Consider the following 71,359-nt stretch of genomic DNA (forward strand, 5'->3'; position numbering starts at 1 on the left):
AATCTCCCCATATATACAAAGACATGAAATAAATGTGGTGTGAAACTAGAAGGAACTTTTAACAAACCTGGAGGTTAAACACTGGCTGTTTGCATTTTAAGAGGAATAAGGATTCCAGCAATAGATAGTCATCCTAAGGCAAAGAGTTTGGAGGAGACATCCTGTTCAATTCACTGTATTGCCAGAAAAACGTGGGCTAAGTTTCAGGCTGTGTTTTCATTCACTGGTTATTTTAATATACAATGTAATAATACTGTAAGGTTCTGCATCTGGGTCAGGGCAATCTCAGGCACTGATATAGGCTGGGCAGGGACTGGCTTGAGTGCAGCACTGAAGAAAAGGACGTGGAGATGCTGGTAGATGAGAAGCTTCATATGAGCCAGCAGTGTACACTTGCAGCCCAGAAAGCCAATCACATCCTGGGCTGCATCAAGAGAAGTGTGGCCAGCAGGTCAAGAGAGGTGATTCTCCCCTTCTACACTACTCTTGAGAGACCACAGCTGGAGTACTGCCTCCAGTTCTGGAGCCCCTGTTACAGGAAGGATATGGACATGCTGGAGCGTGTCCAGAGAAGGGCCACGAGGATGATCAGAGGGCTGGAGCACCTCTCCTATGAGGACAGACTGAAGGAGTTGGGGTTGTTCAGTCTGGAGAAGAAAATACTCCGAGGAGACCTAATTGTGTCCTTCCAGTATCTGAAGGGGGCCTACAAGAAAGCTGGGGAGGGACTTTTTAGGGTGTCAGGCAGTGATAAGACTAGGGGGAATGGATCCAAGCTAGAGCAGGGGAGTTTTAGATTGGATATTAGGAAGAAGTTCTTCACCATAAGGGTGGTGAGGCACTGGAACAGGTTGCCCAGGGAGGTGGTAGAAGCCTCATCCCTGGAGGTTTGTAAGGTGTGACCTTTTACTTACTGCACCCCCAGCACGACACACAAAGTTTAGCAGTGCTCTTGGTCTCCAAGGGAGCAAGGATAATCAAGATCCTTTCTGCAAACCAGTCCTTGGTACTAACTATAAACACTGAGTGTTTTAACTGCTACAAGCAGACACACGCCATTAACTTCAGAAAGTGCAGCTACTTGGAAGCTGAAAAGTAAAACCACAGACCAGAATTAGTTCTGTTACAGCTCAGGTCAAGACAAAGGACAACAGGGGTCCTCAGGCACTACACAGTACCTGCAAAGAAGGCACTGCAGTACTGTCTCCCCATTGAAGCTGAGGTGAGGCAGCAACTTGTAGAAACCACATCTCATCAGGTGTGATACAGGGAAGATCAAGCTCCCATACTGTAGAGTACCATAGAACCAGGTTTGTTGTTATCAAGCTGGGATTGTTCAGGCTGGAGAAGAGGAGGCTCAGGGGAGACCTTATTGCTGTCTACAACTACCTGAAGGGAGGTTGTAGCCAGGTGGGGGGTGGTCTCTTCTCCCAGGCAACCAGCACCAGAACAAGAGGACACAGTCTCAAGCTGCACCAGGGAAGTTTAGGCTGGAGGTGAGGAGAAAGTTCTTCACAGTTGTTAGGCATTGGAATGTACTGCCCAGGGAGATGGTGGAGTCACTGTCCCTGGAGGTGTTCAAGAGGGGACTGGATGTGGCACTTGGTGTCATGGGCTAGTAGCCATGAGGTCTGTGGTGACAGGTTGGACTTGATGATCTTTGAGGTCTTTTCCAACCTTATTGATTCTATGATTCTATAAGAAAAAAAGACTGAGAAATGTCAGCCTTGGTGGAGCAATGATCAAGATATATTAAGGTTTTGCTAAAGCATTAACCAAAGCAGATCTCATACAAGTTGTGAGCAGTAAATGAACTGCACAAGAGCAAGCTGCAGAGGTGGGGGGGATGCTGTAGGTTGGATAAGCCTGCAAAATAACTTGAGAGTCAGTAATGGAGTAAGGGTGACATATGCTGAGCATTTACCAGTGCCACTGACAGAGATGGAAAGGAAACACCCAGCACCAGCTAGTACGTAATAATTTTTGACCACTGTACAAATAAAGAAGTCACAAGCACAGGCTTTGCCCCAGAGTGGCAGAATCAAAAGGCACTGTACCTGTACCGTGCCACAGGCATGAACACTCTGCTGAATGCCAGTGCTGCTAGATGTCTGTGTCCTCTGAGCAACGCTCACCTCCAGATCTTTGCTGGTGAGCTGACACCATGGCTGCTCCCGTTGAAGCAAGACAGCACTGACAGCGTCAGGGAGCACATTACAGCTCCAAGGCATCTGGGGCTGCAGTGCTGACATGTGGACAAGGAAGGGATCACAGAATAACAGCTATCTAATGACCAATTGTCTCCTCCTTGCTGAGGAATAAGATCCTGCCAAGCTTTGAATTTCAGCATCTTTTCTTTGGACAGCATTTGTCAAAAAGGCAGCCCTGCTTTTCCCTGCAGAAGTGGCCATCTGTTGGTTCTTCAGAGTCCTAGAACTGCTTATGACCAGGAACCACCCATGGATAACATAAGCCTGGGAGTATTTATTTCTGAGAAACTCAAACTTAAAGCTCTGAGTATTTACATTGGTATTTTTGGTGTCGTCTGTCAACTCTGAACTGCAGAAGCTACTCCAAATACAATGATGATGATGCTTTGTAATTTCCTCACAAGGAGCAATTGCAGTGCAGTGGACTACTGTGCACTGACAGCACAACAGATCACTTCTTCATAGAAGGCAAAAGCCAATTATGTCCTTAGGAAGGCAATCGGCTGGCATCCAGCGCTCAGAAAAGAGACAGCTTTGAGAGGAGGGCTATAGTGAGTCTGGTAAGTGCCTCATACAGCATCTTTATTAGAATAAACCTTTATTAGAATAAACCCAGCACATGGCGCTTCAAAGAGAGCTGCAAGAGCCCTTACAATGAGTTTCAAACCACTTGTGTTGAAGAACTTGGTTTGGCACAGGCAAGAGGGTATCTGGAGTCACCTGCTTCTGAGCAGCCAGTCATGGTGGGTAGGTGGGTGGGAGCAGCCCATAGAAGAATAGAATAGAATAGAATAGAATAGAATAGAATAGAATAGAATAGAATAGAATAGAATAGAATAGAATAGAATAGAATAGAATAGAATAGAATAAACCAGGTTGGAAGAGACCTTCAAGATCATCGCGTCCAACCTATCATCCAACACCACCAAACAGAACAGAACAGAACAGAATAGAATAGACCAGGTTGGAAGAGACCTTCAAGATCATCGCGTCCAACCTACCATCCAACACCACCTAATCAACTAAACCATGCAACCAAGCACCCTGTCAAGTGTCCTCCTGAACACCTCCAGTGATGGTGACTCCACCACCTCCCCAGGCAGCCCATTCCAGTGGGCAATCACTCTCTCTGTGTGAAACTTCCTCCTGACCTCCAGCCTGAACCTCCCCTGGTGCAGCCTGAGACTGTGTCCTCTTGTTCTGGTGCTGGCTGCCTGGGAGAAGAGACCAACCTCCACCTGTCTACAACCTCCCTTCAGGTAGTCGTAGACAGCAGTAAGGTCACCCCTGAGTCTCCTCTTCTCCAGGCTAAGCAGCCCCAGCTCCCTCAGCCTCTCCTCATAGGGCTTGTGTTCCAAACCCCTCACCAACTTTGTTGCCCTTCTCCGGACTCATTCTAGCAAGTCAACATCCTTCCTAAACTGAGGGGCCCAGAACTGGACACAGTACTCGAGAAAATGCATCTCTGGAGCCTGCTTGAACAAGATTCCTTTGCCTTTCCATAGGTTAGCCTCATCCTGCTGCACTGGGATTAACCTGACTGATCAGCACTGATTTTGTTTGCCAGAAAACTGGAAGGCAACTCAGATTTGCCCCCAGCTAGGATTTTATAGGCTACAGAGAAAAGTCTCAAAGGGTCCTTGGTCTCCACTAGGTCATGACTGCCAGAATTTCTCAAAAGGAGTGAGACCTATTTCACCTCACTGTCAATATCTAAACGTTAATCATCTCCATCTAAGCGAGACACCCTGGGCTCCCTTCAGACTCAGTGGAGAGAAATGGGCACCTCCAAAAGGCAACCAATTTCATCCTCACGCGGCCGCCGAAGACGGATGAGATGAGGTGCCTTCTGGAGGTATCTATTTCTCTCCATTAACTATGTAGAGAGCCTTAGGTGACGAGCTTGCACTCTGATGATTAACTTACGGTGTCAAAAGCTAAAGGCAGATGAATCCCACATGCAGTGCGTTAGCATTTGAGCAGTCAGCCCTGCAGAGAGAAGGGAGGGGGATACAGAGCACACTGCCCACAGCCACTCAGGCAGCTTCTCCTAGCTCTGCAGAGACACACCTGGTGACATAGCCAATGACTTCCTAGGAAAGAAGCAGCAACCTGAATGCAAAGAAAGGACTGGGAAAGAACAATAGTACATTAAAGAAAGAGAAGAAGAAATGTATCACAGTACATTCGAAGTTGGAAGGGACTTCCAGGAATGGAATGGAATGGAATGGAATGGAATGGAATGGAATGGAATAGAATAGAATAGAATAGAATAGAATAGAATAGAATAGAATAGAATAGAATAGGTTGGAAGAGACCTTCAAGATCATCATGTCCAACCTATCATCCAACACTATCTAATCAACTAAACCATGGCACCAAGCACCCCATCAAGTCTCTTCCTAAACACCTCCACCACCTCCCTGGGCAGCACATTCCAATGGCCAATCACTCTTTCTGGGAATAATTTCTTCCTAGCATCCAGCCTAAACCTCCCCTGGCACAGCTTGAGACTGTGTCCTCTTGTTCTGGTGCTGGTTGCCTGGGAGAAGAGACCAGCCCTCACCTGTCTACAACCTCCCTTCAGGTAGTTGTAGAGAGCAACTTCGTTGCCCTTCTCTGGACTCGTTCCAGCAAGTCAACCTCCTTCCTAAACTGAGGGGCCCAGAACTGGACACAGTACTCGAGGTGTGGCCTATGTGACATCTATGATGCTCTACATCATCCACCCACAAACCTGCCCAGGAAATCACAGACCAAGTCTGAGGAGCATTGCTAGGACACTGTGAAAGGTGGGCCAGTTATGGTGCTACCTTTCTAAAATGCAAGCTGCTCTCAACACCAATTCTCAACCACCACTCAGAGCTGGGCAGTCAAGACACAAAACTCCTAACCCATCTCTCCTGAGCACCAGCCTGGTTCCATAATTTACTGACTAATCCTGCCTCTGTAGTCTGTCACAAGGAAGAGATTTTGGCAGTCATTTCAGAGCCTTTCACAGTCACATGAAATTAATTTAATTATTAATAAAAAAAACCCACTAAAGAATAATGGGATTTAATTGGCTTAATAATGTGAAGCTTTCTGGGCTGTCACTCCACCCAGCTCCCAATCAACTTGTACTCAGCTGTGAGTGACTGATGTTTGTGGCTTTCATTAAGAGCCCTTTGTCTCAGCTTAAATCCTTCCTTTGATGCTTAACATTTGCATACTATTGCTTTTATGTGTCAAATCTGTGTTTTCACTGTCAGGCATCCTGGACAGAGGGCTCTCCATGTGTATGTGATGGATGCAGCTACCACCTGCTCCTGGAAGTGTCTTTTACCTCTCGCTGTAGGATGGTAGGGAAGAATGGGTGAGAGATGTAGAGTCACAACCTGGAACATACACTAGAATGGAGCTAGCCAGCAAGTTTTTTATTCAGTTGTGCACATAGACCTCAAAGATCATCAAGTCCAACCTGTCACCCAACACCTCATGACTACTAAACCATGGCACCAAGTGCCACAAGCAATCCCCTCTTGAACACCTCCAGGGATGGTGACTCCACCACCTCCCTGGGCAGCACATTCCAATGGCTAACAACTCTCTCTGTGAAGAACTTTCTCCTCACCTCGAGCCTAAACTTCCCCTGGCACTGCTTGAGACATGTATGAATAAAGGCTGCAGCATGCAGTATTTATTTGTCCAGCCATCATGATGGTGGCCCCACTGAAGATTATGTCCTTTTTATGGCTGACATTGTACTGACATTGTATGAACAATGAGCCTGAATATGAGCCAGCAGTGTGCCCAGGTGGCCAAGAAGGCCAATGGCATCCTGGCCTGCATCAGGAATAGTGTGGACAGCAGGAACAGGGAAGTCATTCTGCCCTGTACTCAGCACTGGTCAGGCCACAGCTTGAGTCCTGTGTCCAGTCCTGGTGGGTTCCTCAATTTAAGGACATTGAGATACTTGAATGTGCCCAGAGAAAGGAAACAAAGCTGGTGAGAAGTCTCAACCACAAGCCCTGTGAGGAGAGGCTGAGGGAGTTGGAGACTTTATTGCTGCCTACAACTACCCAAAGGGAGGTTGTAGCCAGGTGGGGGTTGATCTCTTCTCCAAGGCAACCACTGACAGAACAAGAGGACACAGTCTCAAGCTGCACCAAGGGAGGTTTAGGCTGGATGTTAGGAAGAAAATCTTCACAGCAAGAGTGATTTGCCATTGGAATGGGCTGCCCAGGGAGATGGTGGAGTCCCTGTCCCTGAAGGTGTTCAGAAGAGGATTGGATGTGACACTTGGAGACATGATTTAGTTGTCATGAGGTGTTAGGTATCAGGTAATAGGTTGGACTTGATGATCTCTGAGGTTTTTTCCAACCTAGCAGCCTTCCCATCTCCTCTAACAGAAGTAAGAGAGGTCAGAAACTGTATAGAAAATGCATGACAAAGGCTCTTCAGCACTGACAACCATACAAAAATGCCTGGGAATCTCAATCCTTTATTGTTCAAAATTCAAGGAAGGTGTTACACATGATTCATGAGGTCTGGAGACTTTTGCTTTTCTTCATCTGTGTCATCTCCCACTCTCATTTGTAGAGTAGGGCTGTTGGCTGAACTTGGTGATCCTGAGAGTCTTTTACAACCTGAATGTTTCTGTCATTCATTTCAGATTATGGAGTCCTCCAGTAGTCCTGGATATATGCCACCATTAAGCACTGTGAGAGAAGACATCTTTTTTGGACCCTGTCTCTTAAGTAAAAGAGGACAAACAGGAAGAGACAGTGATTTTTAAGCAAGCAACACTCCATATTAAAACAAAAGTGTTTAAAGCTGTGCAAAACCAGACAAGAGGAAATGGACTCAAGTTGCACCAGGGGATTTTTAGATTGGGTGCTAGAAGAAACTTCTTCAAACTCTGGAATAGGCTTCCCAGGGAGGTGGTTGAATCCCCATCCCTGGTGGCGCTGAAAAGGCACAGAGATGTGGTGCTAAGGGACATGGCAGAGTCAGACAATGGACTCAATGATCTGAGGGAGCTGGGGCTGCTTAGCCTGGAGAAGAGGAGACTCAGGGGGGACCTTATCGCTCTCTACAACTACCTGAAGGGAGGTTGTAGACAGGCAGAGGTTGGTCTCTTCTCCCAGGCAGCCAGTACCAGAACAAGAGGACACAGTCTCAGGGTGCACCTAGGGAGCTTTAGGCTGGAGGTCAGGAAGTTTTACACAGAGGGAGTGATTGCCCATTGGAATGGGCTGCCCGAGGAGGTGGTGGAGTCACCATCACTGGAGGTGTTCAGAAGGAGACTTGACAGCGTGCTTGGTTGCATGGTTTAGTTGGTTGGTTGGTGTTGGATGATAGGTTGGACATGATGATCTTGAAGGTCTCTTCCAACCTGGTTTATTCTCTTAAGAGGCCTTTTCCAACCCAAGCAATCCTACGATTCCATGGATATAATATGATTTCTGATTAGAGACAAGTTCCTTAGACAAAGCAGAGGTTCTTCACCACTTTTTTTCCCCCCTTGTATCTCATGCATTCAGCCACCCTTCCTCAGAAAAGCAGAAACCTTTTAAGACACTTCTGTGGCATTTTTATTCAAATAGTTTGATATGTGGGGAAGCTTCCATCCTACTATTTTGGCAGAAAATACAGCCTCGAAGTTGCATTTGACGAAGTAGGCATCGCTAGTAAAAATTATGTCATTCAAGGAAGGAAAAGCTACTTGATTTTGAGTCACTGATGGCATCTTAATTCTCTGATACTTCCACAGGGCGTATTTTATGTCCCTCTGTGTAGGGTATACAACACAGAACTGAGTGACTTTCACTTTGTTGTCTTCGGCCAGCCTGGACGACACGTCACCAAACAATCTCGCAGAGCTACAGGGCTGTCACTACAGCCCCGCCTGGTGCAGGATCTTACCCCCCAGCACCACTCAGCACGGGTCTCTGAGGGATGGGCAGCAAAGGGGGGGCAAGCCCCGAGGAGGCTTTCCCGGTTTCCAGAGAGTCCCCAAAGCCGAGACCGGCAGATAGCAGCGCTGGCAGAAGCTCTGCCTGTGGACGCACCTCCTCTCCTCGCCGCTGTCCGTGTCGGGCCGGCCTGAGCTCCACCCGGGAGCGGCGTGACTCAGCCCCGCCACTGGGCTCCACGCGGGGCTGCAGCGGCCAGCAACCTCCCGTCCCTCACCGGGGAAGGTACAGCCTACCCAGCACAGGTCCAGCCCTCCGCGCCAGCAGCCAGGGTCGTGCCTGAGCACCGGCAGCAGCAGCGCGACGCGGGGGAGCGGCGGTGCCTTGGCCCGAGGAGGAGCGGCGGCGACAGCGGCAGCAGCGGGGGCCGAGCCCGGACTCCCCGAGCTCCTCTCCCTGCCGCTGCCCCAAGCCGGCGGGGGCGGGCGGCGGTGCCCCCTGGCGGGCGCGGACACACCGCTTCTGTGTTCTCTCGCGGAGAGAAGAGGAGCGGAGCGAAACCACCGCATCCTCCCTTCAGCCTGGCCACGCCGGCTCCCCCCCGCCCGTGCCCGAGGGGCGGGAAAGGCAAGCAGGCGCTGTCCGCAGCCGCGCCGCGCCCCGAGGTGGCTCCGTACGGCGTGTGTCCCCTTCCCCGCCCCGCTGCCGCCGATAAATCCCACTGCCCGGGGGGCAGCGCCGCACTTGGCGGTTGCAGCGCTGCAGGAAGGCAGAGGACCCCCGCCCGAGAGGCAACAGGAGCTGCTGCCGCCGGAGCCCAGGTGAATGCCCGGGTCTGTGGGCGGCAGGAGGAGGGAAATGGACGGTGTGGGTGTCCCTGGGAGCCGCGGGAGAAGGGAAGGGACTGTGCGGAGGACCCTGGGAGGGATGAGAGGTGCTTCGGCTGGGGTTCGCCGTTGCTGCCCCGAAGGGACGGGCCGCAGGGGGGAAACCCCGCGGAGCAGTGGGCAAGCAGCAGGTTGCCGCTGTTAGACTTCCTCCGGAATTCTCTTCCGTGAGCTAGAGATGGTTCCTGTCGGCATCCTGGAGGAGCTCTCCTGGGCTGAGGGGCTCCCCGTCCTGGGCTGTGGTGGCTTTGGGAAGCTCGGAGGAAGGGTGGGTACCGGGCATCCCACCGAGCGGACTTCCCCGCGGTGCTCGGCGTCTCCGGGTTCGGTCTCAGACGGGATCGCCTAGGTCATCCCTGCTCACTGTTCGTAATGCTTTGAGGTCGTCTCTAAAGTCCCTCACCCGTGTTTTCAATGTGTAGGAAGAGCAGGTCTTTGGCGTCTGCTTTTCCACACCTGGGTGGGGGCTGAGTGGTGGAATGATACACAAGGTGTGAAATTGTTGTTCTCAGCGCTGCACGGGGTAGATTGGTGCTCCTTGCTTCAGGGCAGGGCATACAGTGTAGCTGCTGGACTGTCCATGTGTGACCCAAAATGTGTACTGGGTGGAATAGAGACTTAGCTTTGGTTACAGACTGAAGGGTCCTTCAATATATAGAGAGGGATGGTGGGCAGAGAACCAGACTAGTTCATTTTATTGTTGGTAACCACCTTCCTCATTCAAAGTCCATGGTGTGGGTCCACGATGCTTTTTCCAAACAATGGACAGTTAAAATCATAGGGCGTTTCAAAAGATCGGTGTTTATATTTCCTGGTGGCTGAGAATCTCACTGCAAAACTCCTGAAATGTTCGGTTTCAAAAGAACAAAGCTGGAAGTGGCATGCAGTCATGTGTTCACACGGCTGAGGCTCCAAGTTCGGAGAAAATAAAATAAACAATAAAATAAAACCTGCAACTCTGATGACAGAGAAACTGCGCTACTTTCCCCCAGAGAAACACGCTGAGCACAGCTTCCACCCAGCAAGGTGCTTGTTCAATTCAAGTGAGGGCTTAGGTGCTGTGAACTTCAGTGGAATTACTTAGCAGCTGAAGGCAAGGCTGAAGGCAAACGCGTTTCGGTGCCTTCCTGATCGCGGGCTTAAGTACCGCTCTGAGAAGCATTCAGCTGCCTGAACTGTCCTTGTTCAAAAGGTCAAGGCAGACTGAATCGGGGAAATCAAGGACTAAAGAGCATCACCACTCCACCTGCACAGGAACTAGGAAATCCCCAGTGCTGTGGGTTTTTTTTCCCCCCTGTGATTTTTAGGAGATCTGTAAGTACGGAGGAAGCTGTTCTTGATTCTGTCTTGAAGTGTAGATCACAACCTCGCAAGACCCTAGCAGCCCTCTGCGATCGTGGGCTGGTTTTAGCCTACCTTTGTTTCGGTTGTCTCTTGAACTCTGGGGGACTCAGGCAGGCAGCTCTAACAAGATCTACCACTTGCAAAGGGAAAAAAAAAAGGCAAACACAGAACCTTTTATTTGGTAAAACTGTGCTCTGTAATTCGTTTCCAAACACCAAAACCACAGATGATTGCCAGGTACCAGGTACATAGATGATTGCCAGGAACCAGAGCACTTTACAGCATACAAAAAAGGGAGAGAGAGAAAATTATACAATTAAGATGTCCAAAGAGTATAATTTATGTCTAAATAGCCTATCTTTGGTTCCTTGGAAAATTACTTAACCATTCCATGCTTGTCCTGTGCGTGCTGAGGTCGTCTATATCCTGGGGTATCATCCCTTTCTTTCTAGGAAGCAGATGAGCATGCCTGTCTGAAGAGTTCCAGGAGAAGTTAAGGTGCACTTTAGCTTGTGTTGTTGCTTAACAACTTCAGGAGCATTCAGGCTGAGGTAGTGTTTGTTTAGCAGCTAGGAGCTTTAGCATATTGCTGTTGAAAATGTGCCTTGACCTTTGTTGGTTTTTTTCCCTTTAAAACCCACCAGCTTCACCAAGTGGCCACCTAAAGATAGTGGATGTCAGCTTTAAATCTCCTATTTCCCTGATCCTGGTTTTTTCTGCTGAAATCCAGGTGCCCTTTGCTGATAATCACATGAGTATGTAAAAGAGGAATGTGGCAGTAGCACCTCTTCTGGCTGAGGAGTTTGAATTTAGCAGCCTTATGCTCTCTCTAAGAGTGACAGATTTAAGACATGAGGGTCTTTTACAGGACACAAAGGAACTGGTCTTGTATACTAAAAAGAGAGAGAAAAGGGGCTCAATGCAAATAGTGAGGGAAAACCTTAAATCAGTTCAAAGCTGCTTGAAGAGTCATTGGCCAAACACTGGACACCAAGATGAAGAGAAAGGTCACCAGGCCAAACTCACCTCCATCCAATTACGTTAAGTCTGTCAAACTACAAACTAATCCCTTGCATAAGTTGACTGAAAATGACATTCTGGTTCTCCTTAATAAAGTGACCAGTAGATTAAAAAGGCCAGCACTTACATTAAAGGGTCTCCACACTCTCAAGTATGTAAATACAGCTGCTTATGAGCAGCTCTCATAAATTTAGGGTTGACCTGTGTAAAGTTAACCACCTGCCCGAGGTTTTACTTCTGCAAATAGCTGCTGGATTAGCCCTTCTGAACCTTTTTACATAGCTGATTTGGTGCTTTTGACAGTCCTGGCAGTAACAAGTGTGAGGGTCTGTGGAGGACATGTGTGGCAGGAAGTTCGGCAGGTGCCAATGAGGTCAGAATTTGAATGCAACCAAGGAGAATTAGAGATGTGATCTGCAGAAGTGGATTCAGGAAGACCAAGCAGGAAGCATCACACTAAGATGAGAATGATCTGCCACACAAATATAGGACGGGAAGCAGCTCGCCTGGTAGCACTTCTGCAGGAAAAAGCAGTGCTGAGAGAGAGAGGCAAACGTCTCAAAGGGCTGCACAAAGATGATTGCACCCTCCAGCAGCTCAGCATTGGTGAGGTCTTGGCTGGAGGACTCTGCCTGTCAGGACATGGCCATTCAGTGTGTGGGCTTCCTGGGGAGGGTACAAGGAAGGGCTTAAAAACATGGCTCCAGGAAGACTGATGAAGTTCCTTAACCTTGAAGGGTGAACTGAAGTAGAACATGCTAATAACATTCACATCTAGAGATGTTTGCTCCAAGGGGGAGGGAGTTATCTACTCCCCATGCAGCCTGTAGGGCTCAAGTCTAGATGCAACCCCAGCACTGGACTGCTGATGCCCAGCCCAGCCCCACTCTTGTGGGGAGACACCCAGGGTCATGCCTGCCAAGAGAAGGCAAGACAATTATTTATGTCACAGAAGCTCAGAGCAAAATTGCCTCTGAGGGTCACCCATGTCATAGATTCATAGAATGGTTTAGGTTGGAAGGGACCTTAGAGATCATCTAGTTCCAACCACCCTGGCATCAGCAGGGGCACCTTCCGCTACACCAGGTTGCTCACAGCTTTATCCAGCCTGGCCTTGAACACCTCCAGGGAGGGAGCATCCACAACCTCCCTGGACAACCTGTTCCAGTGTCTCACTACCCTTAGTGTAAAGAATTTCTTCCTAATACCTCGTCTAAATCTGTCCCAGTCTAAATCTGTCCCCCCAGAGCTCTGTCTGAAAATGGAGTTTTTGACAGCACCTGAACCATCAATCAATCTGCAGTCCTCTGAAACAGACACCAAGTATGATTTAAAAGCTGGGAAACAGCAGTGTATTTCTAGTCCCCAGCACTGTCACTTGGAAACCCTCCTCCTTCACACTTCTGACCACACATTACAGCTTCAGCCTGGCAGGTAACAGGCTGCAGAAAGACCTCCAGCATTGCCCTTAAAGAATTATCCTTTCCAGGTTTGGAAGGCCTGGATGGGTATCACATTGACAGCTTCTAATTAGTTGCACTGATAGCTGATTTACCAATTCATGCTCACTTAAGAGCCAGAAGTCACAGAAGGCCAGGAAAGATCCCCCTCCTGGACCTGTATCTCAGGCAAAGCAACATCTCATTGGCAAAGCCTTTAAGAGGAGTAGCACTAACCCAGTTTCCCAGGTTGGACAGCACGAGTCCCAGCACAGGCCACCTGAGTCCTTGGCTCTTTCCCATCCCTCCCATCTTCTCTGTGCCTCTGGGTGTTTTTGCAGCTACAGCATCTCATCATTTTCCACATTCAGCCTGGGGCCCAAATGCACTGGCCAGCTCCAGATCCACTCCTGGTGATGTGTTTAGAAAGGAGATTGTTTTATATGTAAAGCACCAGCAGCAGAGGAGAAAAGAAGATAGAGAGCAAACAACCTATGCATTTATTAACTTCCAGATTAATTTAGTCTTCCCCACAGGCATTAGATTGGATAGGTTTTCCTATTAAGGTATTATTGGTTCTGACTTACTTTTTTCTTTAAGGAGTTGCTGCCTGCCCTGTTGTTTCACTTACTGGTTTGCACTCCTTTCAAACTAGCATAGGAGCATGCAAGTAGCAAAATAACCTATGGAGCAGAGTTCAAGAGGTTAGGTCCCATGCTAATTTTTTCTCCAAGTGCCTTCCCTGCAGGAGATAAATTTGAAGCCAAGCACATGCATGAAAAATTCCCTTCAGAAAGAGATTTATGATCCTGTTTCATCAGGGATGCTTATGTGGAATGATTCCCTGCTTGAAAGCACTGACTCAGAGCTCACATGTAAATTGCCATGATAATGCCACTGTTCTGTGTTTCACAGAATTGAATGTGTCTTGCTTCAAGTGTTGTGTTGATGAGAATCTTTCCATTTTCTCCTAGAGAGAGAGTTTCATAGACAGCTGAGCTGTAACTATGTCTTCTTCACTTGAACCATGCAGTGGCTGCCAATCAAATATCTGAATTTTTAAATGGACAGCTTCCCTGCACCCTGTGATAGGACAAGGGGTAATGGATATAAACTGCAGCACAGGAGTTGAGGAGGGACTTATTCACTGGGAGGGTCACAGAGCACTGGAACAGGCTGCCCAGTGAGGTTGTGGAGTCTCCTTCTCTGGAAACTTTCAAGATCCATCTGGATATGTTCCTGTGCAATCTGTGCTAGATTCTATGGTCCTGCCCTGGCAGGGGGGTTGGAGTTGATGATCTCCAGAGGTCCCTTCCAACTTTTAGAAGCCCAGGACTTGGACACAAAGGGTACTCAGCCAGCTAACAGTACAAGTTCTTGCTCCCTGCTTCTGATGCTGGCTCAAGAGCTCCCTGTCTTTCTCCAAACTTGTCCATACTGGAAGAATCCCTAATGTTCTCTCTTGAACCAAGTCTAGGATTTGTGCAATCTGTGCTAAATTCTATGGTCCTGCTCTGGCCTGGGGGTTGGACTTGATGATCTTCAAAGGTCCCTTCCAACCCCTAACATCCTATGATCCATCAGCACCACTGTGTTCCTGCAGTAATGCTTTTGAGTAGTGACATTTCTCATATGTGTGAAGATTTGCTTGGGGGGAAATGCTTGGAGCTCAGCAAAATTGCACCTGTGCAGTGTCTTAACTTCTCATCCCCAAAAATCCAAAGGTGCAAACCCAAAGTTTGCTGCCCAGCAAGAGCTGATCATAGGAATGGGTGCTGGTGATACATAGGCACAATTCACGTGCTCATGCACTCAGGGACAGCACTGACGTAACAAAACAAAGCACTCCTCAAACTGATTAAATAGGTTAGCCTCGGTAGTTAGCACCCAATCTGGAAATTAGGAGTGAGGTCTGGAATGGATCACACAAGCAGGCACACTTTCTTTTTCCAGCTGATACTGCCAAATTTCTGAGAGTCAGAGCAGCATGTTCCTGCTCTGGCTAGGGTGAAGTGGCCCAGCTGGGTACGTCCATGCATCCTGCTCTCAATCTGATGCAGCTTGCTGTGACAGCGGTCACCGTACAGCTGCTCAGATGGCTTTCTGTGCACTTCACATTCCCCTGAGTTGTGAAAGTCAAGTATCTGCCTTCCTCTCTTTGCTGATGGCTTTGGAGCTGTTGTATTTCATAGGCTAGCACAGACTAGCCAAGAGGTCTCACAGAGCTGTAAATACTTGATAAAGTTGCTTTGTACAGTGCGAGTGTGAATTCCACCCTGGAAGAGACAGCTAAATATCAACTTATGATGGACAGTATCTTCTTCGATTCAAAGCTAAGATCATCACTTCTTTTATTCCCTGGACTGAAACAAGGATCTGAAAATCCTGAATAGTCTGACAAATTATATGTTAGGAGCTGGTATGAACAGAGGACTCACCTGGGTGACAGTAGCACTTTCCTGCTGTATGTGTGAGCCTTTCTTTGGACTGCATTTTGCACAGCGTCTGCTTGCTGAGGCTTAGGAGAGCTCTCAGGGACGTTAAAACACACACTGTTCCTCTGAAAAACAGTGATCATCTTGGCCACATTTGAATTCCTCCCACGGGTCCTCAAAAAAACCTAACCCATCAGACTCAAGGAGGGAGTAGGGGGGAGGTCTCATTAGCTGTTTAAGCCTTTTGCTGTTAGGAAGGCGCTGGTCTCCTCCTGTGGATGTTTTCCAGGTAATGCATGGATGCAAAGCAAAAAGTCCCCCCACTTACAGAAGAGAATAAACCAAACAGCAACAAACAAACAAACATAAAGAAATAAAGAGGAAATTTTTATTCCAGTGCACGAAAGAAGTAATTACCCCAAATCATTACAATTTCTGCTTGCAGTCTAGCATCAGAAGATCTCCCGTTGTCAGATGGCACTGCCTGGCTGAGATTCAGTGGGGCCTGGGGTGGGGGGTGTCCAAAGTGCTGTGTCTTCTGTTTGGAGTCAGTGACTACACACCTAAAAGCTCCCACTTGTGGAGAAGTTTGGAATCAGAAATTAGGGAATCTACAGGCAGATCTTATTGTTAAAAACATTCCACAAGCCCTGCGTTTAACCTGACACTTGTCATGGTCTCTGTCCTGGAGAGTTTGAGGCGAATGCTGAATCTCTGCCCTCTCTAGGAGACACAGAAGTGCGTGAAAGAGGTGCCAAATTTGCTCTGAAACCTCATTTTGAGTGGAAATTGACATGCAGGTGTTTAGGAGGAGACTTGATAGGGTGCTTGGTGCCATGGTTTAGTTGATTAGGTGGTGTTGGATGATGGGTTAGATGCGATGATCTTGAAGGTCTCTTCCAACCTGGTCTGGTATATTCTATTCTATTGTCATCACTGGAGGTGTTCAGGAGGAGACTTGATTGCCCTCTACAACTACCTGAAGGGTGGTTGTAGCCAGGAGGGGGTTGGCCTCGTCTCCCAGGCAACCAGCACCAGAACAAGGGGACACAGTCTCAAGCTGTGCCAGGGGAGGTTCAGACTCGAGGTGAGGAGGAAGTTCTTCACCGAGCGAGTCATTCGGCATTGGAACCGGTTGCCCAGGGAGGTGGTTGAGTCATCGACCCTGGAGGCGTTCAAGGGGAGATTGGACGTGGCACTTGGTGCCATGGTCTAGTCATGGGGTCTGTGTTGATAGGTTGGACTCGATGATCCTCGAGGTCCTTTCCAACCTAAGTGATACTGTGATACTGTGATAGGGTGCTTGGTTGCATGGTTTAGTTGATTAGGTGGTGTTGGATGATGGGTTGGATGTGATGATCTTGAAGGTCTCTTCCAACCTGGTCTATTCTATTCTATTCTCATCACTGGAGGTGTTCAGGAGGAGACTTGATAGGGTGCTTGGTTGCATGGGTTAGTTGATTAGGTGGTGTTGGATATGATGATCTTGAAGGTCTCTTCCAACCTGGTTTATTCTATTCTGTTCTTTTCTATTCTAATGCCAAAATATCCATTTTCTATAACTTGTTTATAGGCTCTTGCTTATGATTCAACATGCATACTAAGCTGCTAGAAGGAAATGCCTGCTAGAAAAAGTAATGCTTGCTTATTTTCCCAAGTATTTGATAATGGAAGCACTGTTTTCAAACACTTTGCTAAAACAAAGCAGAAGAGGAAAATATTTACCATATGTCATACAAGAGGGAAAAAAAAACCAGATCCTAAAGAAAAATCAGGAAATCAGAACACAAGGGGTTTAAGCACAGCTTGCTTTTAGGCAAGTTGGATGTGTGGGTGGGTGATAGATAGGTATACTGGGATTTACTGGTTGAGATATTTGTAACTTTTTTAGCTTGCTGTTAAAAAAACACCTCATGGGTGTTTGGAAATGTATCATCATGCCATTTCTGTTAACTGCTCCTCTTAATAAGTGCTAGCAGAGAACCCTGGCCCAGTGCTGCTGAAGAGCAGCCAACAGGTCAAGTGAGGTTTGAATATCCTGGCCTAGCCCTAGAGGGCAGCCGAGCTCAGAGAGGGAGCTGAGCTTGAGGCTCGTGTTAAGGTACTGCTTTGCATCACCAGGAAAGCTTAAACCTGGAGTACAGACAAGCCCAGAGATCAGGGCCAGGGGAGAAGTCAAGACTTGGCCAAATCACAGCAGTGTATCAGAAGAAAATAAGTCATGCCAATTTTCCCAAGCCCCTGCTCTCTAGCATGGACTTTGAGGTTTTGTCCACATCCCCTAGGCACTGTAGATGCCCACTGGAGCCAATAGATACAAGGGAACTGCTGAAAACGCCAGCAAATAGGGGACAAAATATTACTTAAGTGTCTTCCACACCTTATTAAAGAGTGTAACTTTTCTTAAGCCAAATGTATTTTCTGGCTGCTGAGGGAGTTTTCTAAGGGAAAATGCTGTTATCCTGGTTCCTTTAGGGTTTGGGGAATTCAGCAACTGTGAACAGAGCCAAGTGCTGGCTCTTCTTTCCAGCCTCTTCAGATGTGAAAGCGTTTTTAAATACCATGTGTATGCTGAGATCCAGGCTGCGTCACACTGAAAATGATACAGTAGCTTTCCTTCATGGACAGGCTGTGCTGCTGTTGGATTACCATCTTCTGCCCACACTCAGCACCACTCTGTGAGGCTTGTTACCAAGGCACAAGGGTGTTCCCTGGCCCATCAGAGCCAGGTAATGGGGAGAAAACTGAGAGTTTACATCCTTGACTAAAGCAGCTTCAGAAAAGTGAACATCAAGTCTCATCATCCTCCCATGCTTTGCAAGTCCTCCTCCCAGGTCTGACCAGCTACAGCCACCAAGCAGCCTGGCATGGGTACATTGGACATTAGGAGAATGTTCTTTACAATGAGGGTAGTGAAATACTGGAACAGGTTGCCCAGAGAAGTAGTAGGAGCCCTGTTCCCAGAGATATTCAAGGTCAAACTTGATGTGATCCTCCTCAGCGTGATTTGGTTAAAGATGTCGCTGCTCAGTGCAGGGGAGTTGGACAAGATGACCTTTGAAGGGTCCCTTCCAACCTGATGTCTTCTATGATTCTGTAGGTTCAGGGACTTCATGGCTTTCCCAGCTGTGCCTTGGGACAGCATTGAATCATAGAATCATTAAATAGTCAGGGTTGGAAGGGACCTCAAGGATCATCTAGTTCCAACCCTCCCTGCCATGGGCAGGGACACCACACTAGATCAGGTTGCTCAGAGAGCAAGCAGTAGAGCTGCCACCATAGAGTCTTCGGTACCTGGACCTCAAATGGAAAATTTAGAAGGTTAACAAGTTTAGGCTGCAGGTGAGGAGAAAGCTCTTCACTGAGAGAGTTGATAGCCATTGGAATGTGCTGCCCAGGGAGGTGGTGGAGTCACCATCCCTGGAGGTGTTCAAGAGGGGACTGGACGTGGCACTTGGTGCCGTGGTTTAGGCATGAGGTCTGTGGTGACAGGTTGGACTTGATGATCTTTGAGGTCTCTTCCAGCCTTGGTGATTGTGTGATTCTGTAATACAGAGGCTAGCATTTGTCTCATCTTTAGGTTTAATTTTTACAGTGCAACTTAATTTGATCTCTTTGATGTCGCTGTTTGTTTGATAGTTTATAGCACGTTCTAATCCACTATTTGATAAAACACTTCCCTCAGGTTAGGAGTCGTGGTAAAATAGTCCTTGTTTACTGACAGCTTTATACCCAAGAATCTTGCAGACAGCATGCTGTGAGCTGTGTGATGATTTTAATGTGAGGGTGGCATCTTCATGGATAACATTTCCATTATTTCATAACCAAGCTATTGTTTTCTAGCCAGGCACTCAACAGGCATTATTCAAGAAGGGGAAAGAAAAGAAGGTACAGTTATTTCCAAAGATATGTTTTTTCAGGAGCATGTCTTACATCTCTCTCTTCTTGGTGCATTTAATTCATCATACTGTTGGTGTCATAGTCTGTTTTCAGCAAAATATGTGTTTTCCCTACAAGTGGTTTACAAAATTGCCTTTTAAGTGTTGCCTTCAGCAGGCAAAGCGTGGAAGTAATTTTATGTTAACTATGTGAAGCATAATGCTTTTACATTGTTGATTCAACAACAAATATCTTAATGGACCTTTTAATGTAACAACCTTTAAATAATTTCACTATCTAGCCCAGCAGTACCAGCACTGATCTAATTTTGGGCCATATTAGATAGAATACTTTAAGCTGTTTCATGAGGCAAGAAGTCCTGCGTGTGTGGTTCAAGCTGTGTGCAGTACAAGGCTGAGCAGCACTGTGTGATCCTGAAAATGAGTCTGAAAACTGCTCTGTCTGGATTTTCACTTGTTTTCAGGGAAGACCTTATTGCTCTCTACAACTACCTGAAAGGAGGTTGTAGACAGGCAGGGGCTGGTCTCTTCTCCCAGGCAACCAGCACCAGAACAAGAGGACACAGCCAGGGGAAGTTTAGACTCGTTGTTAGGAGGAAATTCTTCATAGAGAGAGTGATTGCCCATTGGAATGGGCTGCCTGGGGAGGTGGTGGAGTCACTATCACTGGAAGTGTTTAGGAGACTGGATGGGGTGCTTGGTTGCATGGTTTAGTTGATTAGGTGGTGTTGGATGGTAGGTTGAACACGATGATCTTGAAGGTCTCTTCCAACCTGGTTTATTCTATTCTATTTTTTCACAGAATCATTCAGGTTGGAAAAGACCCTCAGGATCACCAAGTCCAACCAATAACCCTACTCCACAAGGGTCACCCCTAGACCGTATCCCCAGGCACCACATCCAAACCACCTTTAAACACATCCAGGGTTAGGGACTCTACCACCTCCCTGGGCAGCACATTCCAATGCCTGACCACTCTTGCTGTGTGGGTTTTTTTGGAAAGTAGAAGTAAAATATAAGATGTTATGGGATATGTTAGGGATCAAAAGGAGCTTGAAAGGACAAGAGGCAATGGGTGGAAGCTGAGGCATAGGAAGTTCCATGGAAACAATTTTTTTCACTGTGAGGGTGATGGAACATTGGAACAGGCTGCCCAGGGGGTTGTGGAGTCTCCCTCTCCAGAGATACTCAAGACCTGCCTGGATGTGTTCCTGTATGATGTGGTATAGGTGATTCTCCTCTGGCAGTGGGGGGTGGACTCAATGAATTTTCAAGGTCCCTTCCAGCCCCTAACATTCTGTGTTTCTGTGTGAAATTTAGAATGCATGTAGAAAGTACACCTTGGGCAATGAAGCTAGATGATAGTAAGAAAATCATCAAGAAAGTGTCACATCCTGATCATCAATCTACTCATCCCTAACATAATGGAGTTGAGTTGCCAGCAATTCCTTCATGGTTCCTTGGATTTCTGCACTCAACACACATTGATCTAGCTACTCATTGCTTCTTGTGGAGCCAACACTTCAGAAATGGCCCTGAACAACTGACTGCTAATAGATCTCCAAAATTGTCTCTTTACCTAATTCCTTTGGTCTCTCAAAATTTGTATTCAATTTCTATTACTTCTCTGCCCTGTGTGCTACGAAATGGTGCCCCAAGGTGCTGATACTGACAGCTCTTTTAGCCATGAAATGCCCTTGAAGCCATTTCCAGCACAATTTTCATTCTTCCTTATTGATTTGGGCAGAAATGTTGACACAGTTGCCTCCTTCCAGTTGACTGCCAGTGTTCCCTTCTTGTTCTGGGGTTTGTCCCCAGGTGCATTATCCTTTGCACTGAATTCATGAGAGGGTTTGCATGTAGCTAGCACCATTGGAAAGAGTCAGAGCACCTCTGATGATGCAGAGATCTCCATATCTTTGCCTGTAAACTCTTCCCCAAATCAGACAAAGATAAATCATAGAATCAATAAGGTTGGAAAAGACCTCAAAGTTCATCAAGTCCAACCTGGCGCCCAAGACCTCATGACTACTAGGCCATGGTACCAAGTGCCACGTCAAATCCCCTCTTGAACACCTCCAGGGACGGTGACTCCACCACCTCCCTGGGCAGCACATTTCAATGCCTAATGACTCTCTCTGTGAAGAACTTTCTCCTCACCTCGAGTCTAAACGCCCCCAAAAAGCTTGCCCTAAGCAATGCTGCCATTTGCGATGCTTGCAGTGTTGTTGGTCTGAGGGCTTCATGTTCATGTCTTACAGGGTAAGGGTTTCTGTCAGTATATCTTCCTTTTTTGTTGTTTTGAGACAGAGATCTCAGATCATAGAATCATAGAATTGTAAGGGTTGGAAGGGACCTCAAGGATCATCCAGTTCCAACACCTTGCCATGGGCAGGGACACCTCACACTAGACGAGGTTGCTCAGAGCCGTATCCAGCCTGGCCATAAAAACCTCCAGGGATGAGGCTTCTACCACCTCCCTGGGCAACCTGTTCCAGTGTCTCACCACCCTCATGGGGAAGAACTTCTTCCTAACATCCTATCTGAATCTACCCATTTCTATTTTGGTTCCATTCCCCCTAGTCCTATCATAACCTGATACCCTAATGAGATTCTTTAGTACTGATCCTGGCTCTAACTGAAGCATGTGAAGATTTTTATTGTTGTTTTTTAGTTGCTGTTTCCAGTCTATCCTACAGTATGGAATTCAATGTGAAGAAAACACTTTCTAGTTCATTTTGAGCCTGCCACTTGTGTGTTTTATTTAATGGCCTCCTCGTGTCATTGCATGATGAATACCAATTTTGTTCAGCCATGCAGAGTACAGCTCTGAGATACCTGCTTGTCAACATCTGTGCAGCAAGCTTTTCTTCAAAATATCTGCTGCTTTGGAGAATGAATAGTACTCAATTTGCATTTGCCTGGTGTTTTGTGTGACAAACATAACCCAAGGAGAAAGCCTTGTCCTCCCCCTGTACGTTTCTACTTGATGCTTTCTTTTGAAGGACAAGGTGATGCTTTCTTGTGATGCTGTCTCTCAAACGCAAGGTGATACTGTCTCCTGATGCTCTCTCAAACAACCTGAACACACACTTGGAGCCTCAGAGCTAAGCAGCTAAGACACTCAAGGGAGGGAGCTATCTGCTTCAAGTCTAGGACCAAAGAGAAACTTCTAGAGAAGCAGTGTGGAAGTAGGAGAGCACATTCCCTCTATCATGAGCTAATCATAGTATCAGTCAGGGTTGGAAGGGACCACAAGGATCATCTAGTTCCAACCCCCCTGCCATGGGCAGGGACACCCCACACTACATCAGGCTGGCCAGAGCCTCATCCAGCCTGCTCTTAAACACCTCCAGGGATCACAATGAGACAGAAAGGGAGAGAAATTTCCCAACAGCAAGTAGAGCCATCCTCTCCCTCTGAACTGTTATCCTCCCTCTGAATTGCCATGCTACCTCTGAACTGCCATTTTAGCCTCGTACATGTCCCCCGCCAGTGCATGCAGGAGTGTGAGGATAGGATCCATCTCTCCCTGTTCCAGCAGTGCATGGCCAAACCAGCACCCATCATGAGGCACTCTCCTGTGCAGAATAGAATAGAATAAACCAGGTTGGAAGAGACCTTCAAGATCATCCTGTCCAACCTATCATCCAACATCACCCAATCAACTAAACCATGCAACCAAGCACCCTGTCAAGTCTCCTCCTGAACACCTCCAGTGATGGTGACTCCACCATCTCCTCGGGCAGCCCATTCCAAAGGGCAATCACTCTCTCTGTGTAGAACTTCCTCCTAACCTCCAGCCTAAAATGTTTTGATACTTAATTTAAGAACATCAAATTCAGCTCCTGTGAGCTCTGGCATGGCTTGTTTTGCCATTTCCCTCAATTCCCAGCAGAAATTAAGGAGAGGAGCTGGGATTCAGACGTTGGAGATTAATGAGGTTGCTTAGGTATTGAAGCAGTGACAAAATGGGAAGTTATTCCTAGCAGGATCCTAGCAGAAAAAGCAATTAGTCCCTTTCAGATGTTCAGTTTGACACTAGTGTTAGCATGACTTATTGTCTGTTGGGAATATTAACAAGTTTCACTGTAATATCATCCTTTCTCAGTAGCAATCGGAAGAGAGAAGGCCTCTTCACATCATTGTCTTGCTACCTTGAGATTTTTAGCATTTAAACCTCCCACTTATCAGCTAATACCTTGCTTGACTTCATCACCTGAACAATTGCCAGTGCTCTCAAATGTCTGGAAATCAACTCTTTTGTGTTTTTGTTGGGGTTTTCTATCTTATTTTTTCCCCCCTTTTCCTCTTCTTTTTTTTTCCTTTATTTTTTCTTTTGGCAAGAGTCTGCAGAGAAAATCAGGAGTGTTTCCAAGCTAAAAGGCATTGTTACAAGCAAAATTAGAATCCTCAGGGTGGAGAAAACATGTCAAAATAATCTGGCAAAGCTGTGAGACTGGGTCTCTGGGAGAAAGGGTAGCTCCAGCGTGTTTCAGCTTAATCAGGAAACCGTGTCAGCTCCGGGTCTCAGCTCCTGCTCATGCAGGTCACAACAATTCTTCTCAGCAAAGCCTGCCATCCGCAGCTGTTTCCAAAGGTGTAAAGCTGTCAGCCTCCCAATCCCTCAGGTGCAAAGCATGCTGTATTTTTAGGAGCAGTGCTGCTGTCCTAGTGCACACTTCTTGGGGAGTTTTATAAAGCCTGGTGCAGTCTATGCTGTTTGGTCTTCTCAGGCCAAGGAGATGCTGTGACTCAGTTGGTAGTCCATCAGACCCTTAATGGGAAGGTCGTGAGTTCAAGCCTGCAGTGGGCAGTAGTGTCCTATCCTACTCTAGGTCTGTAGTGATAGGTTAGACTTGATGATCTTTGAGGTCTCTTCTAACCTTAGTGATACTGATAGTCAGAAAGATCCTTCCACCATTCATGGTACAACTTCACAGGCAATTGCCCTCTGCAGAAGTCACATTTTTGCCTAGTGTCTAAGCCTGATGCTCCCTCTTCTATCATTGTCCTGGTTTGAGGCCAGACAGATCCTCCATTGCCCCTGAAAGGGACAAAAGAATGACACTCACACAAACGGAGTGGAGAGTGATGGAAAAGCGATTAGTGTTTTACAGAAACTACAAAGCATAGTGGCAAGATGTTCTTCACAGAAAGAGTTGTTGGCCATTGGAATGTGCTGCCCAGGGAGGTGGTGGAGTCACCATCCCTGGAGGTGTTCAAGAGGGGATTGGACGTGGCACTTGAAGCCATGGTTTAGTAGTCATGAGGTCAGTGGTGCCAGGTTGGACTTGATGATCTTTGAGGTCTTTTTCAACCTTGTTGATGCTATGAAGAAACCCCGAAGCATACAGAGTCCCTTACACCACACCCAAAGGCCTCCCAACACTTCACTTCTCCCTACCTGCAGGTGTGCCCAAAACCCCCAGGGTTCTTTCTTCCCCACCAACCCAAAGCTAGGCAAGCCACAGACTGGCCAGGTCTTAGACTCCCATCCCCCCTTCTCCTCCTAGCATTAGGTCTAGACAGGCTTGAGAGGTCTTGAGATCTTCCCACACCATTGCCCAGTAGGGAGCATCTCCCATATGGAAACAGAGAGGGAAGAGAGAGGAAGAGAATGACTTTGCAGGTGGATTTATAGGGCACAGGATCTATGGGTATGAGATAGGCTATTTCCTGTGTCCAGCTACTGGGTTGGACACTCGGAACTGGAGGTGTAACTTACAGGGCAGTAACAGGAGGCACCCAGCCTAAACTACCACAATAATCCAAAAATCCCATCTCCAATTTAACATCATGTGTTTGAGAGAGTTGAAACATGGTTAAGGAGATTGCACAGCTGTGTGACTAAATCCCTTGGATAGGTTTGGTAATCAGCATTTATGTACAGCTCCAAGTTACTTTGAATAGAGAACTACTGAAAATAACCAGAAAAGAAATTAAACAAATTGTAAGTGACCTCCTTTCCAGCGCCTCCAGATTGGGGCAGTCTGTGGGTAAACATCTCTGAATAAAGCTGCTCTAAATTAAATAAATCACTGGCTTTGATGGGTCTAATGTAAGGCTGTCAATAAAAGCTATTTAAAGTTCCAGCAAGCTGTTGAAGACCTAATCCAGAACGCTACAGGCCTGGCGTGGAGGGCTGCCAGCACACCTGGCCATATTAGCACAGACCAATGGACCCTGATGTGGCCCTTTCAGATATCCAGGGCAGACTGACCATTCCTTGCTCAAGCAACACCTTGAGAGGCTATGGGATAAAATTAAATCCCTCTTGGGACACAGAGACAAAGCATAGTGAGGGCACAACGACCAGAGCTGGACAAGATGCAGCTGTCAGCCTGCAGGGCCTCCAGAAGAGTTACAAAATTGGGCATTTTTGAAGGACTGACTAAAACTGTTGGGTTCAGCAGGGAAGCTGTGCTGCCTCCACAGAAGCAGAAGGCTCCTGCAGAGACATTTGCTGCTGACTGCTGGAGTACACAGCCAGCCCAGCTGTCACAGGGCCTTAACTGAAGAAGCAAATGCGTGTTCAAAGCCGGTTGTGCTGAACGCTTTGACTTGATTATTTGAAGCCTTGGTAGTAATAGTTTTGTGACCCTCATTTTCATTCATATGCTTGGTTTTGCAAATTGTTGACGATTGCAGGTCATCTTTAAGATGGAAGCATATTAGTATTTGTTGTAAAAGCTTTTTAAGAGTAATTCATGCCATTTTGTTGTGTTTCCAGATCATCTCACGCAGTAATGCGCTGGGAACGTCAAGCTGTGCTGAGTTATCCCTTCTACTAGGTTTTTTGTTCTTGTGTAAACATAATTAAGGGAAGAAGTTTCTTAGAGGTGCCTGATCACATGCATGAAATTAGCTCCTTCTTGCCTCTTAAGCAAACGAACTCAGAACCGCAAGGTCTCTGGGAAAGAGCCATGGCTTGTATCTGTTAGGGCAGCCCCTTGCATGGTTGGCCTCTGAACCTACACCCATGTTGGCCACGTGCAGGCAATACACAGAATCACAGAAACATTCAGGTTGGAAAAGACCCACAGGGTCACCAAGTCCAACCGAGAACCCTACTCTACAAGGTTCACCCCTAAACCATATCCCCAAGCACCACATCCAAACCACCTTTCAACACATCTGGGGTTGGTGACTCAACTGCCTCCCTGGGCAGCACATTCTGATGCCTGACCACTCCTGCTGTGAATTTTCTTTTCCTTAATGTTCAGTCTAAACTGTTGTTGAAGGTGGTTCCCTGGGAACCAAATACATGTCTCCTCTTCAGCACAGGAACAGCCCCAGCAGCTGCCTCTGGAAATACTCTTATAACGCCTGTTAGGGGAAATAGAAATCTTTCCACTGTCTGCCAAGTGCTTCCTATTAGATCTATGGAAGAAGTTACAAAGGGATAGCAAGAGGATATGTATTTGCATGTCTGTATCTGGAGCCAGTGTGACAACAAGGTTTCCATGTAGCACAAGGAAAAGTACACAACAGCACACAAAAGACATCCAAGACAAAAGGGAGTTCAGTCTTTGGACAGAACTATATCTTAAGAGTAAATATTGCTATTTGCTAATGATTCTCCCAAGTGCCACAAGGAACGAGCAGTATTTGATGGGACTCTGACTGCACCTGAGGCACCCAAAGGATAACAATTTCATCCATCTGCTAAAGGCTTCAGAGGCCAGACACTCTGATAAAAGATGACTTGATCCCAGACTAGCTGACATTTGAGTTACCCTCACCATACAGATGGAGTAATTTAGGCAGTGAGCCACACGTGCTGACAACCTCTGCAAACCAGCCTGTGTTTGATTAAGTACCCAAGAGTGGTTTCAGATGCCTGATGTAAGACCTTTTGAGAAAAGGAGCCCATATGATGTGGACAAACCACTCCATCACCACCTCATTTAATTTGAAGCATATAATTTGACCCTACATAATCCATCAGAGTTCATCCATGTCAACTAACAATTACCTTGTACATGAATACATGAAACTCTAATGCCATCCCATTTTGTAGTTCCCCCGTTCCTATCAATTGTGTTCAGTAGGTGACTGGGAATATATAAATGAAAGAAATAGTGTGGCCAAGAGGAGCAGGGAGGTCATTGTGCCCCTGTAGTCTGCTTTGGTTAGGCCGCATCTTGAGTCCTGTGTCCGGTTCTGGGCCCCTCAGTTTAAGAAGGACATCGAAACACTTGAACGTGTCCGGAGAAGGGCAATGAGGCTGGGGAGAGGCCTTGAACACAAGCCCTATGAGGAGAGGCTGAGGGAGCTGGGATTGTTTAGCCTGGAGAAGAGGAGGCTCAGGGGTGACCTCATTGCCCTCTACAACTACCTGAAAGGTGGTTGTAGCCGGGAAGGGGTTGGCCTAAGTTATACTGTGTTACTGTGAAATCAGCTCTCTGCCCTTTTAGACTGACAAGGTTTAGCAGGCTCCAAGTAAAAAGTACTCCTAACTTGTGAGTCACAAAACACCCTGGGGTGAGCACAGCTGGAGAAAGAGAATGGTGCATTGTCTATGTATGTTGGGACCGTAGGCAGACACCAAAGTGTCAATAACTCAACGCAAGAGCGGCTGCTGTTGCTGATTAGTTGTTTGGGGCTTTTTTTTAAAGACCATTCCAGCATCCTGTGCAAAAACAATTTCAACAGCTTCCAGCTTTGAGGAAATACATAGGCAAAATTTGCTGCTATAAATGTATATTCAAGAGGAGGACAGAGCAATTCTCTGAGCTGATCGCTGTCAGCATACTGTTGAATTACCAGTGTCAGTGTGCAGCAGTTTTAGGCTGTGCCTAGGAAATTTTCCACAGATCTTGAACAGAAAGTAGTAGAATGTAAATAGATCAGCATTAGTGTGGCCAGCAGGAGCAGGGAGGTCATTCTGCCCCTGTACTCAGCACTTGTTAGGCCACATCTTGAGTCCTGTGTCCAGTTCTGGGCCCCTCAGTTTAGGAAAGATGTTGACTTTCTGGAACATGTCCACAGAAGGGCAACAAAGCTGGGGAGAGGTCTGGAGAGGTGAGGAGAGGCTGAGGGAGCTGGGGCTGCTTAGCCTGGAGAAGAGGACATTCAGGGATGACCTTATTGCTGTCTACAACTACCTGAAGGGAGATTGTAGCCAGCTGGGGGTTGGTCTCTTCTCCCAGCACCCAGCACTAGAAAAAAAGGACACAGTCTCAGGCTGTGCCAGGGTAGGTTCAGGCTGGAGATCAGGAGGAAGTTTTACACAGAGAGAGAAATTGCCCATTGGAATGGGCTGTCTGGGGTGGTGGTGGAGTCGCCACCACTGGAGGTGTTCAGGAGGAGACTTGACAGGATGCTTGGTTGCATGGTTTAGTTGATTAGGTGGTGTTGGATGATAGGTTGGACGCGATGATCTTGAAGGTCTCTTCCAACCTGGTCTATTCTATTCTATTCTATTCTATTCTATTCTATTCTATTCTATTCTATTCTATTCTAAATTACCATTGGATGTAAAAGGGAAAATAATGACAAGGTCTAAATCCCATTGGTCTGATAACTAACATAAAGTTAGTTGTGTAAACTAACACTTTCTCTTTTTGATTTCTTCACTCTAGCAGACACTAGCTGATTGCTCGCTGACCTTGACTGCATTCAATGTCATGGCTAAGTACTAGCAGCCTACTCTCCGCTCTGCTCTCACCCTTTTACCTTGTATAGAGTGGGGAAAGGGAGCAGGGAAGGGGTAGCTGTTGGTAACCAGGACAAAACCAGGGAGTTTCTTGTGCTGTTTATAAATCTTAAATATTGTATATCTTAGAATAGAATAGAATAGAATAGACCAGACCAGACCAGGCTGGAAGAGACCTTCAAGATCATTGTGTCCAACCCATCAACCAATCCAACACCACCTAAACAACTAACCCATGGCACCAAGCACCCCAGCAAGTCACCTCCTGAACACCTCCAATGACGGCGACTCCACCACCTCCCCGGGCAGCCCATTCCAATGGGCAATCACTCTTTCTGTATAGAACTTCTTCCTAACATCCAACCTAAACCTCCCCTGGCACAGCCTGAGACTGTGTCCTCTTGTTCTGGTACTGGCTGCCTGGGAGAAGAGACCAACCTCTGCCTGTCTATAACCTCCCTTCAGGTAGTTGTAGAGAGCAATAAGGTCACCCCTGAGTCTCCTCTTCTCCAGGCTAAGCAAGCCCAGCTCCCTCAGCCTCTCCTCATAGGGCTTGTGTTCCAAACCCCTCACCAACTTTGTTGCCCTTCTCTGGACTCGTTCCAGCAAGTCAACCTCCTTCCTAAACTGAGGGGCCCAGAACTGGACACAGGACTCGAGGTGTGGCCTAACCAGTGCAGTGTACAGGGGCAGAATGACCTCCCTGCTCCTGCTGGCTACACTGTTCTTGATGCAGGCCAGAATACCATTGGCCCTCTTGGCTGCCTGGGCACACTGCAGGCTCATGTTCAGCCTCCTATCAACCAGTACCCCCAGGTCCCTCTCTGCCTGGCTGCTCTCCAGCCACTCTGACCCCAGCCTGTAGCACTGCATGGGGTTGTTGTGGCCAATGTGCAGAACCCAGCACTTGGATGTGTTCAATCTCATGCCCTTGGACTCTGCCCATCTGTCCAGCCTGTCGAGGTCCCTCTGCAGAGCCTCTCTACCCTCCAGCAGATCAACTCCTGTCCCCAGCTTGGTGTCATCAGCAAATTTACTGATGATGGACTCAGTGCCCTCATCCAGAGCATCATCAAAGATGTTAAAGAGCACAGGGCCCAGCACTGATCCTTGGGGCACACCACTAGAGACTGGCTGCCAGCTGGATGTGGCACCATTCACCACCACTCTCTGGGCTCAGCCATCCAGCCAGTTCCTAACCCATCGCAGTGTGCTCCCGTCCAAGCCATGGGCTGACAGCTTGGCCAGGAGTTTGCTATAGGGGACGGTGTCAAAGGCCTTGCTGAGGTCCAGGTAGACTACATCCACAGGCCTCCCCACACCCACCAGGCGGGTCACCTGATCATAGAAGGAGATCAAGTTGGTCAGGCAGGACCTGCCAGGCTGTAGTAAGATCAGTAGGGCAGCATCATCATTAAAGGTTGGGTTGGGTTTTTTTTCCCTGCATTAAGTTTTCCACAGACAGAAGAGCGTTAGTAATTTTAACTTTGATTGAGACCTGCTATTATCCACTCTCGGCATGTGGGAGCAAACTGGCACTTGGATAAATCACCAAAAAAAAAAATAAAGGGGAAAAAAAGCAAGCCACTTAGCATGCTGCTTTTGTCAATAACACCTTTTTCTGAAGGTACAAGGCTGAGTGCTGTAGGGACAGTGTGTGAGAAGAGAAAAGCAAGGCTGCAGCAGCCCTCCGAAGCGTGCTCAAGGTCAGCCCCTCTCCCAGAAGAGCCGAGAGCGCACGTTTGACTTGGAAGGTATTCTGATATGTTTAAAAAATTTAAGTAATTGAATAATTCAGGGAATGAAAGCCATCAGGCTTCTAATGCAGTGTTAATGGGGTCTTTCAGGAATCGGGAAGATCGGTTTTGTGAGCGACGGAACTGAAGCCATTAGCGAGCTCATCCAAGAGTAATCATCCATCAAAGGTGAGTGCCTGCACATCCACTATGCAGAGGAGGACGAGGAGCAGCACAAGCATTCCTGCAGCTGGTTACATACCTCTGAATTGCTTTGTTTTCCTCCTGCAGGCACTCAGCCCATAGGTGTGTTTGCCACCCTTCAGCAATGGGTAAAGCAGGCAGTGGCTCCACCAGTGTGAGTATGCAGGAGGTCGCTTTCTGCACAACCAGTGCTGCTCTAGGTGAGAAGCAAATCAAACTGGTTTGAAACACGGAGTACCTCTCACATGGTCATTGAGAGGAAGACTTGCTGGACAATCTCCACAAAACTATTTTGGATTGATATTTCCTTCCAAGTGCACCAGCAGTGCTTGTGTGACAAATGACCACTAGGAGTAAGGTCTCCAGTTGCTCCTCTGACATTGCTGGAACAGCTTCCAGAATACATTTCCAGCTCCTGCTAACTCCTACTGGATATATCTTCTACACCAAGGCCTCTGGAAAGGACCTGAACTGGAGGAATTTTGGCACTTGATGTGTTCTGTGTACCATGCGTTAATAAATGAGTCTGATCTCAAGGTCTAATACAGTTACTAGATCATATAAAACTGTCTACTGTTTTGTAATGTTTAATTTACTATGGCAACCTGCAGCCATCCTTACTGCTTCAGCCTCCCTTTGACAACCTCCTGGTGCCTTGAGAGATGCTCTCCCAGCTGAGGAGTCTGTGTCACCAGCACCTCTGAGTCAACACAGCAGTGCAGTCCCTCCAGAGCAGTCAGCTGCTTCTCACCCTCCATCACGATTCCAAGTGAAGCCACTCCCTCACCACTGAGGGTAGAGTCACAAGGGACCCTGTGGCCCAACTATCTTCACAAAGACTGGGCAAGAAGGATGGCAGCACCAGCCTCCAGCCACCCATAGCTGCAACCTCTTTTGGGGTGTGAGCTTTGGGACTGCTCAGGCTGCATGGCAAGTTGGTGAACCTCTCTAGGGTTACCTCCATATCCATCTCTTCCTGTCACATTCTGTGGTTTGTGAGGGATGTGATTCACTATCCCAGCAGTCTGCTGTGCTGCCTGTGCCCCATGATAGTGCTTTTTGAGAGCGGTGACTCACTGGTTCCCCCCCAGCCCACAGGATGGTGGGACTTTGCTTCTCACAGGGGCTGAGGCATCACAGGACCCAGCTTTGGACAGATGGGATTATGTGGCACGTGGCTGTGGCAAAACAGAGATGCTGGGTTGAAAGGAAGAGACTTTCCTTAAACTTATCTAAGAAATACCAATGTTGCAGTAGCTCCCTTGCCCAAATGAGGTTTAGTACTGCTGCTGCTGTCACTAATTGAAAGTTTTCTAAAAGGCTTCCCTAGGTAGAGAAGGATTTCCTTTTTAAACTAGGAGAGGTTGAGATGATTAGGTCACTTCCATGTTTTCTTCTAAGGTGTGCAACAGTGGCTGGAATCACAGAGTCATGCCTCGTGTAGGTTGGGCCTCAAGAGGCCATCTGATCAACCTCCTTCTCCAAGTCTACAAGGGGTCACATGAAATGAGTTTTTGAGAGATTGCAAGGTGTGTTGGGAAAGAGAGTAGTTGAGACATTACTCAGTACCACCAAGGGTGCTGCGGCTGGAGACAAAACTACTACATAGCAGTCAGAGCCTGCCTCTGAGCCTCCCACCTTCTGGTCAATTCCAGCAAATCCATTTAAAAAGTGTGTTGCTTTCTCCCACTTCTGTCTAGACTGTCTTCACAATCTCCTCCCTCTGATAAAATAGTGATCCCTACCTGAAGCCCCTTGAGGAGGCAGAGCACTCCTGTGAAGTCCAGACAGAGTGTCCATGGGCCTGAAGCATGAGCAGGGAGATGTGGGGTCACCAGCAGAACAGTCTGGGCACTGCTGCCCCAAATACTATCTCAGCTACCCCTATCTCTCCCGTGGCACCAAGCAGCTCCCTGAGAGTCCACCACTGTCTCTGATGTCCCACCCTGGCCCCACAGTTGCAAGATGATGTGTTGCAATAATGCCATGAGGACACTTTAGTCTAAGGGTACAGAGGAGGTACACAACAGATAAGGGTACACAACAACCCCATGCTACAGGCAGGGGTCAGAGTGGCTGGAGAGCAGCCAGGCAGAAAGGGACCTGGGGGTACTGCTTGACAGCTAACTGAACACGAGCCAGCAGTGTGCCCAGGTGGCCTTGAAGGCCAATGGCATCCTGGCCTGCATCAGAAATAGTGTATCCAGCAGGAGCAGGGAAGTCATTGTGCCCCTGTACTCAGCACTGGTCAGGCCACACCTTGAGTCCTGTGTCCAGTTCTGGGCCCCTCAGTTTAGGAAGGATGTTGACTTGCTGGAACATGTCCAGAAAAGGGCAACAAGGCTGGGTAGGGATTTGGGGCACAAGCCCTGTGAGGAGAGGCTGAGGGAGCTGGGGGTGTTTAGCCTGGAGAAGAGAAATGTCAGGGGAGACCTTACTGCTGTCTACAACTCTTCCCACAGTGTCTCAGCCCAGTGGTGAGCACAGTGGCATGGAAAGCATCCCATAGCACATTTATTTGGGTGGTGGCTGTTCTCACCTGGTTCAGATTAAAGGGATCATATCCCAGCATTGGGCAAATGAGAGCTCTGCTCCCCAAGACACGTCCATAGCTTCTCAGCTAGAAAGCAGGAATCCTACTTGTGCCTTTCAATTAATATAAATCATGCTGCTGCACCCCTGGTAGCTGCTTTTTTGTTCACATTAATTGATGACTGTAATTAATACGAAATGCTTTTAAATGCTTACTTAGTATAACCTGTAACTTGCAATCATCATGAGAGCATGTCCTGTAGCTAGCCTTAGATGGCAGGCATAATTTGAGACTATTTCTTGTCCACTTTGCAGCCAAGCCATGAAAGGGAACAAAGTGAATGCAGGAGTGTGGAAAGAAAAGATGACCATGGTAAATGGAGAGCAGTTAGTGAGTGTAGGTGCATCAGTTCTGTGTTTTGCAGCCCATGTCTTTGGGCTTGGATGAAGGATTTAGCCCTGCATTACAGTGGACAGCTGTCACTACAGCCTTCCCTGCACTCACTGTGCTGGGAAGTGCTTCCTTGCACTGCATGCTGTGATTTTGGCCATAGCCTAGCAGTGCAAAGTCACAGAATGATCCAGGTCAGAAAGAACCTCAAGGGTCAGTCTGACCTCCCTGCAGTCATCAGGGATATCCCCAACTAGATCAGGTTGCCTTGTTGAGCCTCCCTTTGGATATCTCCAGGGAAGGAGCCTCAACCACCTCCCTGGGCAACCTGTTGCAGTGTTTCACCACCCTCATAGTGAAGAACTTCTTCCTGATCCAATCTAAATCTGCCCTTCTCTAGTTTGAAACCATTGCCCCTCATCCTGTCACCTCAGGCCCTTGTAAACAGTCTCTTCCTTCATGTAGGCTCCCTTCAGGTACTGGCAGGCTGCTGTTGGGTCTCCCCAGAGCCTTCTCCAGGCTGAACAACCCCAGCTCCCTCAGCCTGTCTTTGTAGCAGAGGTGCTCCAACCCCCTGATCATTTTTGTGGCCCTCCTCTGGACCCTTTCCATCAGGTGCATATCCTTCCTCTATTGAGGGCTCCAGACCTTCTCCAGCTTAAAGCCATTGCCCCTCCTCCTGTCACTGCAGGCCTTTGTAAACAAAGGATAATAAATCTGATGATAGAAAAAAGGAGTTCAACAGGTTCCCCAGAGAGGTTGTGGAGTCTCCTTCTCTGGAGACTTTCAAGACCCCTCTGGATACATTACTGTGTGGCCTGTGCTGGATACTATGGCCCTAGTACCTGAACTTGAGGAGAAACTTCTTACAGTGAGGGTGACAGAGCACTGAACAGGCTGCCCAGAGAGGTTGTGGAGTGTCCATCTCTGGAAACTTTCAAAACCTGCCTGGATGCACTCCTGTGCAGACTACCTTACATGAACCTGCTTTGCCAGGGAGGTTGGAATCAATGATCTCCAGAGGTCTCTTCCAGCCCCTAACATCCTATGATCCTATGCCTCTGGTCAAATTTTGCTACAGGCACCAAGTTTGCAGTGGTGGCTAATTATAACAGGGGAAAAGTAACAAGATAACTCACCTCCCTTTATCTCCAAAATGTATTTTAAAGACTTGCAGTACTTTGCATTTTCCTATACCCTCTTTCTCCTGGGGGTGCTGATTGACAACCACCAGAACATGAGCCAGCAGTGTGCCCAAGTGGCCAATGAAGGCCAATGGCATCCTGGCCTGCATTAGGAATAGTGTGGCCAGCAGGAGCAGGGAAGTCATTGTGCCCCTGTACTCTGCATTGGTTAGGCCACACCTTGAGTCCTGTGTCCAGTTCTGGGCCCCTCAGTTTAATAAGGACATTGAGACTCTCGAACTTGTCCAGAGAAAGGCAACAAGGCTGGGAAGAGGCCTTGAGCACAAGCCCTATGAGGAGAGGCTGAGGGAGCTGGGGTTGTTTAGCCTGGAGAAGAGGAGGCTCAGGGGAGACCTTTTTGCTGTCTACAACTACCTGAAGGGAGGTTGTAGCCAGAAGAGTTTTGGTCTCTTCTCTCAGGCAACCAGTACCAGAACAAGAGGACACAGTCTCAAGCTGCACCAGGGGAAGTTTAGGCTGGAGGTGAGGAGAAAGTTCTTCACCGAGAGAGTCGTTAGCCATTGGAATGTGCTGCCTGGGGAGGTGGTGGAGTCACCATCCCTGGAGGTGTTCAAGAGGGATTGGACGTGCCACTTGGTGCCATGGTTTAGTCATGAGGTCTGTGGTGACAGGTTAGACTTGGTGATCTTTGAGGTCTCTTCCAACCTTGATGATTCTGTGTTTCTGTGATTCCTCTTTGCTTGCAGAGTGAGGTAATCCCTCAGTGAACTCATAGCCTGGCACACTGATTCCATCACTGAGGGTTTATAGAAACACAAAAAGCACTTGATCATATTTGGATAAATATCTGGGAAGATTTTTTTTAACAATTGTTGTGGTTTGAGGCAGGATGCATTTAAGAACCACAGAGCTGAGGACGTCCAGGAGGACCAGAAAGGTGCAGGGATGGAGTGGGAAGTGTAAATTGTTATCCTATCCCATAATTCTGCTATCTCTTTATAAGCTGGCTGTATGGCCAGCTCCCCCTCATTCTCCCTTCTCCTGGGAAGGCAGAAGGGTCTGTCTGGCATGGGGGTGGATTTCACAGAATCACAGAAACATTTAGGTTGGAAAAGACCCTCAGGATCACCAAGTCCAACCCAGAGCCCTACTCTACAAGGTTCACCCCTAAACCATATCCCCAAGCACCACATCCAAACCACCTTTAAACACATCCAGGATTGCGGACCCAAACACCTCCCTGGGCAGCCAATGCCTCACCACTCTTGCTGTGAAAAATCTTTTCCTAATGCCCAGTCTAAACCTATCCAGTTGCAGGTCGAGGCCATTTCCTCTTGTTCTGTATGTAGTGATAGGATGAGAGGGAATGGACAGAAGCTTGGGGAGGGTAGATTTAGACTAGATATTAGGAAGAAATTCTTTACATGAGAGTGGTGAGACACTGGGATATGTTGCCCAAGGAGGTCATGATGTTCTCTCCCTGGAGGTGTTCAAGGCCAGGCTGGACAAGGCCTTCAGCAACCTGCTCTAATGGGAAGTGTCTGTGCCTGTGGCAGGGGGGTTGGAAGTCTGTTGGAGCCTCCTCCCACCCCAGGTGTGGTCACTTTGCCCTCCCCACCCACTCCCCTATTTAATCCCCCCCAGGAAAGCCAGAAGCCCCAAGCTGAGCCCATCTGGGCTGAGGGATCCTCCTCTTATCACTGGTGAGTACCTATGGTGCACATCACTGGGTGATGGTGGTGGTGACAACAAAGGCCGGGGGGCCTGGTGGCCCCCCGGTTGTTAGGACCAGAATTGATGACTGCTCCAATATCATCCACGGGTGCTGGCTGGTCCTCCTTACTGGGGCTGAGCTCCTCTGTGTGGTACCTTGGCTGGTTGAAGGTCTTGCCCCTGGCTCTGGGATGGGTGCAAAAGTGGTGATGGTGGGGCAGAAGCTGTTGAGGCAGGGGACAGGGGGGTGGAGAGGGAGCAGGAGCTGCTTTGGGAAAATGAAGGCTGGGGTGAGGGAGGTGGGCTAAACTAGATGACCTGTAAAGGCCACTTCTAACTCTGGTGATTCTGTGACTCTAGGATCTAATTTTACCCCCCTTGCCATGGGAAAGGACACCTTCCACTAGACCAAGTCAGCATCTTTAAGGGCATGCTTATTTATTTACTGTGCAAAGAAATCAAAAGCTAATCTGGTAGCTCTGATGGATTATGGATTTGAAGCTACCTTATCTTGAGAATAAGGTCTTCTGTTTAGTGACATAAGAAATTAAATACTTAGATGAAATTCAAGAGTGACTAAAAATTACTGGTGTAAGAACCATTTAAAATCCCACTGCATTTGTGAAAGGGTTTGGCTATTTCACTCCTATTGCTCAGCAAAATTTAGTCTTTATCTGAAGTGTAGGTAGTGGAAACACTGAAGTAAATTCCTAATGCCCTGACAAGTTGTCTTACCAATGTTAAAGTGTGATGTGACTTTCAGAGGATCAAGTTGCCTTTTATCTTGCCATGTACCTCCTTTGTGTGTGTTTGTTTGTAGGGGAGGCAAGATTTTCCATTAGGAAGCCATCTCCACACAACTCAAACCTCATGAAGTTCAGTAAGAACAAGTGCAGGGTCCTGCATCTGGGGAGGAATAACAGCAGGCACCAGTACAGGTTAGGGGCTGTCCTGCTGGAAAGCAGCTCCTTGGAGTGCTGATGGACAGCAAGTTCTCCATGGGACAGCAATGTGCCCTGGTGGCCAAGAGAGCCATTGGTGTCTGGGGGTGCATAAAGAAAAGTGTGTCCAGCAGGTCTAGGGAGGTTCTTCTCCCCTCTACTCTGCCCTGGAGAGACCACACCTGGAATACTGTGTCCTATTTTGGGTTTCTCAGTTCAAAAGAGACAGAGACCTTCTGGAGAGAATCCAACAGAGAACCATGAAGATGATTAGGGGACATGAACATCTTTCCTGTGAACAGAGACTGTGACTGTTTAGTCTTGAGAAGACTGAGAGGGGATCAGATCAATGTCTATCAATATCTGAGGGGTGGATGTCAAGTGGAGGGGGCCAAGCTCCCTCAGTGGTGCACAGTAATAAGACAAGGAACAACAGGTACAAGCTTGAATGTAGAAGGTTTCACTTCAACATGAGGAGAAACTTCTTTACAATGAGGGTCACAGAGCACTGGAACAGGCTGTCCAGAGAGGTTGTGGAGTTTCCTCCTCTGGAGACTTTCCAAACCCACCTGGATGCATTCCTGTGCAGACTACCCTAAGTGATGGTTCTGTGGCAGGGGAGTTGGACTTGATCTCTGGAGGTCCCTTCCAACCTCTAATGTACTGTGATGACCCCTACCAGCCCAGGGGTCTGTTTTCTGAAGGGTGTCTGTGGATGCCATCTCCAGCACAAATCAGCAAAGCTGCCTTGTGGAGTGCTGCTTGGTGATATCAAAGCCCAGGATGATGAACAGCAGCAACTAGGCTTTGAAAGCACAAATTATTTCTAAAACAGAATGCATCTCTTCTCACTTTCTCTGTTCTGACAGATATTGCAAACCTACATTTGTCTCTCCCTGCTCTGCCAGGCAGGAATGGAACACAAGCACTGTGAGGAGAGGCTGAGGGAGCTGGGGAGGCTGTAGCCAGGTGGGGATTGGGGTCTTCTCCCAGGCAACCAGCAACAGAACAAGAGGACACAGTCTCAAGCTGTGCAGGGGAAAGTTTAGTCTTGCCCTTAGAAGTTCTTCACAGTAACTGAGATTGGCCATTGGAGTGAGCTGCCCAGGGAGGTGATGGGGTCAAAGTACCAGGTGATGTTTAAGAAGAGACTGGATGAGGCACTTAGTGCCATGGCCTGCTTGAGTAGATAGGGTTCGGTGATTGATTGGGCTTGATGTTCTTGGAGGTCTCTTCCAACCTGCCTGATTCTGGGATTCTGAGGGAAATAGGAGTGCATGTAGCTAATGTATTGCAAGTCTGGCACTGCTGGTGCCCATCAAGGAGACAAAACAATCTCATCTCAGTTATTTCCAAAGAACTTTCAGTGTCTCAGCCCAGTGATGAGCACAGTGGCATGGAAAGCATCCCATAGCACATTTATTTGGGTGGTGGCTGTTCTCACCTGGTTCAGATTAAAGGAATCATATCCCAACAGTGGGTAAATGAGTGCTCTGCTCCCCAAGACATGTCCATAGCTTCTCAGCTAGAAAGCAGGAATCCTACTTGTGCCTTTCAATTAATATAAATCATGCTGCTGCACCCCTGGTAGCTGCTTTTTTGTTCACATTAATTGATGACTGTAATTAATATGAAATGCTTTTAAATGCTTACTTAGTATAACCTGTAACTTGCAATCATCATGAGAGCATGTCCTGTAGCTAGCCTTAGATGGCAGGCATAATTTGAGACTATTTCTTGTCCACTTTGCAGCCAAGCCATGAAAGGGAACAAAGTGAATGCAGGAGTGTGGAAAGAAAAGATGACCATGGTAAGTGGAGAGCAGTTAGTGGAATGCCCACAAGCTGAGTGTAGGTGCACCAGCTCTGTGTTTTGCAGCCCATGTCTTTGGGCTTGGATGAAGGATTTAGCCCTGCATTACAGTGGACAGCTGTCACTACAGCCTTCCCTGCACTCACTGTGCTGGGAAGTGCTTCCTTGCACTGCATGCTGTGATTTTGGCCATAGCCTAGCAGTGCAAAGTCACAGAATGATCCAGGTCAGAAAGAACCTCATAGGTCATCCAGTCTGACCCCCCTGCACTCAGCTGGGATATCCCCAACTAGATCAGGTTGCCCAGGGCCTTGTTGAGCCTCACCTTGAATATCTCCAGGGAAGGGGCCTCAACCACCTCCCTGCAATCTGTTTCACCACCCTCATAGTGAAGAACTTCTTCCTGATCCAATCTAAATCTGCCCTTCTCTAGTATAAAGCCATTGCCCCTTGTCCTGTCACTGCAGTCTCTTCTAAACAGTCTTTCTCCATCCTTCCTGTAGACCCCCTTCAGGTACTGGAAGGCTGCTATTAGGTCTCCCCAGAGCCTCCTCTTCTCCAGGCTGAACAGCCCCAGCTCCCTCAGCCTGTCATCATAGTAGAGATGTGCCAACCCCCTGATCATTTTTGTGGCCCTCCTCTGCACTCTCTCCCTCAGGTCTGTCTGCCCTATATTGAGGGCTCCAGCCCTTTACACAGTACTGCAGGTGTGCTGTACTAGGTAGTTCCATGGCAACATGAGGACACTTTTTTTTCTGTGAGAGTGACAAAACACTGGAACAGGCTGCCCCAGGGGGTTGTGGAGTCTCCCTCTCTGGAGGTTGTGAAAACCCTTCTGCAAGTACTCCTGTTTGATCTGGTGTAGGTGATCCTGCTCTGGCAGGGGAGTTGGACTGGATGATCTTTTGAGGTCACTTCCAGCCCTAAACACCCTGTTTAGGGTGTTTACATGTTTACTGTGAACAGCGGCTGTATCATGTGGGTGACCAAAAAATTGTCCATATGTGCTGTCAGCTTAGAGAGTGTCTGGCATTGAGCTAATGGTTCCCATGGCTTCCACTACCAACAGCAAATCTCCAGACATAAATGCAGTCATTCTTTTTCATGTAATTTTTTTCAGAGCAAATGACCAAGGTTAGATTGAGATTTTAGTTCAAACTGAAGCCCAGGGCCCGAGCAACAAAGAACTGTGATGGTTGCATGATTTCAGTTCAGTGTCTGAGGGAGCTGGAGTTGCTTAGCCTGGAGAAGAGGAGGCTCAGAGGAGACCTTATTGCTCTCTACAACAACCTGAAGGGAGGTTATAGCCAGGTTGATCTTTTTTCCCAGGCAGCCAGCACCAGAACAAGAGCACACAGTCTCAAGCTGCACCAGGGGAGGTTTAGGCTGGGTGTTAGGAAGAAGTTCTTCACAGAGAGAGTGATTTGCCATTGGAATGTGCTGCCCAGGGAGGTGGTGGAGTCACCATCCCTGGGGGTGTTTGGGAAGAGACTGGATGGGGTGCTTGGTGCCATGGTTTAGTTGATTAGATGGTGTTGGATGATAGGTTGGACTTGATCTCAGAGGTCTCTTCCAGCCTGGTTAACTCTGTTCTATTCTCATGGCATCATAAACATAATGCAGAATCCTTTGGCTTCATGGTGCAAACTAAAGGTGCATCAGGCCACCACGGAGGTCAGAGTTCAGCCCATCAAATAACTGAATGTTTCTTCATCAGCAGGATTTCCACCCAGGACCTGTGCAAGCTGTGTTTTCTCATACTGAACAGGAATCTGTCCTTGACCATTAGGGTGCTGTACACCACGTGGGCTGTCAGCAATTCATGTGTACTGTGCTTGCAGCAAGAACCCTGACCAGATGGAAATCCCACACTCACAGTCCCCAGCACCAGTGTCTCACCACCAGCCCTGTGCTTTTCCCCAACTCAAGACAATTTTCAATGTAAGAACCCACAGCACCTTCTGTTACAGTAAGACTACTTGTTCTGTCATACATAATCCTCTGCTCAGAGCAAGTCTAGAGCCATGGCATGACTCATCTGCTTTATTCTATTAGCAAGAAATTTGGCATATATTCACTAAGGCTTACTCTGAAATCTTCTGCTCAGAGTGGAAATATTTCCATTGATTTCAGAGCTTGAAAGTCCTTAATACACTATTGAATTTCAGTCTGTCAAATTTTGTTCATTTTGGGGCCTTCATGAATTGCAGAGCAGTTGTGTACAGAACCAAGTCATGTGAAGATTAAATAAGCCCCACCAACACCAGCCTCCAGACACAGAATAGCAGCAAGAAACAAATATTGACTTGAAAAACAATGTGTGTACAGTGACATTCAGCTCCTGTAAAGTGATAGTCTCCATATAAACACAAACAGAACCATTTCCCCAGACCTGAATAAATGATACTGGTTGGTAAATATTTGTGTGTCTTTGATGTGTCTCTAAGCAGCCAGATGAGGCATTGAGCTGGAAAAGGCATTCACAGGTGAGAATTCAGGGCAGATTTTTATTACAGGGGTCTGTCTTTCCCTCTATGCATTGGGGAGACCTTGAAAAGCAGATGCTTCCTTTCCTGGTTAGTGGATTACACGCAGAGCAATGAAACTCTTAGCAGATCATGGTGCAGTAGGTTTCTGTCACCAATTTCCTGACCCTGCCACTCATCCTGTGCTGCAGGGCAGGGCTCCAAGCCTCAGAACACTTCTGAAGACAAACAAACAAAACCCACTGAAGTAGCTAATTAATTTAGGAGCTTCATTCCCATACTCAGAAAGGGTTTATGCACCCAGGAGAGAGTGCTTCACTGGTTTTGCATGACTTAGGGATTTGATGGAGCAGGGTTTTCTTTGTTGTAGGAGTTGAGTGACCTAAGCATCTTTAATCATATGGCACCTATGTAATGAGCTTTTTTTCCTCTGTATGAGGAACAGCAGCACAGGTTTTCATTAGAGGAATGAGTGAGCAGGCTCAGGCTCTTCAGGAAGGAAAGAGATGACTGAGTATCTGACCAATGAAAACAGAAGTCTTTAAAACCACAAGTGACACAGGAAAGGTGGCAGGACAATAACTGTTCACCATAGAGAACGAGTCTTTCCTATGAGGTTCCCTGCTGAGGTTCCCTTTAGGTGGTAAAACAATAAAGGAGGATTTCAGGCACATACCCAGAGATAAGCCTAGTTCATGGGCAGCTTGTAGTGTTGTTGAATTTTGAGTGCTGACTCAGCATTTATTCAGGCATCAGGGGCTGCAGGACAAGTCCATCCCATTGTTTTTATATTGTCTTCCACTTGAAAGCTGCCTTTGCTTGCTGTGAAGTGATAATGAGTGAGGGATTGGGCTGTGCCTCCTGCAGGGCCTGTGTGCAGTATGAGAAGTGTGAGGCTTGCAAATGGTGTTGGGATCTTCCACTTCATGAGAGTAAAAATAAGGGTACTCAGCTGGTGGGAAAACACAACTGTTCCTTCAGCAACATTTCCTAGTTATATTGGACATCTGAGTGCTGGGCTCTGCACGTTGGCCACAACAACCCCATGCAGTGCTACAGGCTGGGGTCAGAGTGGCTGGAGAGCAGCCAGGCAGAGAGGGACCTGGGGGTACTGGTTGATGGTAGGCTGAACATGAGCCTGCAGTGTGCCCAGGTGGCCAAAAAGGCCAATAGCATCCCTGGCCTGTATCAGGAACAGTGTGGCCAGCAGGAGCAGGGAGGTCATTCTGCCCCTGTACACTACACTGGTTAAGCCACACCGTGAGTCCTGTGTCCAGTTCTGGGCCCCTCAGTTTAGGAAGGATGTTGACTTGCTGGAACGAGTCCAGAGAAGAGCAACAAAGTTGGTGAGGGGTTTGGAACACAGCCCTGTGAGGAGAGGCTGAGGGAGCTGGGGCTGCTTAGCCTGGAGAAGAGGAGACTTAGGGGTGACCTTATCACTCTCTACAACTACCTGAAGGGAGGTTGTAGACAGGCTGATGATGGTCTCTTCTCCCAGGCACCCAGTACCAGAACAAGAGGACACAGTCTCAAGCTGCGCCAGGGGAGGTTCAGGTTGGATGTTAGGAAGAAGTTCTATACAGAAAGAGTGATTGCGCTATGGAATGGGTTGCCCGGGGAGGTGGTGGAGTCGCCGTCATTGAAGGTGTTCAGAAGGAGACTTGATGGGGTGCTTGGTGCCATGGGTTAGCTGTTTGGGTGGGTTGGATTGGTTGATGGGTTGGACACGATGATCTTGAAGGTCTCTTCCAACCTGGTTTGGTTTATTCTAATAAAGGTTTATTCTAATGTCCAGAGAAGGGCAACAAAGCTGGGGAGGGGTTTGGGGCAGAAGCCCTATGAGGAGAGACTGAGGGAGCTGGGGTTGCTTAGCCTGGAGAAGAGGAGGCTCAGGGGTGACCTTATTGCTCTCTACAACTACCTGAAGGGAGGTTGTAGACAGGTGGGGGTTGGTTTCTTCTCCCAAGCAGCCAGCACCAGAACAAGAGGACACAGTCTCAAGCTGTGCCAGGGGAGGTTTAGGCCTCTTCTCAGCAAGAGTGTTTGGCCTTTGGAATGTGCTGCCCAGGGAGGTGGTGGAGTCACCATCACTGGAGGTGATTAAAAAGAGACTGGATGAGGTACTTAGTGCCGTGGTTTAGTTGATTAGATGGTGTTGGGTGATAGGTTAATGACCTCAAAGGTCTTTTCCAGCCTGGTTAATTCTGTATTCTGGGAGAGCAAACATTGTGGGGCTTCACATGGCTGTTAAACCTTACTAACCAGCTTCATCAATGTCTGTTCCTGCACCATCCATCAGCCCAGCTTCATCTCCAGAATTGTTCTTCTAAGGAGGGCTGTAAGTGGCACACTCCTTTGCCCTCCCCCCTTATGAATTACACCCAGGGATTGCAGAGTTTAGCTGCCAATGTCTGACATGATATCTCATTATCCAAGCTGTCCTCCCACCTGTATTTTATCTCATTTCAGGTCTTAGTCATACAGTCAATGAATAAATAGTCTGAATGGAAGTTTGAGCAGTGGGAGGAAGGATTATGGAGGGCCCCAGGATCCTCCAATACTCAGCATCTGCGCTCTTTTGTTTTGTGCCTGCCTGTGCTGCTTGCTGAACCATTCAGCAGAACAAAAGGGAAGTGCAGAGCAAGACAGCCAAACGCAGCAGTGGGTACTGCAGCGGCAAAACACCCAGGGCAAATGTCTTCTTCCCTGGGAACAGACTACCTTTCCACACCATGAGATTTGGATATGTCACCAGACCTTTGAATCGCAGAATCACCAAGGTTGGAAGAGACCTCAAAGATCATCAAGTCCAACCTGTCACCACAGACCTCATGGCTAAACCATGGCACCAAGTGCCACATCCAATCCCCTCTTGAACACCTCCAGGGACGGTGACTCCACCACCTCCCTGGGCAGCCTATTCCAATGGCTAACAACTCTCTCTGTGAAGAACTTTCTCCTCACCTCGAGCCTAAACTTCAAATCTTTTCCTGAAGAGGGTTTTGTGTTTGTAGTCTTTACAATTTCATAGCAGGCATCAGTGCCCTAATGGTCAACCTTATGAATCCACATAGGTTAAAGAAATTAACATCTTTCAAAATTCAGTTAAAAGCATAGAAGAGGGAGTGTTGGTAACACAGCATCTTGTAAAGATGCATGGCCAAAGAAGGGGATCTCAAAACAGGGAGCAGGGAGGTCATTCTGCCCTGTACTCAGCACTGGTTATGTCACACCTTGAGTCCCGTGTCCAGTTCTGGGCCCCTCACTTTAGGAAAGATATTGACTTGCTGGGACATGTCCAGAAAAGGGTAGCAAAGCTGGGGAGGGGTTTGGAGCACAAGCCCTATGAGAAGAGGCTGAGGGAGCTGGGCTTGCTTAGCCTGGAGCAGAGGAGGCACAGGGGAGACCTTATTGCTGTCTACAGCTACCTGAAGGGAGGTTGTAGCCAGGTGGGGGTTGGTCTCTTCTCCCAGGCAACCACCAACAGAACAAGAGGACACAGTCTCAAGCTGTGCCATGGGAGGTTTAGGTTGAATGTTAGGAAGTTCTTCACAGAAAGAGAGATTGGCCATTGGAATGGGCTGCCCAGGGAGGTGGTGGAGTCACCACCTCTGGAGGTGTTTAGGGAGAGAATGGATGGGGTGCTTGGTGCCATGGTTTAATTGATTAGATAGTGTTGGATGATAGGGTGGACTCAATGATCTCAAAGGTCTTTTCCAACCTTTCCTATTCCTATTCCTATTCCTATTCTTATTCTATTCTCTCTGTTTTGGGAAGAGCACTGTTGCCTTTATGGTTTGTGGGGGAGAGGCTTTCTCCTGGCCTTGGCTGGCAGGGAATTTCCAGCTATGCCACAGGGCCTGTTGAAGCCTGCAGAAGGTCTGGGACTATTTGGGGGTGGGGGGCAGTTTGGCTTCTCTTGGGCCTGATGAGGCCCAGTGGGCTGAAGGCTCCTGGAAGGTTTTGCCCTGGTAGTTCTCAGGTGAAGAGCTGAGCCTCCTTTGTGAATGTATTTCTTTCACCTGAATGCTTTTGGTATATATTTGTAACTAGGATGTTCTTTTAAGCTTCCAATCCAGTGTGGGGAATTCTTATTTCCCCCCTTGGGAAGGGGTGAAATACCTTTTCTGTCCTTTTGCCCAGGTCAGCTGGTGGCTCAAAACTTGGACATTTACCATCCCAGAGAATTTTATGAGACGAAATCTACTATGAGTCCTACTTTGTCTCAGATTGCAGCTCAGCAGCATCTTAGGAGCTTATGTACAGGGTTGAGGCTTTTTTTGTTGAAAGTAGATAAAAATGAGTAATCATCTCAGAATGATAATTATACCACTGCTTGTGGGAGGAAGCATGGTTTGAAGAGCGTCACTAATTGTTGTTTCTCATTTGCATGTGCCAAGATCTACACCAGAAAAGCTTTCCTCTGAGGTGTGATCCTGTATGGATTTCTTTAAAAATAGCTTTGCAAACCTGGCAACTTGTGGTCTTTTGTTGACTGCAGATCAAATGGATTCAGGCCCAGGTTTCCAGGGCTTAGGCAAATGGGTAGATATTCAAACAAGTTGGTTATACCACAGCAAAACTCATCCTGGAGATTCTTAAAGGAGTTTAAAATGAGTGTACATCAATTTGGCTTAAGAATGTGCCTTAGCAGGTGAAAATAAATCCAACACACCCAGCCTAGAGTAGAGTAGAGTAGAATAGACTAGAATAGACTAGACTAGACTAGACTAGACTAGACTAGAATAGAATAGAATAGAATAGAATAGACCAGACCAGGTTGGAAGAGACCTTCAAGATCATCGTGTCCAACCTACCATCCAACACCACCTAATCAACTAAACCATGCAACCAAGCACCCTGTCAAGTCTCCTCCTGAACATCTCCAGTGATGGTGACTCCACCACCTCCTCTGGCAGCCCATTCCAATGGGCAATCACTCTCTCTGTGTGAAACTTCCTCCTAACCTCCAGCCTAAACCTCCCCTGGCACAGCCTGAGACTGTGTCCTCTTGTTCTAGTGCTGGTTGCCTGGGAGAAGAGACCAACCTCCGCCTGTCTACAACCTCCCTTCAGGTAGTTGTAGAGAGCAATAAAGCCACCCCTGAGTCTCCTCTTCTCCAGGAGACTCAGGAGTAGAGTAGAGTAGAGTAGAGTAGAGTAGAGTAGAGTAGAGTAGAGTAGAGTAGAGTAGAGTAGAGTAGAGTAGAGTAGAGTAGAGTAGCATAGCATAGCATAGAATAGACCAGACCAGACCAGACCAGACCAGGTTGGAAGAGACCTTCAAGATCATCGTGTCCAACCTATCATCCAACACCATCTAATCAACTAAACCATGCAACCAAGCACCCCATCAAGTATTGACTTACAGTGTACAATTTCTAATAGCTGGATTTCTCAGGTGAAGGTATAATTCTTTTCAAATATCTTGAGTGTTGCCAACGTGACAGAAGCATTTATGAAGTGTCTGGGAAGAGTGTGTAGCAAGCTGCATCGCTGTATCAATTCTATTAGAGAAAAGTGCCCCTAGCAATTTCAGCATGAAAATATGAGTTCCTCCTATTTTGATTGTATTAAGGCTAGGAGATGTGGCATGCTGAGGATGATGGGTCTTAATCCTGTCCTTACCCTGAGCCAAAGCCACTCTTGCCCCTTTCAGAAAGAAGATATTGATAGGACTGTGGCTTTTTGGCAGTCAGCAACTCACCTCTCCCATCAGTTTTCCCCCAGGCTTCCAAATGGAAATGAAATCCTCCAGGCTGGCAGTGTCCACTGGGAAAGGAGGTTAAACCACCCTGACAAGTTGAAGGAGATTCACTTTCTGATGCTGAGAGAGTTGGAACATCACGGTCATGCTGGTGGTCTTCTTGAGCTCTTTAGCAAAGGAGTTGGAGAGCAACGAAACAGCAGATCCAGAGGCAGAAACAGGAGAGCTAAAACAGCACTTTGCAGCTTGCTCTTTTAGAGAGGAGAGGCTGAGGGAGCTGGGGTCGCTTAGCCTGGAGAAGAGGAGGCTCAGGGCAGACCTTATTGCTCTCTACAACTACCTGAAGGGAGGTTGTAGCCAGGTGGGGGTTGGTCTCTTCTCCCAGGCAACCAGCACCAGAACAAGAGGGCACAGTCTCAAGCTGTGCCAGGGGAAGTTTAGGCTGGATGTTAGGAAGGAATTCTTCTCAGCAAGAGTGATTAGCCGTTGGAATGTGCTGCCCAGGGAGGGGTGGAGTCACCATCCCTGGAGGTGTTTAGGGAGAGACTGGATGGGGTGCTTGGTGCCATGGTTTAGTTGATTAGATGGTGTTGGATGATAGGTTGGACTTGATGATCTCAAAGGTCTTTTCCAACCTGGTTAATTCTAATTCTTTTGCAAACCCCAGAGGTAGCATTTAATTTTCAGTGGGTAGTATGCAGAGCCACTAAAGTAAGTGCACACACAGAGAACTGGCCTTCAGGTGCTCTTGTTTTCACTCTTGGACAGGCTAGAGGGCACAGTCACACCTCATCACCCCAGCAAGGTCATAAGTAGCTACCAATGCCATCAGATCTCATGCAAGCAACCAAGAAAGTGCTATACCTCTCTGTCCCCTGGGTCCCATGTCAGCCAGCATGAGGAAGAGCACCTATCCCCCTAGGGCCTCGCAGCCACAGTGGCAGTTTTGACTCACTGCTCTGGTCTGAGCAATAGGTTGGGTTATTGCCCTGACTTTGGCAGTGAGTGAGCAATGTGTACCTCTTTTTATTCTTGTTATCCCTTCTCCATCTTCTTGTACCTTCTTCTCTCCAGCCCTAACCCTCTCTTTCTGTATCCCAGTCTCATCCCAGATGGACAACCCTGTCCAAATAACCTCCTCCCCATCAGACCCAGTTTTGCAACAACCAAATCTGGTATATCTGACATGGCTATGTAATCAAGCTGAGCTTTACATGCAATTATTTATGTAGTGCCCAGGGTGCTGTAGGCCTTGCAAGGTTGTGCTCCCAAAAAGCCCCCAGTGCTTCCTTTCTACTTAGGTGTGAACTTTTACCATTTCTCACATAACTCCATCTCAGCCACCTGCCAACCCCAGCACCATCTGTGATTTTTGTCAAGTGCCTGGGCTGGTCTCTATCACATCCAGCGATTTCTCCTGTGCCCAGCAGTGTCCCCCATGCTGTTCCCTCAGCCCACCCTCTGGTCAGGACCAAGCAGGGGGGCTCCTTGCAGCCCTAGCAATCTTCATTGCAGAAACATGCTGGAGACTGGGCTGCAGGCCATTATGCCCTTCATTACAACACACCGTGCTCTGGTTATTTATGGCAAGGTGAACACATGTATGAGTGTTAGTCAGATGCCCACAGACCTAAATACACAAACAGCTATTGCCTCCACATGCTTTGCTTCATGCTGAGCTTTCCATCACACTGCTCGGTTCACCGTTCTGCATGAGGAAAATCTAACTTGAAGGTCAAATTCATAGCTCAGTTTATACAAACTTCATCATCTCAGTTTAGGAAAGATGTTGACTTGCTGGAACATGTCCAGGGAAGGCCAACAAAGCTGGGGAGGGGTCTGGAGCACAAGCCCTGTGAGGAGAGGCTGAGGAAGCTGGGTTTGCTTAGCCTGGAGAAGAGGAGGCTCAGGGGTGACCTTATTGCTCTCTACAACTACCTGAAGGGAGGTTGTAGCCAGGTGGGGGTTGGTCTCTTCTCTCAGGCCACCAGCACCAGAACAAGAGGACACAGTCTCAAACTTTGCCAGGGGAGGTTTACAATGGATGTTAGGAAGAAATTCTTCACAGAGAGAGAGATTGGCCATTGGAATGTGCTGCCCAGGGAGGTGGTGGAGTCACCATCACTGGAGGTGTTTAGGAAGAGACTGGATGGGGTGCTTGGTGCCATGGTTTAGTTGATTAGATGGTGTTGGATGATAGGTTGGACTCCATGATCTCAAAGGTCTCTTCCAACTTGGTCTATTCTATTCTATTCTATTCTATTCTATTCTATTCTATTCTATTCTATTCTATTCTATTCTATCATTTAATTCTTGGCCTCATTCAGTCTGTGCAGAAAAAATGTCACATCCTTGTGTCTGAGGCCCCATAATGCAGCCAGGAGTTTCTCAAAGGCAGGTTCTTACAAAACTTCAGACCTCACACAGAAACAGCCATTTCATTTATTGTCCTGCCCCAGTTTATGCTGCTGTAAGGCAACATTGACCCACCTTGCCTTGATTTTGCCTACAATACCACTGACATAAGAATTCTTCTGTTGTGAGTGTGAATATGAGCTGCCTCGTGACAGCAAGATTTTTATTGTCTGACAGTCCTGCCACAGGTTGGTGTGATTCTGCCCATCTCCACTTCACAGAATCACAGAATCACCAAGGTTGGAAGAGACCTCAAAGATCATTGAGTCCAACCTGTCACCACAGACCTCGTGACTAAAACATGGCACCAAGTGCCACGTCCAATCCCCTCTTGAACACCTCCAGGGACAGTGACTCCACCACCTCCCTGGGCAGCACATTCCAACGGCTAATGACTCTCTCGGTGAAGAACTTTCTCCTCACCTCCAGCCTAAACTTCCCCTGGCACAGCTTGAGACTGTGTCCTCTTGTTCTGGTGCTGGTTGCCTGAGAGAAGAGACCAACTCCCTCCTGGCTACAATCCCCCTTCAGGTAGTTGTAGACAACAATGAAGTCTCCCCTGAGCCTCCTCTCCTCCAGGGTAAACAATCCCAGCTCCCTCAGCCTCTCCTCATAGGGCTGTGCTCAAGGCCTCTCCCCAGCCTCGTTGCCCTTCTCTGGACACGTTCAAGTGTCTCAATGTCCTTCTTGGACTCATCTCTGTCAGTTAGCTACCAAGGAGCCAGGAAATCCAAGAAGGTTGACTTTATCCATCTTCTAGCAGGATGATCTGGAAAGTTGCAAGATCTTGCAAAATAAATGTGAAGCGAAAGGCTTGAACGTCAGTGCGTTGTATCACAGCACCTCAGAGGTTGGAAGGGACCGCAAGACATCATCGAGGCCAACCCTCCTGCCAGAGCAGGATCACCTAGGGTAGTCTGCACAGGAATGCATCTGGGTGTGTTTTGATTGTCTCCAGAGAAGAAGGCTCCACAACCTCTCTGGGCAGCCTGTTCCAGGGCTCTGTCACCCTCACTCTAAAGAAGTTTCTCCTCATGTTGAGGTGAAATCTTCTATGTTCAAGCTTGAACCTGTTGTTTCTTGTTTTATTACTGAGCCTCCTGTTCCCCAAGCTAAGTAACCCCAGCTCCCTTAGCCATAGGCGTTGTGCTCCAGACCTCTCCCCAGCTTTGTTGCCTTTCTCTGGACACGCTCCAGCAACTCAACATCTTTCCTAAACTGAGGGGCCCAGAAGTGGACACAGGACTCAAGGTGTGGCCTAACCAGTGCTGAGTACAGGGCAGAATGATTTCCCTGCTCCTGCTGGCCACACTATTCCTGATACAGGCCAGGATGCCATTGGCCTTCTTGGCCACCTGGGCACACTACTGGCTCCTGTTCAGCCTACTATCAACCAGCACCCCCAGGTCCCTCTCTACCTGGCTGCTCTCCAGCCACTCTGACCCCAGCCTGTAGCACTGCATGGGGTTGTTGTGGTTGATTTGTAGGACCTGGCACTGTTAAATCTGATGCTGTTACCAACATAAGCTAGTTGTGTGCACTAACTTTCTCTCCTTTCCCTTCCTTTGCTCTAGCAGATACAAGCTCTGGCTTTGCTGACCTTGGCTGCATTGCTTTGTTGTGGCTGAGCATTAGCAAACAACTCTCTGCTCTTCTCTCTCCTTTATCATGTACAGGGGGGGAAGGGAGCAGGGAGGGGGCAGCTATTAGTATAAACCAGGGGGCTTCTTGTTCATAAATTGTACATATATATAAATATTGTATATTTTGTACATACTCATCACATTTCATTTCAGATTGTAGTTTTGCCTTTAAATACAGCTTCATTTGCTTCCACTGAGCTAGTCTGGCAATTTTATGTTGGGGGGGAATTTTCAACCCACCACATTATAAAATGGTGAAAGGCTCAGTGACCAAGATGTGTGTAGGGGGGAGGGGTGTGTGTGTGTGAGTCTGATCACCAGAAATTCAGTGTATTATGCTACACAGTGGTCCTCTGCTGAGAAAGGGAAGATATTATCTGATAGGAGCAGACGGGAACATTGCCATCTCACGGCTTAAATCTGTCCAGCTGCTTTTAAGGAACAATTAATCATCCTCTTTCCCCTTTCCTCCTCCCAGACAGCACTCAATGCCATTACCAATAATCAGCTAATATGAAACGTGGTAGATTCCCATTTGGAGGAACCCAGATGAGTTTTTCCACCCAAATCAATAAGATTAGTCTGTGTGTGTGTGTGTAAAACTCACTCTGTGTGAAATGAATGACAGACTGAAGGGATACAGCTGCAAAACATAAACATGGTAGTGCTCTTAGTGGGTGTACTTTAAACAAGATAAATATGTGATTAATGTCCATTCCAAGAATTCACTTAGAAAACCACAGGCTGTTACTATGGTGCTACTAGTGCTATACATAGCAATAGTACATAAAGGGAGCCAACTACTATTGACTAGAGATAGTAAAATACTCCCTGTTACCAAGGAGTTACTCCTCCTTTACTGAATCCTTAGTCTCTCTATATGAGGAGGTGGTGGAGTCGCTGTCATTGGAGGTGTTCAGGAGGAGACTTGATGGGGTACTTGATGCCATGGGTTAGCTGTTTGGGTGGGTTGGATTGGTTGATGGGTTGGACACGATGATCTTGAAGGTCTCTTCCAACCTGGTTTGGTTTATTCTAAATAAAGAGTTTGTCATAAATGACTTAACACACTACAAATTTCCCAGTACTGTGTTTTCGTGGTTGTAGCCAGGAGGGGGTTGGTCTCTTTTCTCAAGCAACCAGCACCAGAACAAGAGGACACAGTCTCAAGCTGCACCAGGGGAAGTTTAGGCTCAAGGTGAGGAGAAAGTTCTTCACCGAGAGAATTGTTCGCCATTGGAATGTGCTGCCCAGGGAGGTGGTGGAGTCACCGTCCCTGGGGGTGTTCAAGAGGAGATTGGATGTGGCACTTGGTGCCATGGTCTAGTCATGAGGTCTGTGGTGACAGGTTGGACTTGATGACCTTTGAGGTCTCTTCCAAACATTCTGTGATTCTGTGTGATTCTGTGTGACTAAGCCTCAGAGTCTGTGTGCTCATTCCCCAGTGCCCCAGGACTGGTACCTGTCCCAGTAATGCCAGCCGTACTTTTCATCCATCCTCATCTGAGAAGCCAATCATTGAGGTGCCCTGACCAGACAAGAAAACAGGCACAGACTTAAGCTGTAGAGAAAACCTTTAGCCTGACAACTCCAGAAGCTGAGAAGCAAATCATCGAGGTACCCCGGCCAGACAAGAAAACAGGCACAGACTTAAGCTGTAGAGGAAACCTTTAGCCTGACATCCCCAGACTTCACCATTTAAATATACTTCTTTAATAATGTTGCTCTACTGTATGTATGTGGTATTTATGTTGCCTGAATTGCTGAAGGCTCATTTCCTACAAGGATCATGGGAATTAAAAGCACAATAGTCCTCAGTCATGGGTTTTGACATGAAGCTATGGGTTTGCCTGGTCTGAAGTACCTGCAGGTTGGTGTTGTGCAGGGAAGATGCTTTGTTTATCTTTTTACATATATTTGTTTATATTTTTCATTGTATTCAGTTATTGCAATGGTTTTCCAAGGAGAATGCTGGCCTTGCTGAGCAGTGAGCAGACTTGTCAACCAAACTCCCCTGTGTGATCATAGTATCATAGTATCAGTCAGGGTTGGAAGGGACCATAAGGATCATTTAGTTCTAACCCCCCTGCCATGGGCAGGGACACCCCACACTAGATCAAGCTGGCCAGAGCCTCATCCAGCCTGGTCCTAAACACCTCCAGGGATGGCACCCAAACCACCTCCCTGGACAACCCATTCCAGGGCTTCACCACTCTCATGGGGAAGAACTTCCTCCTCACATCCAGCCTGAATCTTCCCACCTCCAGCTTCATTCCATTCCCCCTAGTCCTATTGCTACCTGATATCCTGAGCAGCATCCATTGTCCTAGTGGAGACCTAGTGCATGATAAATAGTGATAGGTTTTCTTTAAAGGTAAGGGAAAGAAATTATTTGTATTTTCAGAGTGCCTATGTGGTGCAGAGAGTAGGTAAAGCTCAGAAAGTATCTTTCTAGGGCTACATGCTGTGAAAGGCCACTTGGGGAGAGAATCACAGCAATTCAGATCCCACTGGATTAAAGATGCATGTAGGCAGTACTCAGCAGAGAATATAGCAGGGACCACCCAGGATGGGGAGAAATGGTGAGGCCATGAAACTTCTAGAGAGCTCCCAGAGAACTGATGAACAAGCAGGGGGGGAAAAGCATGCTGTGTACATCTAGAAGCAGCAGGAGCTCTCTTATTTGTGAACCACATCAATAGGTAGCTGTGGAGGGCATGTGAATCCCAGGGTGTCTGCCAGTACCTTTCAGTGCGCTTGTGGACTGGGAGCACAGGCTAAGCAGTGATGGTGAGGAAAGCATATGGACTGCAGTCGCTTGTGGTCCAGGGTCCAGGAGCGCAGAGAGGTTGAAAAAGCCTCTTTGCTTTATGCTTTGGTCAAAGTGTCAGAATAGAATAGAATAGAATAGAATAGAATAGAATAGAATAGAATAGAATAGAATAGAATAGAATAGAATAGAATAGAATTAACCAGGTTGGAAAAGACCTTTGAGATGATTGAGTCCAACCTGTCATCCAGCACCACCTAATCAACTAAACCATGCAACCAAGCACCCCATCAAGTCTCCTTCTGAGCACCTCCAGTGATGGTGACTCCACAACCTCCCCGGCAGCCCATTCCAATGGGCAATCACTCTCTCTGTGTAAAACTTCTTCCTAACATCCAGCCTAAACCTCCCCTGGTGCAGCTTGATACTGTGTCCTCTTGTTCTGGTGCTGGTTGCCTGGGAGAAGAGACCAACCTCTGCCTGTCAGGGTGCAAACTAATATGAAGAAGATTTGAGCCAAAGTTTTGGCTTTAAGCCTAAACAATCAAATCAGCATTACCAGTGCAGGAACAGTCTGAAGACTGATGGATGAATTTGCATCTGGCTTGTCAAGTCCACTCTTAATAATCAGGCCTGATATTTTCTCTAAGGCTACTGATACTTTAAAGCAGTTTCTGAAGAGCAGAGTGTGGTCTGAGGGGGAGAGGAAGGAGGGTTTCTGTGGCCCCAGGGGTTGAATTCCAAGCTCACATTTTGCAAACCCAGAGTTTACAGTGATACAGACCTGCTTTCCTGGGGCCTCTCTGCAAGGAACAGGTTTTTTTCTGAAGTTTCTATTTTTGATTCAGCTCATTCAGAGGATGGCACTCCAATTTCTGAATGAGAGCATGTGTACACAGAGTGTAGAATGGCAACTTCCAGCAGCTGACTGGCTTTAAGTTCATCATTCCTCATTCAAATTCTTATTTCCTCATTAGCTTGCAAGTGCAACCTCTCTCTCAGAGCCCAATCGAAGTCCCTCTGGTGCCAGTGAGAATGGGTTTTACCTCTCAAATTTAGCCATCTAAAAATCAGACATGTATTCGAAATGCAACTGTGGAGGAGCCACTTGTGACCAAATTAGAGAAAGATCAGCATTTACAGGATGTAATTCGCACCATCTGCCTTCAAGACTTGTCTTGAGAGGGGACAAGTGTATTTCTGACAGTCTCTAATCCCAATCCCTTGCCTGTGGAGGCAACCAGTAGAACTAGCCTAGAGGACTCCTTATTCTTCAGTAAGTGAAGCCAGGGGAAGAAATCTTTCTGGTTATTTTAATGGAAAAGGATTCAAGCTTTCTGCTTTCTACATCCTTTATGCCAAGATAAATTACACGTTAGAAAGCAAGGCCCCAGAGGGTATCCCAAGTTGCATGTCAGAGACTGCCAGCTCTGGCTTTGGTCAGCATTTAGGATGTTGGAAAAGGGGAAATGAACTCCTGAAAGAAACATTAAACCTCTTTTTTTTAGTTATTGTTGCTACCTTGCATCATAATGGACTGGCTAACAGCTGGGGTGCTTGGTGCCGTGGTTTAGTTGACTAGATAGTGTTGGGTGATATGTTGGACTTGATGATCTCAAAGGTCTTTTCCAACCTGGTTAATTGCATTCTATTCTTCTCTTCTCTTCTCTTCTCCTCTCCTCTCTTCTCTTCTCTTCTCTTCTCTTCTCTCTCTTCTCTTCTCTTCTCTTCTCTTTTTCTCTTCTCTTCTCTTCTCTTCTCTTCTCTTCTCTTCTCTCTCTTCTCTTCTCTTCTCTTCTCTTCTCTTCTCTTCTCACTTCTCTTCTCTTCTCTTCTCTTCTCTCTCTTCTCTTCTCTTCTCTTCCTCTCTCTTCTCTTCTCTTCTCTTCTCTTCTCTTCTCTTCTCTTCTCTTCTCTTCTCTTCTCTTCTCTTCTCTTCTCTTCTCTTCTCTTCTCCTCTCCTCTCCTCTCCTCTCCTCTCTCTCCTCTCCTCTCCTCTTCCTCTCTTCTCTCTCTCCTCTCCTTCTCTTCTCTTCTCTTCTCTTCTCTCTCTCTCTTCTCTCTTCTCTCTTCTCTCTTCTCTCTTCTCTCTTCTCTTCTCTCTTCTCTACTTCTCTCTTCCCTTTTCTCTTCTCTCTTCTCTCTTCTCTTTTTCTCTTCTCTTTTCTCTTCTCTTTTCTCTTTTCTCTTCTCTTTTTCTGTTTCTCTTCTCTTTTCTCTTCTCTCTTCTCTTTTCTCTTCTCTCTTCTCTTTTCTCTTCTCTCTTTCATCCTCTCTTTTCTCCTCTCTTTTCTCCTCTCTTTTCTCCTCTCTTCTCTTCTCTTTGTCCTTCTCTTTGCCCCTTCCCTTCCCTTCCCTTCCCTTCCCCTCCCCTTCCCTTCCCACAGGGAGCACAATGTAATAGAAATCTCAAAGCAAAGGCAAACACTTTTTGTCTGTCTCCTCTAAAGACACACACAGTGGGATATTTGGAATGTCAGGAATAATTAAAGCTATATATAAGCTCCTAGCCATGCTGATGTGCTGTGTAAAACCAAGCCTTTGCATAAAGCCTTAACCATTGTTTGAAAGCTGCATCTTAAAGGTAACCTGAGTAATTTTAAAGTACTTTTTCCAAGATATTAATAAAGACATGGATGCTTAAAAAGCTGAATAGAAAGCTGTGAAGTGCTGCCATGCCTTTGCTGAGATAGGCTGCCTCTGTTGCTTTTTTTCCAGAGGATCACCTGTGGGGAAAAGCACATACAGAGCAGTTTATCCCTCTTATGTAGCAATTAAAATGAAAAGGCAAATTTCCTCGGCTCTTCATCTGCTGGAGCCCATTTAACAAGCTGGAAAAGAACCAGCTCCTAGTAACAGGAGTTCAGAGATCATCAAAATGTTCGTTGGAAGGTACCTGTGGAAGTCCCTTAGTCCAGCCTTCCACTTTCAGTGAGATCTCCAAAACCAAAGGAGACATAACCATTTAACATCAGCAGGAAATCTGGCCCAAAGTGCCCTTTGGAGAAGAAAAAGCAGTGAACTATGAATGCAGAGAAGAAGGGGGAGAAAAGGCAGGAGAGAAGAAGAGAAGGAAAACCAGATCAAAGTTTTTATTTGAGGTGGTAATATTAGAAGCATTTGACTTCTTGCTAAAACCTAGGGCTTTTCTAGGTTCACTAACAGATGTGTTTTTATCTTCTAGGAAGACAATGAATAGGAGGAAGCCTGGAAGCTTTTTTGCTACTATGCTGAATATGGGACTATAAAATACAAAAATTCCACCTGGGGCATCTCTTTCCCTCTTTGAAATGGGTGACTTTTGAACCTGGAACTCTTTCTTACCTGAAGCAGCTTCTTTATTTTGCCTTTCCCCCCCTCCCCTCCGCACTGTGCATCCTGGAGGGGAAAATGAATTTCACAAACTGCACCGCCGAAGCCAACGTGGCTGTGAAGCCAAAAACAGTGACTGAGAAGATGCTGGTTACCCTGACCTTGGCCACCATCACAACCCTGACTATGCTGCTGAATTCTGCTGTCATCGCAGCAATCTCCACAACCAAGAAGCTCCACCAGCCAGCAAACTATTTAATATGCTCACTGGCTGTGACAGATCTCCTCGTGGCCGTTCTCGTCATGCCCTTGAGCATCACTTACATAATGATAGACAAATGGACTTTGGGATACTTCATCTGCGAGATCTGGCTCAGCGTCGACATGACCTGCTGCACGTGCTCCATCCTGCACCTGTGCGTCATTGCTCTGGACAGGTACTGGGCGATCACAGACGCGATTGAGTATGCCAGGAAAAGAACAGCTAAAAGGGCTGGGCTGATGATCGTCACCGTCTGGACTATCTCCATTTTCATCTCCATGCCCCCTTTGTTTTGGAGGAGTCACCACAGCGTCAGCATTCCCAGCGAGTGCCGCATTCAGCACGATCACGTCATCTACACCATCTACTCCACTTTCGGGGCGTTTTACATCCCCTTGACTTTGATCCTGATCCTGTACTACAGAATCTACCACGCTGCAAAGAGCCTTTACCAAAAGCGGGGCTCAAGCCGCCACCTCAGCAACAGGAGCACCGACAGCCAAAACTCCTTCGCCAGCTGCAAGCTCACACAGACTTTCTGTGTCTCAGACTTCTCCACGTCTGACCCGACCACGGAGTTTGATAAAATCAATGCCTCCGTGAGGATCCCTCCTTTTGAGAATGACCTGGACCCGGCCGGCGACCGGCAGCAGATCTCCACAACGCGGGAACGAAAGGCTGCTCGTATCCTGGGGCTGATTCTAGGTGCTTTCATTTTGTCGTGGTTGCCCTTTTTCATCAAGGAGTTGCTCGTGGGCCTCCATGTTTGTACTGTCTCCCCAGAAGTAGCAGACTTCTTGACCTGGCTTGGATATGTCAACTCCCTTATCAACCCTTTGCTGTACACTAGCTTTAATGAAGATTTCAAGCTGGCCTTCAGGAAGCTCATCAGGTGTCGAGAACATGCTTGAAAGTACTGGGAGATGATGATGATGATGATGTGACTCCTGGCCTTAAGAATGAGCAAACTAATTTGACTCTGGCACCATTTCCCTTGATAAAGGGGATTTTGTGTTTGGCTATTTGCTTGACTTAATCTTTAGCCCATAATTCCTTTTGTGATTTTTTACCTCTGGTGTTATTCCTGCTAAAGAGTTTGAAATAAATTTATTCTACAAAGGAACAGATTTTTTTTTTAGCAATGAAACAACAACAACAAAAAATCCCAGCCTGTTAGATACTCATGTTCAAGACATTTTGTGTAAGCAATGCTTTGAGAAGCATACACTGATATTCACTTTTATACTTTTTTTCATTTAAGAATCAAATGTCTAAATTGTCATGTACTGTAGTAACATAAAAGCTTATAAACTGAACCCCCCATTAATACATACTGAAAAATTAATAAACACTTCGTGGTCATGACAGCTAAACAGCAAATCTTTACTGTGGCATTGTGAGAAAACTTTAATAGCCATTTGGAAGGAAAATAATCACCATTCCTAGCTTGGACTAAGGAAACATAAGCCATTATGAATAGAATAGAATGGAATAGAAAATAGAATAGAATAGAATAGAATAGAATAGAATAGAATAGAATAGAATAGAATAGAATAGAATAGAATAGAATAGACCAGGTTGGAAGAGACCCTCAAGATCATCGCGTCCAACCTATCATCCAGCACCACCTAATCAACTAAACCATGCAACCAAGCACCCTGTCAAGTCTCCTCCTGAACATCTCCAGTGATGGCGATTCCACCACCTCCCTGGGCAGCCCATTCCAATGGGCAATCACTCTCTCTGTGTAGACCTTCTTCCTAACCTCCAGCCTGAACCTCCCCTGGCACAGCCTGAGACTGTGTCCTCTTGTTCTGGTGCTGGCTGCCTGGAAGAAGAGACCAACTTCTGCCTGTCTACAACCCCCCTTCAGGTAGTTGTAGACAGCTATAAGGTCACCCCTGAGTCTCCTCTTCTCCAGTTCCTAAGGGGGAGATTCAAACTGGATGCTAGGAAAAAAAAATCACCATTCAAATTATTAAACATTGGAATAAACTCCCAAGGGAGGTGGTGGATTTCCATACATTAGACAGTTTTGAGGCCCAGCTTAACAGGGTGCTGAGCCTGCTCATTTAAACTATATTCCTACCCTGAAAGCTTGGACTACCAGCAGCAGAACAAGAGGACACAGTCTCAATCTGTGTCAGGGGAAGTTTAGGCTTGAGGTGAGGAGAAAGTTCTTCACAGAAAGAGTAATTTGCCATTGGAATGTGCTGCCCAGGGAGGTGGTGGAGTCACCGTCCCTGGAGGTGTTCAAGAGGGGATTGGATGTGGCATTTGGTGCCATGGTTTAGTTAGTCATGAGCTGTTGGGTGACAGGTTGGACTTCATGATCTCTGAGGTCTCTTCCAACCTTACTGATTCTGTGATTCTCTGACTAGATGATCCTTGAGGTCCCTTCCAGCCTGGTAATCTATGAATTTCTTTCTTCAGGAGCACACTCCCAAACCAGAAAGCAAAGTTCCATCTCATTCCATCTAAAAATGGATGCCCAAAGTAATTATTCCAGTGGCTTTTTTGTGTGTGTAAGATTCCAGATTTACGTTCAAAGTATTGAGCAGACACTTTTGCAGTTTGGGATTTGAGAGGACATAGCTAGTGTCACGCTTGTAAGACCACCTGCATGTCTGGCAGGCCACATTTTGAATAGCACTAACCATATTTCTTCAGGGCTCAAGACTTGGTCAGCTCTGGGGTGGCATTATTCACTTGTGCCACGCTTCACCCAGACCTCGTGGTGCACAACACCACGGACCTTACACTGCAGACTTGAACAGCTAGCTGTCTTTGCAGCAGGCCACCAATGTACAGAAATTCAGAAACACCACCTAAAACCAAATTATTTTCTGTTTGTATATCAGGGGGGCTTGGTTTGAGCAGAAAGAAAGCTGGTTTATGCATCCTCTCCAAAGGAGTAAAATGAAAACACTCCACACAATCAGCAATTTAAATGAAAATTGTTTTCACATATATATGCAAAATACACAAATTCATATTCAGTCTCAGCCCAGTTCTCCACCTGGGCTTTCCCAAAACCTCACTAGGTTCCAAAACCTTCCCCCCAACCAGGCCAAAACCCAGGCCTCAGTGCTCCCACCCAAGCCTCCCTCCTTCCCCACCCACACCTCCCTGCTCCCCCATCCATGCTGCCCTGGTTCCCCACCCACGCCTCCCTCCTTCCCCACCCATGCCTCCCTCCTTCCCCACCCACACCTCCCTGCTTCCCCATCCATGCTGCCCTGCTTCCCCACCCAAGCCTCCCTCCTTCCCCACCCACACCTCCCTGCTCCCCCATCCATGCTGCCCTGCTTCCCTACCCATGCCTCCCTCCTTCCCCACCCATGCCTCCCTCCTTCCCCACCCACACCTCCCTGCTTCCCCATCCACACTGCCCTGCTTCCCTACCCATGCCTCCCTCCTTCCCCACCCACGCCTCCCTCCTCCACCACCCACACCTCCCTCCATCCCCACCCCCCAACCTAGGCCAGAACTGTGCAGCAAAAATTAGCTGAAGGCTGATAACCTCCCCTGAAATACCAAACGAGATAAAAGACATTAAGTGCTGGTGGACAAAAAGCTCAACAGGAGCTCTCAGTGTGCACTTGCAGCCCGCAAAGCCAATCAGATCCTGGGCTGCATCAGGAGAAGTGTGGCTAGCAGGTCGAGGGAGGTGATCCTCCCCCTCTGCTCAGCCCTGGTGAGACCCCACCTGGAGTACTGTGTCCAGTTCTGGAGCCCCTATTACAAGAGGGATGTGGAGGTGCTGGAATGTGTCCAGAGAAGGGTCACAAGGATGATCAGAGGGCTGGAGCACCTCTCCTATGAGGACAGACTGAAGGAGTTGGGGCTGTTCAGTCTGCAGAAGAGAAGGCTCCGAGGTGACCTAATTGTCGCCTTCCAGTATCTGAAGGGGGCCTACAGGAAGGCTGGGGAAGGACTTGTCAGGATCTCAGGTAGTGCTAGGACTAGGGGGAATGGAATGAAGCTGGAGGTGGGGAGATTCAGGCTAGATGTGAGGAGGAGGTTCTTCACCATGAGAGTGGTGAGACCCTGGAATGCGTTGTCCAGGGAGGTGGTCGAAGCCCCGTCCCTGGGGGTGTTTAAGAGCAGGCTGGATGAGGCTCTGTCCAGCCTGATGTAGTGTGGGGTGTCCCTGCCCATGGCAGGGGGGTTGGAACTAGATGATCCTTGTGGTCCCTTCCAACCCTGAATGAAACTATGAAACTATGAAGCTATGAAGTTTGGGAGCAGAGAGTGAGAGAAAAAGGGTCAGAATAGACAGTAATTAGAATAGAATAGCATAGCATAGCATAGCATAGCAGAGCAGAGCATAGCATAGCATAGAATAGAATAGACTTAACCAGGTTGGAAGAGACCCCTGAGATCACTGAGTCCAACCTATCATCCTACAGCATCTAATCAACTAAACCATGGCACCAAGCACCCCAGCCAGTCTCCTCTTAAACACCTCCAGGCATGGTGACTCCACCACCTCCCCGGGCAGCACATTGCAATGGCCAATCTCTCTTTCTACAAAGAACTTCTTCCTAACGTCCAGCCTAAACCTCCCCTGGCACAGCTTCAGACTGTGTCCTCTTGTTCTGGTGCTGACTGCCTGGGAGAAGAGACCAACCCCCACCTGGCTACAGCCTCCCTTGAGGTAGTTGTAGATAGCAATAAGATCTCCTCTGAGCCTCCTCTTCTCCAGGCTAAGCAACCCCAGCTCCCTCAGCCTCTCCTCATAGGACTTGTGTTCCAACCCCCTCCCCAGCTTTGCTGCCCTCCTCTGGACACATTGCAAGCAATTGAACATCCTTCCTATGCTGAGCGGCCCATAAAGAAACTACCGTAGTCGGCAGGATTCGAACCTGCGCGGGGTGACCCCAATGGATTTCTAGTCCATCGCCTTAACCACTCGGCCACGACTACCGCATGCTGCTTCAAATGAAATAACAAAGATTGCACTTTCCTGTGTCCACCCCCTTGTACTCTCTGGTACTTCTGGACAACTGAAGAACCTCTGCGGTTCTTAAACCTCTAACACAGGGTGGGGGGAGGAAATGGGGGAAATATTCTTTTAAATGTCAGTCTGCATGTCTGCCTTATCATCATAGAATCACAGTTTCAGCTGGAAAAGACCTCTACGATCAGCAAGTCCAACTTCTGACCCAACACCGTTAAACCAAGACCATTAAACCATGTCCCCAAGTGTCATGTCTTCACATTTTGTGAACACCACCAGGAACCTTGCCTCCACCACCTCCCTGGGCAGCCTGTTCAACGCCTGATCACTCTTTCAGTAAAGAAACTTTTTCTAATATCCAACCTAAACCTTCCCTGGTGCAATCTGAGGCCATTTCGTCTCCTTCAGCCACTTGATACTTAGTAGCAAAGAGCTGCACCCCCTGCACTACAACCTCCTTTCAGGTAGTTCTAGAGAGCAATGAGGTCTCCCCTCAGCCTCCCCTTCTTCAGAATAAACAACCCCATTTCCCTCAGCAGCTCAAAGCTGTTCTCCAGACCCTTCACCAGCTTCACTGCCCTTCCCTGGACCTACTCCAGCAACTAAATGTCCTTGTAGTGAGGGGCCTAAAACTGAACACAGTCATCTTGTCATGCACAATGTCTTTGTCAGCTTAACCTATAATCAGGTTATTCCATAATCACAGAATGTTAGGAGCTGGAAGGGACCATGAAAGATCATCCAGTCCAACCCCCCTGCCAGAGCAGGATTACCTAGACCAGATCACACAGGAATGCATCCAGGCAGGGTTTGAATGTCTCCAGAGAGGGAGACTCCACAACGCCCCCCTGGGCAGCCTGTTCCAGTTATATAACAGTTCTCTTGTTGTAAGAGTCCTTCATGGAGCTACTTCTCTTGAGTGAGAGGCAGAGTCCTTTGTATCCTATCTTTTGTTCTTAGGAAAGTTAAAATGCTCCAGTTCAGCTATTGTGGAAATCATGCTAGGAAGGAGCAACATCAAACCTGAGAATCTGGTAGTCATAGAATGATAGAATCAATAAGGTTGGAAAAGACCTCAAAGATCATCAAGTCCAACCAGTGATGGTGGAGTCACCATCACTGGAGGTGTTTAGGAAGAGACTGGATGGGGTGCTTGGTGCCATGGTTTAGTTGATTAGATGCTGTTGGATGATAGGTTGGACTCAGTGATCTCACCCATGACCTCATGACTACTAAACCATGGCTTCAAGTGCCATCTCCAATCCCTTTTTGAACACCTCCAGGGACAGTGACTCCACCACCTCCCTGGGCAGTCCATTCCAATGGCTAACAATTCTCTCTGTGGTGAACTTTCTCCTCACTTTGAGCCTATTGTCCATTAACAACTCCAAAGAACCACTTAAATATTGCTTACTCACTAATTGCTCTATAATTTTCTTCCCCCTCCATTTTTTTTCCAGGACAAAATCCTTTTTGAATTGTCCTGATCTACCATTTAGAGAACACCACATACATCAACCTGACACGGAATAACAGGGAGCTGTAGCGTGGCAGCTCCAAATCCATCAAAACAAACATTAGAGGTAGCAAAAGTGTCCTAACAGCACTGGAAGCCATCTCTGAAAAATGTTTTGAAAATTTAGAAGATAATCATCATTTTTCTTATCAAGAATCAAGGAAGTGTAAGTAACACGTGAGTAATAAACTCCAGATGGAGCTGAGAAATTGCATCCTTATTTCTGAGAGAAAGTGTTCAGTTGGAAAGGTGCAATGCCTGCAGTGCCTGCTGAATGTAAATCTAGTCTGAAGGTGACAAAAGTGTGACCTACCTCTTCCCCATGTGCAGTGGAATTGTGCTTTAAGGACTCCCAAGTTTTCCATGTCTATGTCTAAAAGCTTTATCTGCAGATATCCAAGACCCACCTCAATACATTCCTGTGTGATCTGGTCTAGGTGATGCTGCTCTGGCAGAGGGGTTGGAATAGATGATCATTTGGGGTCCCTTCCAACCTCTAACATTCTGTGATTCAGTGATCTCCAGCTGCCTTGCTGAAACTATTGTCACAGGTGCCTCCTCCAACTGTCTTTAGGTTCCTTACTACCTAACATAAATGCCTAAAAAATAAAGGGGGAAATAATCTCAGCCACTGAAAATACCTTCTAGTGAAGAAGCCCAGAGATAGGATAGGATAGGATAGGATAATGGAATGGAATGGAATGGAATGGAATGGAATGGAATGGAATGGAATGGAATGGAATAGAATAGAATAGAATAGAATAGAATAGAATAGAATAGAATAGAATAGAATAGAATAGAATAGAATAGAATAGAATAGAATAGGTTAACCAGGTTGGAAAACACCTTTGAGATCATCGAGTCCAACCTGTCATCCAACACCATCTAATCAACTAAACCATGGCACCAAGCACCCCATCCAGTCTCTTCCCAAACTCCTCCAGAGATGTTGACTCCACCACCTCCCTGGGCAGCACATTCCAATGGCCATCACTCTTTCTATGAAGAATCTCTTCCTAACATCCAGCCTAAACCTCCCCTGGTGCAGCTTGAGACTGTCTCCTCTGGTTCTGGTGCCAGTTGCCTGGGAGAAGAGACCAACCCCCACCTGGCTACAACCTCCCTTCAGGTAGTTGTAGAGAGCAATAAGGTCTGCCCTGAGCCTCCTCTTCTCCAGGCTAAGCAACCCCAGCTCCCTCAGCCTCTCCTCATAGGTCCCTCTCTGCCTGGCCGTTCTCCAGCCACTCTGACCCCAGCCTGTAGCACTGCATGGGGTTGTTTTGGCCAATGTGTTTCATTATGGTTTTTCCTTTTAGCATCTTGTTGGAAGTGGAAACTGCTGATTAAAGCTGGGGAAGATTAAAACTGAAGACTACAGGTGGCCTGACTCTGTCTATCTATAACCCTTCCACAGCAGCTTCCCAGAGTACATCTGCTATTGAAAAGAAAAAAATAGCTAGGAGTTAAAATCAAAAGTGGTATTTCAAGAACTGCTGCAGAGTAACTGAATTTATTCTTTCAGCAAACTCAATACAAATTATTAATACACAAGAAGGATTGTGCAAGATTTCCCCAAACAAGATGACTGCTGCGGAGAGGACAGGACACACAGGAAGCTGTTGCTAGAAGAGAGTAGGTTTTGGTGCCCGATGGACAGTTTGATGCTCTACTACAGGGTTGTCCTGCTACAGTAATGATCAGGAAGGGAAATGGAAATGAGAAAAACTACCCCAGCAGACAGTGTGAATCACCCTGAGGCAATCAGCTAAAAGGAGGCAGAAGCTACACCCCAGACAGCTTCTTTGGAGCTGCATGGGGGTCTCCATTATGAGAAAGGAGAAAGTGGGAGAGACAATGCTGGTGAAAGGTATTTGAAAGGGAAAAAAGCAACGAAATGAGTGAGGCTGCCAGCTCTGACTGCTGCTCCTAAGGGCACATCAGCATAATCAATAAGGATTTGAGGGTGCTGATGGACAAGAAGCTGGACATGAGCAGGCAGTGTGAGCTTGCAGCCCAGAAGGCAAATCACATCCTGGGCTGCATCAAAGGATGTGTTGCCAGCAGATCCAGAGAGGTGATTGTGCCACTTTGCTCTGGTGAGACCTCATCTGCAGTACTGTGTACAAGTCTGGAGCCCTCAATATGGGAAGGACATAGACCTGATGGAAAGGGTCCAGAGGAGTGCCACAAAAATGATCAGGGGGTTGGAGCACCTCTGCTATGAGGACAGGCTGAGGGAGCTGGGGCTGTTCAGCCTGGAGAAGAGGAGGCTCTGGAGAGACCTAATAGCAGCCTTCCAGTACCTGAAGGAGGTCTACAGGAAGAATGGAGAGACTGTTTACAAGGGCCTGCAGTGACAGGATGAGGGGCAGTGGCTTCAAACTAGAGAAGGGCAGATTTAGATTGGATATCAGGAAGAAGTTCTTCACTATGAGGGTGGTGGAACACTGAAACAGGTTGCCCAGGGAGGTGGTTGAGGCCCCTTCCATGGGTATATTCAAGGTGAGGCTCGATGAGGCCCTGGGCAGCCTGATCTAGTTGGGGATGTCCCTGCTGACTGCAGGGAGATCTGACTGGATGACTTTTGGAGGACCCTTCCAGCCTGGACCATTCTATGACTGTACTGGGGGTTATCTCTGGAGGCCAGTTAATCCAACCCCTACAAACAACAGTCCTCAGAATGGAACCATCCCCACAGCTAGGTTTTGCTGTTGGCATGCAGTGAGCAGTCACATTTCTCATGCAAAAGTAGCTGCCACCTATACTGATGCTTGTCTAAAGACAAAAGTATGCCTGAAGGACCAGAAACAGTGAACATGACCTCCACAGCTGCTGTAGGTAGGTAGAAACGTTTCAGAGGCAGCTTCAATAGCTGCAAGGCACAAGAGCTGCATCTTCATTTTTTACTAATATCTTTCTTAGCTGATCTCCCCAATTTCCACTCAAACTACCAATCAAGTTGAAGACTGTGTTCAGTTTTAATATTCAGAGGTAATTAACAGGAAAAAAACCAACCCAGATGGATGGTAATTTCCATGCTTCCCTGTTAAATAAAGACTCACCATTCACTGCCAGCTGACTACCGCTTCCCTAATTAAGTCATTAGCTAAACACAGAGCTATGTTTCCCAACAAATGCCACCAGACTGATGAAGATGTCCTGTACATTCTCCCCAAGGTCTGAAGGATTGGTTACTTAAAACAATTTAACTTCATCAGAAATTACCTGTCACCTCATGGAAACAGAAACTTTCCCTGGGCTGGCACCATTGGTTGGCAATTTCATTATTTATTCTCTTTTCTTTGCTAAGTGTTTGCTGATTTTATAGAGGAATTTGAAACATTTCCTGAACTCTGACTTTTTGTCCATGGCAACTCCTCCTTCATACCTATCCTTGATCAGGCCCAGCAGCACCACCCTCTTCAATGGGGTCGGAGTGGCTAGAGAGCTCCCAAACAGAGAGGGACCTGGGGGTGCTGATCGACAGCCACCTGAATATGAGCCAGCAGTGTGCCCAGGGGGCCAGGAGGGCCAATAGCATCCTGGCCTGCATTAGGAATAGTGTGGCCAGCAGGAGCAGGGAGGTCATAGTGCCCCTGTACTCTGCTTTGGTTAGGCCGCACCTTGAGTCCTGTGTCCAGTTCTGGGCCCCTCAGTTTAAGAAGGACATCGAAACACTTGAATGTGTCCAGAGAAGGGCAACAAGGCTGGGGAGAGGCCTTGAACACAAGCCCTATGAGGAGAGGCTGAGGGAGCTGGGATTGTTTAGCCTGGAGAAGAGGAGGCTCAGGGGTGACCTCATTGCCCTCTACAACTACCTGAAAGGTGGTTGTAGCCAGGAAGGGGTTGGTCTCTTCTCCCAGGCACCCAGCACCAGAACAAGAGGACACAGTCTCAAGCTGCACCAGGGGAGGTTTAGACTCGAGGTGAGGAGGAAGTTCTTCACCGAGCGAGTCGTTCGTCATTGGAACGGGTTGCCCAGGGAGGTGGTTGAGTCATCGACCCTGGAGGCGTTCAAGGGGAGATTGGACGTGGTACTTGGTGCCATGGTCTAGGCATGGGGTCTGTGTTGATAGGTTGGACTCGAGGTCCTTTCCAACCTAAGTTATACTGTGATACTGTGATAATGCAAAATCTTCATAGTAATCTTCATAGTGGCAAGAGGGGATCTGCCTGGCCTCCAGCCGTACACATAAGCTCTGAATGATGTATCCATCCATCTATCTATCCATCTGTTCACCCATCCTTCCATCCATCCATCTTCCTTAGCCTCTTTAAAACATCTTTCATCCTCAGATTTAACAGAATCACAGAATATTAAAGGTTGGAAAGCACCTCGAAAGATCATCTACTCCAACCCCCCTGTCAGACCAGGATCACCTAGAGAGGGTTACAGAGGAATGCATCCAGGCAGGTTTTGAATACTTCCAGAGAAGGAGACTCTACAACCTCTCTGGGCAGCCTGTTCCAGTGTTCTGTCACCCTCACAGTGAAGAAAGGTTTTCCTTATGTTTATATGAAATCCTCCTGGAGGCACTGCTGAGGCAGAAGAATAACAAAGAGGTGATTGGGCACAATCAGCATGGCTTCACCAAGGGCAAATTCTGCCTGATAAACATGGTGGCCTCCTATGACAAGCTCACAACATTAATAGACGAAGGCTAAACAACTGACATCATTTACCTGGACCTGAGCAAAGCCTTTGACATTGTCCTGCACACATCCTGGTCTCCAAGCTGGTACAGTATGGATTTGATGGATGGACCATTCAGTGGATACAGAACTGGCTTGATGGCTGCACCCAAAGGGCGGCTGTCAATGGGTCCATGTCCAAGTGGAGGCCAGTGCCAAGTGGAGTCCCTCAGGGATCAGTACTGGGAGCAGTCTTGTTTAATATCTTTGTTGGTGACATGGACAGTGGCATTGAGTGCACCCTCAGCAGGTTTGCTGACAACACCAAGCTGTGTGGAAGGAAGGGATCCATCCAGAGGGACCTGGACAGGCTAGAGAGGTGGGCACATGACAAACTCATGAGGTCCAACAAGACCAAGTGCAGTGTCATGCATCTGGGTCAGGCCAATTCCAGGCACCAATATAGGCAGGGCAGTGACTGTCTTGAGAGCAGCCCTCAAGAAAAGGCCTTAGGAGTGCTGGTGGATGGGAAGCTCAATGTGGGAGCTGTCAGTGTGCACCTGCAGCCCAGAAAGCCAATCACATCCTGGGCTGCATCAGAAGAACTGTAGCCAGCAGGTTGAGAGAGGTGATTCTTCCCCTCAACACTGCTCTTGTGAGACCCCACCTAGAGTACTGTGGCCAGTTCTGGAGCCCCTATTACAGGAAGGATCTGGACATGCTGGAACATGTCCAGAGAAGGGCCACAAGGATGATCAGAGGGCTGGAGCTCATCTCCTATGGAGTCAGACTGAGAGAGTTGGGGTTGTTCAGTCTGGAGAAGAGAAGGTCCTGAAGAGACCTCATTGTGGCCTGCCAGTACCTGTCAGTATCAGCATCATCTGTCCTTTTCCTCCATCTTTCCCACATAGGTCACATCATCTTCCAGGGTGAGCTAAGTCTCTGTAGTGCATAGTACATCCCAGACACAGCAAAAACACATAAAAGGCCTGAGGGTAGTTAGATTTGGCTCATCCACAGCCTTTTAAAGCTGGATGTTCCCCAGCAAGCTGTTTGCAGCAAATGGGGTTAATTTTGTTGATCTTTCTTAATGGAGATGGATGAGAGGACTGAACTTTCCAAAGTCCCTGTTCCATCAAGTTTACACAGAAGACTGCTACTATGCAGATTTCACTGCCATATATCTGAACTGTCCAGTTTTCCATGTTGGTCACTTTTTATTGCTCTGTACAACAAGGAGATTCTGTCCTCTGCAAGTACCAGGAAGTAAGAAACTAAACCAAGCAAACAAACAAAAAACCAGAACAGAATTTCTAACATGCATCCAGATTCTTCCAAGTGAAAGATCACAGAATCACACAGAATCACAGAATCAATAAGGTTGGAAAAGACCTCAAAGATCATTAAGTCCAACCTGTCCCTCAAGACCTCATGACTACTAAACCATGGCACCACGCTGCATAATGTACCACCATGATGTCTCCTCATGACTTCTGATGTTTTAAGATGTCTAACAGTTCTCTCTCTTCTCCTCCTCTCCCACTGGGCTTCCATTAGTAGAAACTAAAGCCACAGCTGGTATGATTCCCAGGTGCAATAAGCAGTGTTGGAAATGTCCTCCCTGCACCACTCCACTCCTCTCATTTCCCCTTCCCCCCGCCTCCCCACAGTATTTTGCCCCCTACAGTTGCTTGGGCTGCATTCATAAAATACATTAGCATACAGATCAGCTCTCTGAAGTTCTCATGGTTTAATTTCCTGCATGACAAATTCCCACCCTCATTTCTGTTTGATGCCAGATTTCGTGTCATTGGGGCACTCAAATCTTCTAAACCACTCCGTCTCCACTGCTCATTTCCTATGCCACATGACTGCAAATGGACACGTTTCTATGAGGTGAGGCATAAAACACTGTTTCCTTTCAACCACCCTTTGCAAAATGTTTCCTTGATTGAGAAACAAAACATAACTTCTGGGAAGAGGGATGACAAAATTCCTGTTCCTTTGTAAAGTGCTGTTTTGCATATGTTTCCATTTCCAGCAGTTCAAGGGAGATGATTCTCCCCCTCTACTCCACTCTGGTGAGACCCCACCTGGAGTACTGCGTCCAGTTCTGGAGCACTGCGTCCAGTTCTGGAGCGCTGCATCCAGTTCTGGAGCACTGCATCCTGTTCTGGAGCCCCTATTACAGGAAGGATCTGGAGGTGGTGGAAGGCATCCAGAAAAGGGCCACAAGGATGATTAGAGGGCTGGAGCTCCTCTCCTATGAGGACAGACTGAGAATGTTCAGGCTGTTCAGTCTGGAGAAGAGAAGGCTCTGAGGAGACTTTATTGTAGCCCTCCACTATCTGAAGGGGGCTACAAGAAAGCTGGAGAGGGACTTTTTAG

The 71,359-nt window shown here is 47.4% G+C and overlaps 1 protein-coding gene and 1 non-coding gene across 3 annotated transcripts; one reads left to right on the plus strand and one right to left on the minus strand.

The window, feature by feature from the left end:
* Nucleotides 1-8,589: 8,589 nt before the first annotated feature.
* Nucleotides 8,590-59,213, plus strand: HTR1E (5-hydroxytryptamine receptor 1E). 2 transcript variants are annotated; one of them, XR_010988405.1, is made up of 4 exons: nt 8,590-8,928; nt 30,420-30,546; nt 30,640-30,717; nt 30,820-31,249. XR_010988405.1 is itself a non-coding variant. In XM_068147161.1 (2 exons), the coding sequence occupies exon 2, from the start codon at nt 57,677-57,679 to the stop codon at nt 58,769-58,771; it is 1,095 nt and encodes a 364-aa protein (XP_068003262.1). In that variant the 5' UTR covers nt 8,590-8,928; nt 57,471-57,676; the 3' UTR covers nt 58,772-59,213. The 2 variants fall into 2 exon arrangements, 1 of the variants encoding a protein (XP_068003262.1); XM_068147161.1 differs by lacking the exons at nt 30,420-30,546; nt 30,640-30,717; nt 30,820-31,249 and adding an exon at nt 57,471-59,213.
* Nucleotides 59,214-62,707: 3,494 nt separating this feature from the next.
* TRNAS-AGA (transfer RNA serine (anticodon AGA)) lies at nt 62,708-62,789 on the minus strand. Its single transcript has one exon. It is a non-coding gene; the product is annotated as a tRNA-Ser (tRNA).
* Between the last annotated feature and the right edge of the window lie 8,570 nt (nt 62,790-71,359).

Source organism: Melanerpes formicivorus, unplaced genomic scaffold (genome assembly GCF_026170545.1).
Source record: "Melanerpes formicivorus ecotype bairdi unplaced genomic scaffold, bMelFor1.0.p_v2 SCAF_2, whole genome shotgun sequence".
Taxonomy (NCBI): Eukaryota; Metazoa; Chordata; class Aves; order Piciformes; family Picidae; genus Melanerpes; species Melanerpes formicivorus.

What these genes read in the sequence shown, in the direction of transcription:
- HTR1E (XM_068147161.1), top strand. Translation starts at nt 57,677, where the DNA reads ATGAATTTCACAAACTGCACCGCCGAAGCCAACGTGGCTGTGAAGCCA.